The following is a 68,473-nucleotide window of genomic DNA, read 5'->3' on the forward strand; positions in this document are numbered from 1 at the left end:
TTAGTTTGTTAGTTTATTAGTTTAATATATTATAAGTTATTATATTAAATTTTTTTGTTGTGTTGTAAAATAGTTAGTTAGTTAGATTATATTAGTTATATTAAATGAATTTTTAAATACTGTTGTTTACTTTTTTTACATATTCATTCAATGGCTGACCAAATTCCACTGCTGAGACTTGACAATGAACATATTTCAAGTCATTTGGGAATAATGGTGAATAAAATATTTGTTTAATGAATTATAATTAATAAATATTTGAATATTATTTTATGATTGTGATAATTTTTTTGAAATATTTAATTGCAGGAGGACGAGCAGCGAGTCCTTCGTCATCGGCTACATAAAGTGCCCAAGCCACACAGATTGATAGAAGAAAACTTGCAGGAGGTTGGATTTTGGTATGTAACATTTGTGCGAGATTACAAGTTGGTCCCAGGTTTGATCAGTGCCTTGATTGAGCGTTGGAGACCAGAAACGCACACGTTTCATTTGCTGTGTGGCAAATGTACGATAACTCTGGAGGATGTGGCATTGCAACTCGGGGTCCAAACAAATGGGATGCCAGTGGTAATGTCACATGAGTTTAATAATGTGGTACAACTTTGTAGCTTGTTTCTTGGGAAAACGCCCGTACCACCAGAGTGTAAAGGGTGGTGTGTGAGGTTGTCATGGTTGAAGAATGAATTTCAGCTTCAACCAAATAGTACGGAGCACGAAATTATATATGCAACACGAGCATATATATTACAGTTGATTGGGGGTATTTTAATGCCGGATAAATCCGATAGTTATGTTCACACTCAATATCTTTTTTTAAGAAATTTTGAGAATAGTAGGCAATATAGCTGGGGATCGGCGATATTGGCGTTCTTGTATCGTGAGATGTGCAAGGCGTCATTAGTCGTGAATGATAATAATACAGCAGAAATCGGTGGATGTCTGTTGCTGCTACAATCATGGGCTTGGCATAGACTTCCGTTTCTGACACCGATTAGTCGGACTGCGGTTGACTTTCCGCTTGCCGGAAGGTAATATGAATTCTCTATTTTAATATAAAATATTAATTATAAAATAAAAATGACCATATTTTTGTTTTGATTGATATACAGATGGAGGCATAAAATTGAAGGCACGGGGTTGGTGCACAACAACATTAAAGAGTTCAGGCTGAAGATCGACATTAAGGCAAAAAAGGAGGTATGTATAATCTGTTATTTTTAATTATCATTTAAATTAACTATATTATTTGATTTAAATAAATTTTATTGTTTTTGTAATTTTACAGTTTAATTGGAGACCATACATGAATGAAGAAATACTTGCGTTGATACCGCACGATATTTTATATGGGTTTAATATTGGTGTGCTGTTACACCATTGATCAATTTTGCGTTTGTTGAGATCCAATTTGGGGATAGAGTGTTGAGGCAATTCCACTTCCACCAACCTATTCCGCAGAGTCCATGGGATCATGACCTCCTCCAAATCTTAGATGGTCGTCGTCAGGTGATTTAGGTTGAGACGCATGACCAGCTGCACAGATTTGATGGTCGTCGTAAAGAAAATGTTAATTGGGTTGAGAAGCATGCAACCTACATTAATGCTTGGAACAATAGGGCTTCATTCATGCCAACTCTTGACGACATTCAAGACGACGACTTTAATTTTGAGACTTCGGCTTACCTTGCTTATTTTTTGGATAATGGAAAGCCATTCTTGACAACAATTGTAGAGAGGCGACAATTTTTGAGGTTTAAGAAAAGATTTGGTAAAGCTGAATACTCTCTACCAAGTGGGAGTGGGAGTTCATCTCAACAACCTGAAGCGGAAATGACCGATGTGGATAATAGCGCACCACAGCCGTTCGGCGATGCATACATACCAGAGTTTGTGCAGCCTGATGCATCCATCTACTCTCCCATGTTTTCGTCGACGTATGACTTTGAACACATGTCAGTTCAAATGCCCCCAACGAATGAGGAGGATGGGTACCATACTCCTGAGCAACCGCAACGCCCACAACGCATCAGACGTCCACCCCAACATTATCATTCAACAACACCCCGACATCGGCAACAATTGTAAACTAGTTTGTTATTTGTTACAAATTTAATATTGACATTAGACTAGTTTTTTTCAAACCTTAACAAATTCGACATATTTTAATGATTTTTAGTATCAAATCATTATTATAATTTCATTACTAGTTATGTAACGAAAATATGGTTAATTGAACCAAACATTGTTCATTGTTCAAGTCGTAAATCATTACTATCAAATTATTACTAAATCATTAATATCAAATCATTAAATATTAATAATAAATTATTATTACTAATCATTACTATCAAATCATTAAAAATTAATAATAATTTCATTATTACTAATCATTACTAAATCATTACTATCAAATCATTAAAAATTAATAATAATTTCATTATTACTAATCATTACTATCAAATCATTAAAAATTAATAATAATTTCATTGTTACTAATCATTACTAAATCATTACTATCAAATCATTAAAAATTAATAATAATTTCATTATTACTAATCATTACTAAATCATTAATATCAAATCATTAAATATTAATAATAATTTCATTATTACTAATTATTACTAATCATTACTATCAAATCATTAAAAATTAATAATAAGTTCATTATTACTAATCATTACTAAATCATTATTATCAAATCATTAAAAATTAATAATGATTTCATTATTACTAATCATTACTATCAAATCATTAAAAATTAATAATAATTTTATTATTACTAATCATTACTAAATCATTACTATCAAATAATTAAAAATTAATAACAATTTCATTATTTCTAATCATTACTAAATTATTAATATCAAATCATTAAATATTAATAATAATTTCATTATTACTAATCATTACTATCAAATCATTAAAAATTAATAATAATTTCATTATTACTAATCATTACTAAATCATTACTATCAAATTACTATCAAATCATTAAATATTAATAATAATTTCATCATTACTAATCATTACTAAATCTTATAAATACATAGAAATTCATAGAAATACATATATCATTACTAATGATGAGGCTTATATCTTGGTAAATTAAGATAATTGCTTTTTGAATGGCCTTCACCCCTACATAATCCGCATCTCTTTGCTTGACCTCTCTCTAGCATGGAAATCTATACTGGTATGAATACGAGTGGACTCAGGTCGACCCTTTGGACTTCTGTGAAGCATTGGATTTGGCATCCATTCGTCATGATCTTTTCTGGGCCAATATGATTCATTCGGTATCTGTCTGAACGCATAGTTGTAGACATTTAATATCCTACGTAAGTGAAAGCACTCATCAACATAAGTGTATGCGCTTACACCAGCATACATACATGCAGCGACTGCATGAGCACATGGATATTTCCATGCCTGAAAACGACCACAATCACACCATTTCTGTCGTAAATCAACTCTAAATGTTTGGTCTTCTCCTCCGACGTTACAGCGTATGCACGACACGACAAAAGTATGACCAACTCGGTCGAAATTATGAACAACCATTGATGTTGCCAATCGCTCATTTGCTTCTATTGATTCCACCACTGTAGGAGCCCAAGTTTTACCTCTATTTATAAGACTCTCTATTTCTTTGCCTTTGTCCGACCAAACTTTAGCCAATCTAAAGTACGTCTCTTTCATCACACTCGCAATTGGGAGATGGCGTGTACCTTTTAGTACCGAATTAATGGCCTCAGCAAGGTTTGTGGTCATATGTCCGTATCTCCGACCTTCATCGTATGCTTGTGACCATTTTTCCCGCGGTATTTTTGAAGCCCACTTCCAAACACGCTGATCATCGTAAAATACCTTCAAATTCTCCAATCTCTTGTCAAAATTTGGTCGACGTAGTTCGTATACTGTTTCATAATATACTGTGTTAAACCGCAATTAAAAAAACCATGTAAAAAATGCACAAATATTGAAAATAAAACTTATCCATGCTGACTATCTCGCTACGAATGTATGCGTTATGAAATTGGTTGATACTATTCTTGCCAATATGACGGATACAAAATGTCGGATATGCATACGGAGGTATCCAACGACTTCCTGGTCGTTCAATTGCTGCCAAAATACCCGTTCCTCTATCGGATATCAAGCAAACTCCATCTTCACGAACGACATATTGACGTAGATTGGTCAGAAAGAAATCCCAAGCCTCTGTTGTCTCTCCCTCAACAATGGCGAATGCAATTGGGAAGATATTTCGCTCACCATCTTGAGTAACTGCCATCAAAAGTACATGCCTATATTGACCATACAACTACGTACCATCTACTTGGATCATACGTTTGCAAAATGGAAATCCTTCAATACATGCCTTGAATGCCCAAAATAGACTATGAAATATTTTCTTCCCTGGCAGAAGTTGACATTCTTCGTCATATGCGGGCATGGTTTGAGACTTCATTATGGTTCCTGGGATACATCGCTTCATTGCTTGTAGAAATTGTGGTAGCTCATTGTACGATGTATCCCAATCTCCATACGTCAGCTTCATTGCCTTCATCTTCGCATTCCACACCTTGCCATATTTTACTTGATATCCAAATTGGCTTCGAATAGATGCAGCTAACACTGAACAAGATATCCTTGGATCCTTTTCAACCATCGCCTTCACGTATTCACATATTACATCGGAGTCCAATAGTCGGTGGTCTTGTTCGATGAAGTTTCGCAAACATGTGTGCGGATCATTGTACCTCGTGATGACCCAAACATCGTGCCTTTGATTTTTCGATACTCTGATCTTCCACTTGCACTCTAGGCCATATTTTACACACTTCGCGTATAGGGTTTTCTGGTTGGACTCTGCAACATGGATATCAACATGGCATTTTATGCATTACTCTTTAATCGTCAGGGTAGCTTCATTTTTTCCTCTGAATTGCACCTGAACTGAAAATTCACCAGAATTATCGAATGATTCAGTCATTTGGTATGGAGGTAAATGTGGCATGTCTGGGAATTCATGTGCCCTCATCGCATCATAGTCTATCTCGTACATGTGAGGAGTAGCTTCATACGGTGCCGGAACTTCATCAATTGCACCTCCACCAAAAATATTTTCGTCGCCGCCCAAAACGGGTTCTTCGGTTTCTTCATCTTCGCTTGAATCATCATGAATTTCTCCCCATCGATTTTCAGCGTCAATATCAACAACCAATTCCGGTATGTTTCTCGTCTCATACTCTTCTGTTGCAGATGTCCCCCCGACTTCATTTACACTTTCCAATAGTGTCATAAAACTGTTCGGGAACCTGTATGTCGGCTCCTCAAACTGACTATATAAAGTCATTTCAGATGGATTTTGAGCCACACCTCTTGATGACCCAGGAGCATCACATATGTTATGCACATCAACAAATAACTCAATAACTGCTATATTGGTTGACTCATGTAATCCAACCATGGTTCCAATATCATCATCTTCTTCAAGTGGAACTGCAACATATTTGACTGGGTTGGGGCATATCATAAACCTATACCTCAAACCATCAACTGCAACTCGAATTTTTCTTTCTATCTTATGCTTCATTTCTATAAATGTGATGTCTTTTTTGAACATCATATTTATTGGTTTTTCAGACTGAAAAACTACTCCGATCTCATTTTCCATAATCTGTCCATTATAATGGACAATCGTGAAAAAGTTGTTGCTCATTTCCTTTCCTTTCCTTTCCTTTATTGTTTTTTTCTTCGAATCAATATGTACGTGGAAAAATGTTGTGGAATAATGCTCTGTACGTGTAAAAAAATATTTCTTTAAACAACAATAAATTAAAAAATTAAATTTATATAATCTAATATATTATAATATAACTTAAACTAATAAACTATTTCTTTATTATAATATAATTTAGTTAAAATAACAAACTAATTAAGCACTAATTAACTTTTTTTAATATTTTAACTTAAACTTCAACAAACAACCTAATATACGTTTAAACACACTAACAAATTAATTAAATATTTTTTACATTTAATAACTTAAACTAAGAAACTAATTAACTAATTTTTTATATAATCTAATATATAACTTAAACTAACAAATTAATATAATATAACTTAAACTAACAAACTAATAATTTATACTAACAAACTAATTAACTAAATTTCTGTTTTATCCTAAACCCTAAACTAACAAACTAATTATTTCATAATTTCATAATTTCATATTAACAAACTAAATTAAACAATTAAAAATTACCTCACGAACGATGTTTGAGCCTTTATCTCCATTTCCTCTTCTTCTTCTTTTCCTTTCATTTCCTTTATCTCGCCAAATTTTCTTTCTTTCTTATGATTCTACCCTAAACCCCTCATATCCAATATATAATGATCTTTCAACGGTTGGTAAGCTGCAATCAATTTGAGTTGTATAATTCACGTTGAAGGTTGTAAATTTTCAACCGTTGAAGTCTGCAATAATACAACACTAATTACTGCATGCAACAGTTGATTTTATGCTGCACCAATACAGCTATGATAACAAGAGTGGACAGTCTCGAAGCTATGGCATGAGGGAGCAGCTATGGCTCGAAGCTAGGGCACGAAGCTATGACACTTTGCAGCTCAAATCATGCTGTAATAATACAGCTATTACAGCTGCATGCATGAGGTCTCCTGAGCATATGTAAGAGGAATCACGCGAGGAGCAGGAGGAATAGGTTCTCCTGAGCAGCTGCAAGTGGAATCAGACGCGAGGAGAGGATTGTATGGCTACCTATCCCATGCCACGTGCATGGCCCAACGTTGGACATCGAGCGTGCATGGCGACCTATAAGGTCGCTGGGCGTACATGGCGACCTACCATCTTGGTCGCCGGGATTGCTTGGAGACCTACCATCTTGGTCGTCGGGATTGCTTGGCGACCTACAAGGTCGCTGGGATTGCTTGGCGACCTACAAGGTCGCTGGGAGTGCATGGCGACCTTGTAGGTCGCTTGAAGTGCTTGGCGACCTATGGTTGGGTTGTGCATGTCCCATGCACGACACGATCATATCATTCTCGACCCTCGTCGGAAGCCACGTCGTAGGTCGCCCGGAAGGCATGGCGACCTACGGCCAACTGTTCAATTCACCCTACTTCATCAATTAATCTTGGGAGAACGTTATTTCGTGAATTATTTATTTCCAAAGCATTATATCGTGAGTTTAGCCAAGATTAATTGATGAAGTAGGGTGAATTGCACAGTTGGCCGTAGGTCGCCATGCACAGCCATGCAGAGACTCCAACCTCGCCCAGACCCATGCCATATTGCCATGCCGCCATGCACAGCCATGCAGAGACTCCATGCAATCCATGCTTGGCAAATGCTTCAATTGCGAGGACGAATTTGTAATGAGACATGGCGCAATGTAAATGGTCCCACCACTCTGGGTTTTTGGGATCATTTGCACACTCAGGGTAGAAGGAAAGGGCCATGTCTAAACCACCAACATTGTTCAGGCCAAGCATGGACTGCATGGCGACCTTTGGGGGCTGCATGGATTGCATGGTGACCTACCTAGGTCGCTGGGCGTGCATGGCGACCTGGTAGGTCGCTGGGCGTGCATGGCGACCTACCCCCGGGACTGTAGAGATCACCCCATCTGAGCAATTAATCTGGCGAGGACACTATCTCGTGAAAAAAAAATTTCAACACATTATTAGGTGATTTTGCCAATAGTTGGCTTCATATTTTATGTAATAAAATAACAAAAAATTGTTACAAAAGAGTAATTTACCGGGGAAACTGAAAAATAAAATAAAATTTATTGACGATAAAAAAAATTCGATCCACTTGCCTCTTCTTCGTTCCAATCAAACATCGCTAAGGAATCCTGCAGCTAATCACAAATCCAACTCCGAATCCCAATTCAATAGCAGGTACTGCAATTACTCCACACATCGCCAATTCCTCCAACAATTAAAAATAAATAAATAAATTACAAAGGAAACTAAAACAAGAGCAAATAAATCAAGCCTAGAAAAACTGAAAACAAAATTACGTTTTATGTTTTTTTTTTGGGGAGATAAACGGAGGATTGAGAAAATTAAGCAATGAAACACGAAGACAGTAACAGTAAACAGAGATAGAGCCATAGAGGAGAGGAGAGGAGTGGCTGAAAGAGAGAGAGAGAGAGGGAAATTGGGACTCCATTCAGGTGACGTGGGAGGTGGTTGCGGATACAATGACACGTGTAAATGGGAATATCTGAAGATGAGGTCAGGAATGAGCCGATCTATTGCTGAGTCGTTATTGGGCGGCTTTTGATTTGATTCTATTTGCATTTCCGGTAAAGTATCCGTTAATTAAACGGTTCAAATATAGATGGGACGATTTAAATTTTTTAATTTTATATAATTTAAATATTTTTTATTTACACGAACTAAATTATTTCAATGGCTAAGATAGAAGATCATACAGAGGGGCATTGCTCCCCTCCCAAAAATATTATAAAAATTTAATATATATTTATATATATATATAAGGTAATATATATTATATATATATTTTTATTTTTTATTTAAAGATGCAAAAATTTTATGTTTTATCGTTTGATAGTTCATCTGTTTGAACTGAAAATTTAAATCAAGTTATCAAATATTTCCTTTTAATTGAATGTAATTATTTAAAAATATTTTTTAATTTAATTTATATTTATAATTTTATTTCAAATATTTATATTTATTACCTTGGTTCATGAAATTTTATCTTCAAAAATAAAAATTTAGACACAAACACTCACATATATATGAAAATATTCCTAAATACCTCTAAATATTTGATTATATGATATAATTTTAAAATTTATTGATTAAATTTATACATTATGTGAATTTATTATAAAATTAAATTGATATATTTTTATAGCTATATGTTATAACTCCCTTATTACTCGTTTAATATTAGCTTTTCAATTTAACGAAGACAACTGATGAACATGAAAAAACCCAAAACAAAAACTCTTTTTCCCTGTTTGAATGAACCAATGAAAATACCCAAATTAAGTTATACAAACTGAATCATTTCCGACAATAAGATAATGGAGTAAAAAAGTTAAATAAAATTTGTTCTTTGAATTTTTATGTGAACAGATGAAATTTAAGGATTTATAAAATTTTATTTTATTAATATGATATTTTAATATATAGTTTACATTAACAAAAATATTAAAATATTTTAATCAATATATTATTTTGGTTGAGTTCCTCCACCGGTTAAGATAAATGTTGTTATCTCTTGAAAGTCCAAATTCGAATACTGTATATGTAAGGAATAAAAGTTTATTGTCAAATAGTTGAGTACTTTTGAAAAGATATTACATTGTATTCACTTCAGATTTATCAAAAAATATTTTATTTATGATATAATTTTATACTATTAAACGACGTAGTGTTAAAAAGTATTTTTAAAATTTCATTGAATAGTTATTTTGTTCTTTATTCTCTTTTTAGAGCATTTTTACTTATAATATTTTATTTTAGAAAAAAATCTTAATATTCGATTAAATAGTGATTTTAACTCTTATTCTTTTATCTTTGGAGTCTTTTTGACTCTTAAAATATCATTTTAGGGGAAAATTCCTTTTTTGAAACTTTAATCATTTGTTGACTAGCTATTCTCACCTGCGTAGATTTTTTTTTTGTCCGAAAAACTTTAAGAGATTAAACTTATGCTTAAACTAATATAGGCTAAAAAATTATTTAATTACATTAAAATTTTATATGATATGCAAATATTATTCATATTAATTTTTTTGAAGCCGTAGGGTAATTTAGATTTTAGGATATTAAAAAATTCAGAAAATCTTAAAATTTCAATAAATAAATAAATAAAATTTTAATTTTAATAAGATTTTTGTGAGCACAAACTTAATATGATAGCTTTTACTAGGCCTGCTTCAAATTCAAAACTATTGTCAAAAACAACAAACCCAAAGTTCATTCCACCGTTGACATCCCTAAATCGTCTTTCACCGTCACTTCTTCTAATCCATTCTCTTATTGTAGGAATTGAATCAGTTTGCAAAACTTGTTTTAGGTATTTTCATCGGTAGATTCAAACAGGAAAAAGGGAAGAGTCGTTATTGCACGAACAAGGCACATCAAAGTTTATATTTCGCAGGAGCCACTCTTCGGAATAGGAACCATAAAAACCAGAGAGCTCACTGCGGTGCACAAGGCCATCCCAAATATGACGAGAGTAGGGGTTGTAACATCCCAAAAGTCGGGTCAATGGCCAGAATAGAATTTTGGTAAATTTAGTGACCAATTTCAGAAAAGATGGAAAGTTCAGAGACTTAAATGAAAAGTTTTGATGATGGATTTAATATCAAAGTTTGAAAGTAATAAGGGTATTATGGTCATTTGACAGAGAAGATTTTTATTTCTCTTTATAAAGGATAATAATGAGATAATTTCTCCAGAGTCTTCTTCAGTTTCTTCTTCCTCTCAACGTGAGCTCTTCATGGCTAAGGTGAGTTTGATTTTCAATTGATTTTCTTGTCATTAAAAGAATGGTTTTAATTGATGGAGCATTAGGAAGGATTAAGAGAACTTAAAAGGAGATAGAAAACTAAAGATAAATAAGTTATGGAAGATCTAATATAAGGGGTGATCAAGTGAAAATTAGAATAAGAGGGTTTAAATGAAATTGGAAGTTGAATTTGACTTGTCACCAACTTGATTAAGGAATATGAAGTGTTAGAATTAGATTTAGAACATGTTGGAAATTGAGTGTGATTCTTGAATGCCATATAAAGGATAGGATGTTGAGTTTAAAGAAGTGATTATTGAGTAGAAATGAGTTTAAGTGTGTGTATGAAAGTTAGGAATATTAAAGGAGGTGAAAGATGAAGAGTTGAGATGAAAAGAGAGTGAATTTCATGCTTAAAATGGAAATTCTGGGTTATGTGCATCGATGCATCTTCAATGTGTATCGATGCACTCTCAAATAAGATTGTGTATCAATCTAAGAAATTATAGATTATAATATATCAATGGGATACTGATAGTATAAATATATGATTGTGTAGACATCGATCGAAAGCAAAGTTCAGATAGGTCGACAGAGTAAGATACGCAAAGAAAACAAGAGCTTAAGAGTGTTCATTGAGACCAGGTGAGTACATGATAGTAATTGTGCGTTATGTTAAGGAATTTAAGACTTGCGATGAGTCTGATTCCGATATTATATGATATAAGTACTCAAGCATAAACATGTAGTGACATGGTGTTAGATGTATGGTATATGAGTAAATACATATGTCTAATTGTTGAATGCATCTTTATGTGTGAACTATGTAAATGCATGTATTTATGATAATAGGTCATGTGATCATGAGATACATGATAAAATATATGTGAAAGTAATATGACTCATATGTGTTTCTATTAGAATGTTATATGATATGTTATGTATGTGAAATGAATGATATGAATACATGTTAGTATAATAAGCTAGATTAAATGTTATAATTGAATGAAGGGATTGTATGAAAACATGTATATGCGAACATGTGTTATGAGATAAGAATCATGACTATGAACTATGTGAAAAGGAATACAAGTAAAAGTGAAAAGCTATGTGATAAGTGATTGTAAATTACATGGAAATATGCTATGTGAAAGTGAGCTATGTGCCTACGTAAATATGTGAAAAGATATAAAAAGAAATGCCCATGTCATGTGTTATGAGAGCTATAGGTATAGTTGGCATGCCAAGAGTCGAGGGTTCTACGTGGTCCTTCGGGACATATATGTAATTCTGTGGAATGTATATGTGGTACTTTGGTACACTTATTTGGTCCATTGTATTATGTATATGGTTATTAAGGAGTGGTCCTTCGGGACATAATGGTCATTCGGGACACAATGGTTCTTCGGGACATAGTGGTCCTACGAGACAAATTCTACGCGCCCCTAGTGGGATTTATATGAGCTGTGGTGACAGCATTGTGCACAACCTCTATATACTCACATACCTTAAGTTCTCAAAAGAGTGCATGGGCTTCAAAGATAATAAATATGTGTTATGATAATGTATGTGCTCTTTTTGAAATGATATTGGTGCTATATGATAGGTATAAATGATAAGCTCAGAATCATATGAAAATTAAAAGAAGATAATGATAATGAGTGTATATGTGTTTTGTGATAAGAGATGATATGTAATTATGTATGATATGACATTAGTATTTATTCATGTATTATTGTGTTTTGGAGTTATATTATACGTTTATGTCAAATATATGCTCATATGATGGAATAGATTTAATGACAAGGAAATTGGTTTAATAGGTATGTAATTATGATGTGTATTATATGATATATGTATGCATTTATTAGTTTGCATTGTGCATTTACATGTCTCACTAAGTCTATGACTTAGCGTGTAAGTGTCTTACACATAAATGTGGATAAGTAAGAAGATCAAGCATCATATCCGTAAAGCAGCATATTTCCGCACAAAGTTCATATCAGAAATATTTTGTAAAGTATGTCTTGTCATATAATTTAGTATGTTGGCATGTAACTAAGTCATTATATATGTACGCTCTGATGGAGTCTGTTAAGGTTTTAAACATGTTTATGTAAAAGAATTATTTTATAGAATAGAAGTTTTAAATTTTCTATGGTTTTTATAAAAGTATATGCTTTGACTGGTCAATGTGACACCTCGGACTCGTATCCGGGTCGAGTACGGGTTGGGAGTGTTATATGGGTAGTCTCTAAAAATATGTATGAGGGATTCCGGTGATGCCTTGCAGATTTGGCAGGAAGCATTGACCCCAATATGCCTGTCATACCGAACCTCACTAGAGAGGAACTTATTTTGAATTGCTAGCCATACAAAACCACGAAACCGCTCGAGGGCATTTTGATTCCAAATCAAGTTCCATTTCCGATCCAACACACCCCAATGTGACTTTACAAGCGTGGCGTAAGCATTACTGACAGAGAAAATGCCCTTTGGATCCTCGCACCAGTAGAGCTTATCGGGACCTGCTGTATCAATGGGAGCCGAAATATTATAGACATATTGTATTGCAAAAGCTGGGAGGAGTTGGTGGAGTAAGCGCCAATCCCAATCACCATCGTTGGAGGATAAATCACACACTTTATCAGGAACAGTGGGGGTGGTAGCGCTGAGGAGGTGGTCGGACAAAGTGTCGAAGCAAGGGAGCCAAATATCACGCCAAATATCAGTTGTTCTGTCATCGCTAACAGACCAAGAGATTTGCTCGATGAATTGGGGCCATATGTTAGCGATTGAGCGCCAAAAAGTAGAACAGGCTGGCCGAGAGATCAAAGGCGGACAAAGGTGAGTCATTTTATATTTTTCTCGAAGAAGAGTCACCCACAATGATTAGGGGCGTTGCAAAATATTGTTGCAGATCTTGAAGAATAAAGCAAGGTTCTGGATACGATCTTACGGATACCAAGGCCACCGTAATTTATTGGCTTGCATAAAGTATTCCAATTAACAAGAGAGATGTGGGTTGTAGAGGCGTTCGACCCCTAAATAAAGCGTCGGATCTGCATTTCAATCTTGTCACAAAAAGAAGCTGGTAATTGTGCAAGCTTGCATTATAAAGGAGGGGATACTTAGAAGTACCGATTTAGAAAGAGTGAGGCGACCCGTGAAAGAAAGTGTTTCACCGACCACCCATCAAGTTTATGTTGAATTTTTTTCAAGATGAAGCTGTATAACTCTTTAGTTACACCAGAGTGGCGAACGGGAAAACCGAGATATCTTCCAAGGTCTGCTACATCCTGGAACCCAAGCTTAGAACAAATGGAGTCTCGGAAGCAAGATGGCGTGTTCGAAAAGAAGAAGATAGTTGTTTTTTGCCTATTAACTTGATGGTCGGAGTAGTGCCCAAAGGTGGTAAGAACATCCTCAACTAAAGAGGCATGGTCCAAAGCTGCATTAAGATATAAATGAGATCATCAACGAAAAAAAAGGTGTGAGACCAGGTTCCATTCCGTGCTAATTTAAAAGCTTATCAGTCAACGGAAGAGACAAGGTTGAAGATCGTGTGGTTGAGGCGCTCTATTGTCAAATTAAAAATATACGACGATAAGGGGTTACCTTATCGAATACCTTTCTCAGGCTTAAAAGTCCGACTAAAGGATCTATTCCATTGGATTTGGATTTCAGAAAAGGAAACATTGAGCATAATTAAGCGAATAAGGTAATGAGGAAACCCCACATCAAAGAGTGTATCTTCGATGAAATCATATCTCAAACGGTCAAAAGTCTTATGCAAATCAACCTTGATCGCCATTCAACCCATTTTGGTTTTCTTGGAGTGCATGGACCGAATTTAATCTCTCAGTATTTTTGGGGAAAAAATACCTATATTATTAAAAAAAACGATATAGACCGAATTTATAAGGAATGATAAAAGAAGAACTGTTGAGAAGATGAGATTTAGTTAGTAAGTTTGTTAGTTAGTTAGCAGTTGGTTAGAAATTAGTTAGTAATTAGTTAGTATGTTAGCTGATGTAATTGAATTGTATATAAATATAGTGTACTGAAATGGTTAATAATAAGAAGAAATGAGGTATTTTTCACACGTGTTTTTACATGGTATCAGAGGAAAGGTCTCGTGTGGGGGCTCAACCTTTCTGACTTTTTCCCTCTTCCTTTACTGATTCACTTTCTTTATTCCCTCATTTTCCATGGAATCGATTGATTTCACACATCCTCTCTACCTTCATCCATTGGATACGCCTGGGACAGTGCTGGTTTCGCATCAATTGACGAGGATTGAGAATTACAATCTCTGTAGCCGCTCGATTCGAATTGTGTTGCTAGTAAAGAATAAATTAAGGTTTATCAACAGTAATTGTGCTCGTGATGATTTCACTGAACTCTTGAAATCACAGTGGGATCGATGTAACACAATCATTCTTTCGTGGATTTTGAACACTGTGAGTGCTGACCTCTCTGCAGGATTAGTGTTCGCTTCCACTGCCGCACTTGTTTGGAAAGATTTGAAGGAACGCTTTAACAAGGTTGATGGATCCCGAATCTTCTTCTTGCATCTAGAGATTGCTCTCTTTACTCAAGGTGATTCATTGGTTTCAACCTATTATTCGCGTCTAAAGCTGCTTTGGGATTAGTACAGTGCATTAGTTCTGTCTATTCGTGTAACTGTATTGATTCCTCGCAAGCTTTGAATCATGTTCTTCTACAACGTCTATTTTAGTTCTTAATGGGATTGAATGAGACATATTCTGTGATTCGGAGCCAGATTCTTCTTCTGGATCCACTCCTTCGGTTAATCGGGCGTATTCGATTGTTGTCCAGGATGAGTCACAGCGATATCTGTCTTCAGGCGTTTCACCACTTTCTGATGCGACGGTGATGTACTCAAATTCCTCTAATCTTCGTCGTGGAAGGTTTAATGGAGTATGTGACTTTTGTAAGATTCAGGGCCATAAACGTGAATAATGTTATAGGCTCAATGTCTTCCCTCCTGAGTTCAAGTTCACAAAGACAAAGGAAACTTCTTCTGCCATGGTGGCTAACTCTGATCAGAATGATAATCATTATGAGTCTTCCCCTTTGACTACTCCTTTGGCTCGATTTTTACCACGGACCAGTATAATCGTCTGCTGGAGCTCCTCAACAAAGATGTTCATGATTCTGGTAATGTTGTTGCTGCCAACTTTGCAGGTATGATTCATAGTGGTTTATATTCTTCTAAAAATAATTCAATTACATGGAATCTTGACACTGGAGCTACTGACCATATGTTGTCTAATTTTGAATGTTTTAGTAATCCTGTTGAATGTACCTCACGCTTTGTTCATCTTCTGAATGGTAAAACACTCCCTATAACACATATTGGTTCCTATTGGTTTGATTCTTCTCACTGTTTACATTATGTGCTATATCTCTTCTTTACTCACAATCTGTTGTCTGTTTCCAAGTTGACAATTGACTTAAATTGTGTTGTTCAGTTTTATCCTGGTTTTTGTATCTTTCAGGATCTCTTCAATGGCAAGATAATGGGGATTAGTAAGAAACAAGGAGGCCTGTATATTCTTCAGTCATTTGGTTCTTTTCTTAGGTGCCTTTCAATGTTAAAACTCATTGTATGTCTTCTGTTAATAATAAAACTTCCATTTGGCATGCTCGATTAGGTCATATTTCTTTTCTCAAATTGTATCATCTGTCATTGAGTGACTGTAAATTGGATTCCTCTGTAATTCATTCTTGCTCGATTTGTCCTTTCGCCAAACAAGCTAGATTGTCATTCCCAATTAGTCAGTCTCGGTCTAGTCTCCCTTTTTATCTGATTCATATGGACTTGTGGGGTCCATATAGAATTTCTACTCATAGTGGTCATAGGTTTTTTCTGACAATTGTTGATGAGTGTACAAGAATGACATGGGTCTATTTACTGAAACTTAAGTCGGATGCTATTGTCTCTTTAAGGAAATATCTTTCTTTAGTCCTTAATCATTTTGAGGCTTCTATAAAAACCATTCGCAGTGATAATGGGTCTAAATTCTTCAGTAAAGAATGCTCTTCTCTTTTCTCTTCTTTTGGGATTGTTCATCAGTATTCTTTTATTGATACTCCTCAGCAAAATGTGGTAGCAGAAAGGAAGCATAAACACTTATTGAAAGTAGCATGTGCACTTCGTTTTCAGTCTTGAGTACCTATTAAGTTTTGGGGAGAGTGTGTTTTAGCTGCTTATTACTTAATTAATAGGCTCCCTTCTGTTGTTCTTAATTGGAAATCTTCATATGAAATGTTTCATCATAAGCCTCATTCTTTGTTGCATTTAAAGGTCTTTGGTTGCTTGGGTTATGCTACTCAAACTAAGCCTCGTGATAAGTTATTTCCTAGAGCTATTCCTTCGATTTTTATGGGATACTTGGATACTCAAAAGGGTTATTTGATGTTTAGTCTTATTTCTAAGACTTTTTTGTTAGTAGGGATGTTAGGTTTCATGAGCATTCTTTCCTTTTTCATTCACCTGAATTGTCATCTAGGTTATTTCCTTCTCAACCTTTTACACCTGATTCAGAGTTTTTTGTAACTGACTTGTCTATGTCAGATGTGTCTTCTACTCCTAGTAATCCTCCCAATTTGTATTCTCAGCAATCTCAATCTAGTCCTTGTCATAGTGTTGGTGCTCCAGTGTCTCCTACACTTGTTTCTTCTCGTTCTTCTAATGTTCCTGTTGATCATGCTGTTAGGAGGTCTTCTAGAGTGTCAAAGCCCCCACTGTGATTAAATGATTATGTTTCTTGCCAATCATCCATTTCTAGTTTTTATCTCATTTCAGATCATATTTCTTATTCTCATCTTCCATTTCACACTCAATCTTTCATTTCTTCCACTTCTATTGTTGAGCCTACTAGTTATAGTGATGCCATTAAAAACCCTTTATGGGATACTGCCATGCAAGAGAAGATTCAAGCATTAGAATTAAACAATACTTGGTGTGTAGTTCCTTTGCCACTGGGTAAGGTTCCCATTGGATGCAAGTGGGTGTATAAGGTCAAGTTTCGATCCAATGGTGAGGTTGAACGCTACAAGGCACGTTTGGTTACGAAGGGGTACAATCAGCGAGAATGTGTGGATTTTGTTGAATCTTTCTCGCCTGTTGCTAAGCTTGTCACAGTATGAACTATTTTGGTGCTTGCCTCTTTACAACGCTGATCTCTATTTCAAATGGATCTATATAATGCGTTTCTTCAAGGCAATTTGCTTGAGGAAGTCTACATGCAGCTACCTCAGGGATTCTGCAGCCAGAGGGAGAACATGGTGTGTAGGTTGCAGAAGTCTATTTATGGCCTTAAGTAAGCATCTAGGCAGTGTAACATGAGGTTGACTAAAGCCTTGTTTGCTACTGGATATATTCAAAGTAAGTTTGATTACTCGCTTTTTACAAAAAGAGAAGGAACAAATATAGTGGTCATGCTTATATATGTTGATGATCTATTGATTATTGGAAATAATGCTGCCATGATAGAAGAATTGAAAGTAATCTTGCATGCTAGCTTCAAAATGAAGGATCTAGGGGAACTTAAGTATTTCTTGGTTTTAAGAAACTTAGATCTAGTGAATGAATTTTGTTGAACCAAAGGAAGTATGCACTAGAGTTAATAGAAGAAACATGATTAGGAGGTACTAAACCTGTTTGTACTCCTATGTAGCAGAATGTAAAGCTTACTTCTACGGATTATGATTCTGGTTTGATTGAAAATGGTGAAAAGAGGATAGATGATGAAGTGTTACAGGGTGAAAAAGAAGTCTTCCAGAGGTTGATAGGAAGGTTGATCTATCTCACTCATACAATACCATATATCACATTTGAGGTACATCATTTGAGTCAGTTTATGCAGCAACCAAAAAGATCACACTTGGAAGCTGCCCTTCGAGTGGTTAAGTATATAAAAAAGAATCTTGGTCAAGGAATTTTGTTGTCTTCTGCAGATGTCAGCTAACAACCTTTTGTGATGCTGACTGGGTAGCTTGTTTGATGACAAGGAGATCAATTACTGGTTTTTGTGTTAAACTAGGAAATTCCTTAATTTCGTGGAATTCAAAAAAGCATAATACTATAGCAAGGTCATCAGCTGAGGCAGAGTACATAAGCATGGCAATGGTGGCAGTTGAAATTGTGTGGCTAAGAGGTCTGTTAATAGAGTTGGGTGTAAAGGATCTCCAACCAGCTAGACTTTACTGTGATAGCAAGGCAGCACTGCAAATAGCAACAAACCCAGTATTTCATGAGAGGAAAAAACATATTGAAATAGATTGTCATTTCATTCGAGAAAAATACAATAAGGGGTGATCTGCACAGATTATATTCCATCAGCAAATCAATTAGCAGACGTTTTAACCAAGGCCTTGGGAACTCAACAACATGAGTATTTAATTTCCAAGTTGAGAGTCAAAGATATCTTTAGACTACCAACTTGAGGGGAGTGTTGAGAAGTTGAGAGTTAGTTAGTAAGTTTGTTAATTAGTTAGCAGTTGGTTAGAAATTAGTTAGTGAAGATACTATTTTTTATCCATATTATTATTATTATTATTATTATTAATATTATTATTATCATTATTAATATTATTATTATTATTAATATTATTATTATCATTATTAATATTATTATTATTATTATTTTTATTATTATTATTATTATTATTATTATTTTTACTATTATTATTAAATATATTAAATCCATATAAATTACAAACCAATTACAATTAAACCGGCCCAGTTACAAACCAACTAAAACCGGTCCAAATCCAACCAGAAACCCTAAATATTTGGGTTTCCAGTTAGGGTTTCCTAACCCTAATTTGATCAGCCGCCTCAGCTCACAGCCGTTGGATCTGATAAGATCCAACGGTCCAGATGATGCCAGAAGGAAACCCTAGGGTTTGATACCCTAGGGCCACGCGGCGCCGATCCAGCTTCCACGCGGCTGCCGACAGCCCTCGCCGCCTCCGCCGCTGCCACATCCCAACCGAAGACTCCAGAAGATCATATACCAGCCGTCCATGCAAGGCTACGGGGTGAGTCACCACTGGTAGTCCGGTGACTCACCGAAGCCCCCTCTTCGGACCGGTCCGAGACGAACACCGGTGGTGGCTATAAAAGCCACCACCCACCTGAAAAAAAAAAGGACAGAGATATATAACGAGACAGAGAGACAGAGAAAAGAAAGAACAGAAAGAAAAAAAAAAAACAACAACAACAACTACCAACGATCTCAGCCAAATATCCCATAAGCATAAACAAAAAAAAAAGGAAAAAGGAAGAAGAGAACTTACCGAGGAAGCCCCAACTACCAGATCTCACCGAAATCTTCGAAACAACGAAGGTACTTTTGTAGATTCGCTCCGATTGGGAGCCTTTTAGGAAGAAATAACACCGGAACCGTCCTTAGGACGGTCCGATCTATATATTAGTGTAAAAATCTTTTTTTCCGGCCACCGGATGCGGTGGCCGGCGGTAATGGTCACGGCGGCAGACGGTTGCCGTCCGGTGACCGGCTTCCCTCCGATGAGGGAAGCTAGAGAGAGAGCAGAGAGAAATTTGTTCTCTCTCAGTTAGAGAGAGAACATAAGTGATGAAATGAAGCTGGCCCTTCGGGCCAGCCGGTTTTTGGACATATATAGTCCTTCCCGAACGACGTCGTTTCGGGAAGGACTATGCGCGTAATTACAAAATAGTTAAATCCCGTCCGTAGTCCTCCCAACTTGTAAATTTTATATTTTGGTCACTAAACTGAATTTATAATAATTTTAATTCAGTCTTTGAATTTTGATTTTGTTCATTTTAGTCCTTTTTATTAAAATAATATATTTAGGATAAATGACAAATTTAATCCTTTAATTTTAATAAATAATTTTTTTATCCCTAGTTCATATGAATAATTTAATCTGTTATGAAATTCGAATTTTAGATAATTTTATTTTGGTCACTAAATTATTTAATTAGAAAATAAAATATTTAATCCCTATAATTTAGATTAATTATGAATTAGATTTTTAATTTTATTTTAATTATAATTTAGTTATTTATTTTATATGTCTTCATTTATTTTATTGTTTTTAAATATATTGTTTTAGTAGTATTTTATTTTATTATATTGTTAAATATTTTATATTCATAAATATATAATAAATAGTAATTTTTAAATATTTATTTTTAATATCGAAGAAAAGGACAGTCTTAATACAACTAGATGTCCTATTCTGATATTTTAAAATTAAAAAATAAATAATATTATTTAAATTTATCAATATCAAAGAAAAGAGCTGTCTTAAGGCACCTAGAAGTTCTTTTCGGATATTTTTAAATAAATAAATATTTTTTATATAATTTTGAAATAATAGGATTATAAATTAAATATATATTTTTGAATTTTTAAATTTTAATAATAGAGACAATTTATAATTAAAAAGTACCAATTTTGGGCGTTGTAGGGGTGCTAATCCTTCCCTAAACGTAACCGACCACGAATCCCTTTTTATTATTAAAAAGAACGAATTTTTGGTTATAAAACGCAGATCAGTTCATCTTTTAAATATTGTTTTCTTAAAAACTCTTTTAAAAGATATTTTTTAGGTATTCGACCTACCTGACCCAAAAGGCCGATGGCGACTCCCAAATTATTTTCAAAACCATTTATTCACATCAATTTTCCCGCCAAGTATAATATTTCGTGCCCGGACGAAAACCGGTTACGACAGCTTGGCGACTCCGCTGGGGACTGGTCAAACTTTTAAAAATCAATTATAAATTGTCTCTATTAATTAAAAATTAAAAGTTCATATATTTAATTTTTAATTCTTTCTTTTCAAATTATTTATTTATTATTTTTATAATATTTATATGTTTTTATTTTATTTGCAAGCATTTTATTTCAGTATTTATTTTTATGTCAAAAGTTTGAACATTTCTCCTCACACACAACACTTGCATTGCATAACATAAAGCTCTATAATTGAGTTGTCCCTTTTAAGTGGGAGTGAAAGCGACGTCTTCGTGAGAATTTATTCTCCGTGTCAGACCTAGCAAGTAACTTCCGGGGTTCATATGCTCTCTGTCTTCGTGAGAATTTATTCTCCGTGTCAGGCATAGAGAAATGTATCCCCTCGAATTGAACTCGATCCACTTTAAGTCTGTGATGGACTAGGATTGAGGGTTAGCAACCCAAGGGGGCACTAACAAGGACAATTCGGGTACCTTTATTCCTAGATCTGAAACCTTGCATATAAAAAACCTTAGAAACTCTTCCGATCAGAAGTCATGCCGAAATTTTGTCCAAAATAGGTGTACACACAGGAGAAATGAATTCTGTCTTTCCTGTTAATTTATTTATTGTTTAAATTACATGTTTATTTAAATTATTTAAATTCAGAAAAGCATGTTTAAATAAAGAATATTTATGTTATTATTAAATTCCTTTATTATGTAAACTAATTTATTTTCTTTTTGTGTGTTATTTATTTTTCTGTTTGCATTGCATCATACAGGATAAAAGACATTGATCCTTGTGTTAATTGTCTCATTGGAAAGCCTTCATCTATGGATAAAAAGTGTTCAAATCAAATAATTCTGAACTCAGAAGTAAGACAGTGGGCTGAGGATTTACAAAGACAAGAAGGAGACAGTTTGCAGGATGATTATGTATCTGACTTGGCCAGTTATGCTTCAGTTTCACTAAAAAGAAATGATATGCAAGATTTGCGGAACATTTGGGAAAGTTGGGATTCAAACAAAAAATTGCAGTTTTATCAGACTTACGGAGACATCCCATATTTGCTCTATGTTGAAGTTGATGATGAATTACTCAGAGCCCTAGTTCAATTTTGGAATCCAGGGTACAATTGCTTCACTTTCAATAAAGAGGACCTGGTCCCTACTATTGAAGAATATACAACTCTGTTACACCTTGAAGGTGCTGTGGAGAATCGAATATATTCAAAGTCAATTAAAACTCAACCCTTTCGAGTTAAATTAGCAAAGATTGCCGGGGTACGAGAAGAATGGGTAGCATCCCGTACAAAACAAAAAGGCGAAAGCGAAGGCATTGCTTGGACCAACATCAAAGAACTTATTCAGAGTCATCCAGATATTAAAGTACGATTCGATCTATTTGCTCTGGGTATATATGGTATGGTCATCTTCCCAAAAGTATTGGGATATATTGAAGCTGCAGTGATAGACTTGTTTGAACAGCTACCGAAGAAGATTAATCCTGTTTCTGCAATCCTAGCAGAGACCTTCAGATCGTTAAATGCTTGCAGAAGGCTAGGAGGTGGACGATTCTCAGGGTGTACCCAGTTGTTATATGTTTGGATCCGTAGTCATTTCTGGAGAACAGAAAAGGTTTCATACCGACGCTTTAATACGGATTATTCACCATTAAAAGAATTTCTAGAGCAGGAATGGCTGAAAGAAATTAAGAAAGATATGTGGATTAATGCCTTTCGAAATCTGCAAAGCAATGACATTGTTTGGCGCGCCCCGTGGCAAATACAAAGGGAGTTCTTTTACAAATGTGGTGATTACAACTGGATAATGCTGCTTGGATTATGGGGAGGAATTGGATATGCTCCACTTCTGGTTATAAGACAGTATGAAGGTCGTCAATTTGTACCTATCACTGCTGGGTTACAGTCATCTGAATTCGCATTCCACTGCAAAAATTATAAAAGAAACATCATGGAAGCCGTTACAGCTTGGAAAACAACTTTTTGTATTCGAGCTAAAGCAGCAAAAGAAATGTTAACTCCTGATTATGAAGAATGGAGATCTGTCAGAAAAAACGAAAATATTCCTCTACCAGATCAAAATGAGGATATTTCTATGGAAGATCGCATTAAGGTGGTTCCATCAGAGATTGAAATCTTGAGAGCTGAGTTTGAAGCAGAAAGAGAAGGCTGGTCAAAAGAGTTAGAGCAAATGAGACAAGATAAAGCTATGTTAGGGGTTGACATTGACTTTCATTCATCACAATGTGCAATGTTGAGAAAAGATAAAGAAAAAGGTGAGGATGAGTACAGAGCCTTACAGAAAAATTACCAGGAGTTATATAAATCCCGAAAATCATCAGGACCCAGCCAATCGACGGTACAGATGACCAGAGAATTGAACATTGAGAAAAGACAAGTTGAAGATCTGAAAGGAAAGAATAATCGTCTACTCAAAAGCCTGGAAAAAGGAAAGCAAAAAATGGAAGATTTCGAGGTCGACAGAAGAGAGCGAATTATAAAACACAAGGCTGAACACCGTGAGATCATGAATGAAATGCAAAGAGAATGGGATCGAGCCAAAGATTTAGAAGAGATGAAGAATGACATCTTTGTTAAATTTGAAGGCGAGAAAAATAGCATGTTCAAGGGATTTGAATCTGAAATGAACCAGTTGATTGCTGAGCTTGAAGTTAGAGGCCAAAAGATGGAAGAATCCAATGTTGAAAAAGAAAAATGGGAGCTAGAAAGAAAAAATTTCAACACCAGACTTGAGGTAGAGCAGGAAGTGGCTAGCAATTGGATGCAAAGATGCAGAAACAAAGATGTTCAAATCCAGAAGCTTAATCAAAGAACACAAGAAGCACGAACAAAACTTGAAGAAGATCTGGATCAGTCTAGAAACAAAAACTCAGAGTTTAATGCTTACATTTTGCAACTTGAAGAATCATTGTTTCAAGAAAAGGTTCATCTAGGACCTAATGATCTCAAGGAAAGTAATGAAGAAAATGCTTCACTGCGAAGACGCATTAGAGATCTTGAAAAAATTCTGCACAATTGCCAAGTCAGAATCACTGAGTTAGAACAAACTCTTGAAGGAACGAATGAGCAATGGCAAAAGTCAACCGAGTTCTATGTCGAAAGAAGTGAAGAAAGAAGCAATATGGTGTTCGAAGCCATGGTTCAAATGAGTGAAGTTGCCAGATATGTTGGGGAACTAGCTGTTGAAGCCAAAATAATTGAGCATCAAGTTGATCCAGTTTCTAAGTGTGGAAAGAAGGTGTCATGGTTAATGAAGGAAATTATAGAGCTTAATAGGAAAGCTACGCCTTATCTGTAGTTATGAACTATTATAAAGAAACTTTTGTATACCAATGAAAGTTGTTCTATGACAGTTAACTTTTTGGGATCAATGTTTTTTACATACATGCATTTTGCATACATTCATCATTCATTTCATAATTTTCGCTATGTATTATTTTATTTATTAAGTTAAAAATCATTAATTAAAATTTAAAAAAATAATATTAAAAGATTTTTCAATCGTAGTTACTCTGGCCAAAAGAGAAATACTACATCACTACGGTACTAGACAAGCTACTAAGAGAATTATGGACGATAAAATACAGCGTATTGAGGAACAGCATCATAAAGAACAAGAAGAAATGAGAATGAAGTTGGAAAAAATTGAAGCCAGTATTGCAAATTCACAAGACAGTATGATGAAGAAGATAGAGGACATGTTTAAAAGGCAGGCTATCAGTGGAAAAATGCAAGAAAATCCTGTATCTTTTGATCAAGATCCTATGTATCCTTTAGGTTTTCCACCAGAACCAATTTATCATTCTGGTGCTACACCTATACAAATTAATGCTCGTACATCTGCATTACAAGAAGCCAAACCACATGAAGATCAACAAGTGGATCCTGCATCTTCAAGCAAAATTCCGCTTATATCAGATGTGAAAGTAGGGGATCTTAATACTGATCATTTGATCCCAGATTTGAATGAGCTGAATGAGAAGCAAAAAGCAAATGAAGAACTGACCAGACAGATCAAGAGCTTAGAAGAACGAATGAAATCCGTGGAAATAACTGAATCATTCTATGGATTTGATGCTAGTGAGTTGAGTTTGGTTCCAGACCTAATCCTCCCTATCAAGTTCAAAGCTCCCGAATTTGATAAATATAACGGTACTACATGCCCTTCATCCCACATTACTATGTTTTGTCGAAGAATGGCAGGATATGTGAAGGACGAAAAATTGTTAATTCACTGCTTCCAGGATAGTTTGACAGGACCGGCTTTAAAATGGTATACTCAATTGACCAAAGCCAACATCAGATCTTGGAAAGATTTGGCTAAAGCATTTTTAGAGCAGTACCGCCATGTGACAGACATGGTCCCTGATAGATGGACTCTCCAAAACTTGGAGAAAAAGAATAACGAAACATTCAGACAGTATGCCCAGAGATGGCGTGACACTGCGGCCCAAGTTCAACCACCTTTGTCAGAAAAAGAGGCCACAGTGATGTTTGTCCATACATTGAAGGCTCCTTATTTAAACCATCTAATGGGGAATGCAACCAGAAATTTTGCAGATTTGGTCATTTCTGGAGAATTAATTGAAAATGTCTTGAAAAGTGGCAAGATTGAATCAAATGATGGGTCTAGTTCCAAAAGACCTACGTACCGGAAAAAGGAGAATGAAGTCAACAATGCCAATTCTTACAGCAAAGATTCATCGAAAAGTGTTACAATAACCCAGCCAAGGGTTAAGAAAGAGGAAACAAACACTAATCGAGCAGAGTCCAGAGGATCTCGAAAAGAGAATGAAAGGTTGTCTTTTACACCTTTACCAGTACCGTATTCAGAGATCTATGATTCGCTGTTAAAAGCAGACGTTATACGGCCTTATCCCTTGGTTCCCATGCAACCACCATTCCCTCCTTGGTATGATACAAAGGCACACTGTGTTTACCATGAAGGAATTACAGGACATTCTATTGAAAACTGTCTAGCATTCAAAAGGGTGGTTCAAAATTTGATCAACACTGGGAAGTTGGAATTCAATACACCATCCGCATCAAGTCATCCATTGCCAAATCATGGAGTTAAAAACGTAAATGCAATTCAGGAAGAGAACAGAAAGAAAGCAAAGACTGACATTTCTGAAATTAAATCTCCATTTGTTTGGATATTCCAACAGCTTTCTTTAGCCGGTATAATTCCACAACAATTCAGGCCAAAGCAGAATGAAGGCAAGAATTATTGTGAATATCATCAGGAGCAAGGGCATAAAATTCAATTATGTTCTGAGTTTAGGAATTTGGTGCAAAAATTGATGAACAACAGGGAAATAGAATTCTTTGAAGAAGAGCCAGGAAGAAAAGAAAATGAGGTTTGCTCATCAGAGGATTCTAAGCCGAGTCAAAGAATAAATGATCCTGTGATCATTAATGTGAAATCATCTACGATGATTCCTGCACCAATAAGGCCAAAAGTAGTTATTACCACTCCTCTACCATTTCCATACAAAGATACCCGCAGGGTACCTTGGAATTATACTACCAATGTTTCAATGATAGGAGGACCTGTTTCTTTAGAAAAAACAAAAGAGAAAATACAAAGTCTGAGTACTACATCGACGTCCGAAGCAGTGAGCGAGGTCGGTTTCTTTACAAGAAGTGGGAGATGTTACTCTCCCGAAACATCCAATGCTTCAGAACAAGTGAAAGCAAAAGGAAAAGCTGTGGCAATACCTCAGAAGGTATTTGAAGATGAATCCCTTCCAGCATTCAATGAGCCTGTGACAGAAAAACAAGCTCAAGAATTTTTGAAATTCCTGAAACATAGTGAGTATAGTGTGGTTGAACAACTACACAAACAACAAGCGAGAATTTCTATTCTTGATCTCTTGATGAATTCAGAAGCACATAGAAATGCTTTGATGAAAATTCTCAATCAAACATTTATCCCCGAAGATATATCCCTCAATAAACTTGACAGAATTGTGGGACATATAGCCGCTGACAATTACATAACGTTCACAGATGATGAAATACCAGAAGGCGGAATGGGGTCAGTAAAAGCTTTGAACATCACGACACATTGTCATGGTCATGTATTGCCAGGAGTATTGATTGACAATGGATCTGCTCTCAACTTGATGCCTCTAGTTACACTTCAAAGAATGCCTCTGGATCAATCACACATGAAGAGTTATCAGAATGTGGTACGAGCATTTGATGGCACTCAAAGAGAAGTGCTTGGGAAAATGGAAATACCATTGTTAATCGGCCCAGTCGTGTACAATATTGACTTTGTGGTGATGGACATCCACCCCACATATAATTGTCTATTAGGGAGGCCATGGATTCATTCAGCAGGAGCCGTTCCTTCTTCATTACATCAGAAATTGAAATTTGTTGTTGATGGACAACTAATATGCGTCAGTGCTGAAGAAGAAATCATTGCGTCTGTAACAAGCGATGTTCCATATATCGACACCAATGATGAGGCTCTTGAATGCTCTTTTCGAGCTCTTGAATTTGTAAATGCAACCTTTATCGCAGAAGGAAGCAAAATTCCATATCCCAGACTGTCTGATTGCACCAAGATGACGGTACAACAAACTTTAGGCATCGGAGCTAAAGCTGGGAAAGGTCTAGGAAAGAATCTTCAAGGGATTTCAGTTCCTGTCAGTATAAAGATGAAAAAAGACCGTTTTGGGCTAGGGTTTAAGCCCAATCTTCAGCAAAGGAACAAAGAGATGAAAAGAAGATGTGAAGACAGAAAGGCAAAATTGAAAGGGGGAGAAATCCTTTGGAAACACATGTCTTTCCCACAGTTGAAGACAACATTCAGATCAGGGGGAACAATTAATGTGGAACAGCAGCTTGTTGAAGCCTTTAAAGAAGAAAAGTTGACGAAAGATCAAGACATAGTTGAAGAAGCTATGAATGGATTATTTATCAACATGATCATGAATGACAACAAGACTGGCAAGTACTTGGATAGGATTCGACCATGTCTTCCTGGAGAAACACTCACCAATTGGACCACTGAAGATCTTCCTATAGTTTTTAATATTAATGCAGAGTAATATTCAGAACTAATCTTTATGTTTAGCTCAAAAATATGAAAACTTTTTGTTATCTTATAAAAGAAATTATGTTAAATATAAGAAATTTTCTTTAAAATTTTCAGATGGCAATCATTCTTTACATTTTATTACATTTTTACATTTCATAAATTTACTATATTCTTTCGGAAATGTTCCGACTTAAATTTGCAGGTGTCACCGTGTTAATAGCATGTTTATTCCTAAATTTAATCCAGTGATAAATTTAGAGCAGCCTATATGTCTGGAAGAAATCAATGGTTGTGAAGATGAACTGGAATGTGATGTTCCTACTGAACTATTAAGATTGGTAGAAAAAGAGGACAAACAAATTTTACCCCACAAGGAAGAGGTTGAGACTGTGAATTTGGGAACAGATGAAAAAATAAAAGAGGTGAAAATTGGTACCACTCTGACAGTCCAGATAAAACAAGAATTGATAAATCTCCTTCAAGAGTTCAAAGATATCTTTGCATGGTCTTATCAAGATATGCCTGGTTTGAGCACAGATATAGTGATACACAAGCTTCCAATCAATCCAGAATATAAACCAATCCAACAAAAGCTCAGAAGAATGAGGCCAGAAATGTTGTTGCAAATCAAAGAAGAAGTGATGAAACAAATCAATGCAGGTTTCCTACAGGCATCTAAATACCCAGAATGGGTAGCCAACATTGTTCCCGTACCTAAGAAAAATGGAAAAGTTCGAATGTGCGTGGATTACAGAGATCTCAACAAAGCTAGTCCGAAAGATAGTTTTCCCTTACCCCACATAGACACATTGGTGGACAATACTGCAGGGCATGCATGGTTTTCATTTATGGATGGCTTTTCAGGATATAATCAGATAAAAATGAATCCTGAAGACATGGAGAAAACAACATTTATAACCATGTGGGGCACATTCTGTTATAAAGTGATGCCATTTGGATTGAAAAATGCAGGAGCAACATATCAAAGAGCCATGGTAACTTTGTTTCATGACATGATGCACAAAGAGATTGAAGTATATGTAGATGACATGATTGCCAAATCCAGAACGGAAGAAGAACATATTCAAAATTTGAGGAAGCTTTTCCAGAGATTGAGGAAATATCAATTAAAGCTCAACCCTGCTAAATGCACTTTTGGGGTAACTTCTGGGAAACTTTTGGGATTTGTGGTCAGTAAAAAAGGAATCGAGATTGATCCAGATAAAGTCAAAGCAATTCAAGATCTTCCACCACCCAATACAAAAAAAGAAGTTCGAGGCTTTTTGGGAAGATTAAATTATATATCTCGGTTCATTTCTCAATTAACTGACAAATGTGATCCAGTGTTCAAATTACTTCGAAAGAACAATCCTGAAGTCTGGAATGAAGAATGTCAAGAAACTTTGGATATTATTAAGAAATACTTATCCAATGCCCCAATTTTAGTATCACCAATGCCTGATAGACCATTAATTCTCTACTTGACGGTCTTCGAAAATTCGATGGGATGTGTACTAGGACAGCATGATGAATCAGGAAGGAAAGAAAAAGCTATTTTATTATCTGAGCAAGAAATTTACTGATTGTGAAGTTCGATATCCACCAATACAAAAATTATGTTGTGCTTTGGTGTGGACTACTAGAAGACTCAGACAATATATGTTATACCATACTACTTGGTTGATATCAAAACTTGATCCTTTAAAGTTCTTAATGGAATCACCAGCTTTGACAGGCAGAATGGCTAGATGGCAGATGTTATTATCTGAGTTTGATATTGTATATGTCAACCAAAAAGCGATAAAAGGAAGTGTCATAGCTGATTTTTTGGCCAGTCGTGTATCAAATGATTATCAGCCTTTGAACTTCAATTTTCCCGATGAAGATTTGTTGTGCATATCCATGAATGAAGAGGTCAGAACAAATGATGAATTTGCAACTTGGAAACTTTATTTTGACGGAGCATCTAATGCTTTGGGACGAGGAATCGGGGCAGTGTTAATTTCTCCAGAAAATGTTTATTATCCATTTACAAGTAGACTGGAGTTCTTTTGCACCAATAACATGGCGGAATATGAAGCTTGTGTCATGGGGTTGAAAGCAGCTATAGAAAGAAAAATCAAATGTCTCAAGATATATGGAGATTCATCTTTGGTGGTGTATCAATTGCGAGGAGAATGGGAAACAAAAGATCCCAAATTGTTGGAATACCGAAATTTTACCCTCGAATTAGTGAAAGAATTTGAGAAAGTTACATTCAATTATCTCCCTCGGGAAGAAAATCAAATGGCAGATGCTTTGGCTACATTAGCTGCTATGTTTCAGGCAACTAAGAAAGTTGATATGATGCCAATCAAAATGCAAGTATATGAAATTCCTGCACATTGTTATAGTGTGGAAGAAGAGGTAGATGGTAAACCATGGTATCATGATATCCTGTAATATATCAAAAATCAAAGTTATCCACCGAATGCATCAGAAATTGATAAAAGAGCCTTGAGAAGAATGGCTGCTGGATATTTTCTTGATGGAGAGATTATGTATAGAAGAAGCAATGATCAAATGCTATTGAGATGTTTAAATACCAGCGAAGCTCGAAATGTCATTGAAGAAGTACATAGTGGAATATGTGGAACACATGCAAATGGTCTTTCCATGGCCAGAAAAATAATGAGATATGGATACTATTGGGCTACTATGTACACAGATTGCATTGATTATGCAAGGAAATGTCATAAATGCCAGATATATGCAGACAAGATTCATGTACCCCCATCTCCTCTACATGTAATGACAGCACCCTGGCCATTTTCTATGTGGGGAATAGATGTCATTGGGGCAATCACACCAAAAGCATCGAATGGACATTGCTTCATCCTTGTAGCAATTGATTATTTTACCAAATGGGTTGAAGCTGCTTCATATACCAATATTAAGAGGTCCACAGTCTGCAAGTTCATAAAGAAAGAAATAATTAGCCGGTATGGTTTACCAGAAAGGATCATTACAGATAATGCTCTGAACCTGAACAACAAAATGATGACCGAACTTTGTGCACAGTTCAAGATCAAACATGCAAATTCAGTGGCATATCGTCCAAAGATGAATGGGGCAGTTGAAGCAGCAAATAAGAACATCAAGAGAATCATTACAAAGACTACTGAAACTTACAAAGATTGGCACGAGAAGTTACCTTTCGCTCTATACGCATACCGAACTACTGTTCGAACATCTACTGGGGCAACACCGTTTTCTTTAGTCTACGGGATGGAAGCAGTCTTACCAATTGAAGTTGAGATTCCATCGCTTCGAATATTGAGAGAAACAAAATTGGATGAATCTGAATGGATCCAAGCTAGAGTTGATCAATTGAACCTTATTGAGGAGAAAAGATTGAAAGCTATTTGCCATGGACAGATGTATCAAAAACGAATGATGAAGTCTCATGACAAAAAAGTACATCCAAGAGAATTCCAAGAGGGTGATCTAGTACTAAAAAAGATCTTGCCTATACATAAAGATTTCCGTGGGAAATGGATGCCTAATTGGGAAGGGCCATACGTTGTAAAAAAGGCCTTTTCCGGAGGAGCATTGATCTTGGCAGAAATGGATGGAAAAATTCTGAAAAATCCAATAAACTCAGATTCTGTCAAGAAATATTATGCTTGAAGAAAAAAAAAGAAAAAAAAAGAAAAGAAAGAAAAGAAAAAAGAAAAGAAAAAATAGAAAATGAAAAAAAAAAAGAAAAAGAAAGGGGGTCAAGGTGAAAACTCGCAAAGGGCATCTTGTAACCAAAGGAAGGATTTGAGTTGAAAACCTGAAAAGGCGGCTCAAATGCAGGTTGATATTAGGCATCTGGCAATTGAACTCTTTTAAGATTTTGACAGTTTGGGAGAAACTTCACGTCTACAAGCATTTTGACAATGTTTGAGATCTTCCAGACAAAAGCTTACATCATTACTCTAAATTGTGTCAACTTGATTAATTTAGAAATACTTATGCTTGTAATTTGTTGAGACATTTGAATTTTTATTATTCTTATGCTTGCCATAACTTTGAATACAATTCTATCTATTTCAAGTTCAATTTATTTGAGATTCAATTTATTTTTGAAAATTCAATTTATTCTTTTCTATTGAATTAACATAATTTTGAAATAATTTAAAGATTTCTGAATATCACTTTATGTTAATACTTTTAAATACATGGAATACAAAGTAGGCAAATCATCACTAGCTTAAAGCCATGAACATCAAGATTGTTACAAGTGGTGCTACCGACAACAAGGTCGAATCCGCCAAATCTACTCATCAATTGCTCCAACCGATCACCATTCAGTTCTTGCACATCTGTTTTCAAAGATATACTAAAACAGTAGAAGATGATCTTTGCAGCACTAATTCCGGCAAAAAAAGAAACAAGACATTGATATTACTGGGAAACATATCTCTATACAGATCCCTGTGTAAGGTTTTTAGAAAACCTAGAAGCATTTCCACCTCATCAGGTTCAAGTGGAGTAACTTTATTCCTTCCAACCCATACTAGATTCCATTTTCAGCACTCATCAAGAACATACTTCTGGACACTCGAAGGTGGCTCATTGTCATAAGCTTCAAAAGCCTTATAGATCCTTTCTGTCAATTTGACACTTCCTGAACATGTTTATAAACAATTCAACCTTTTATATGTGCTCAATAGCATCTTCTGGAAGTGTTCTTTGAGTTATCTGATCTGGTTGGACAGAACATAGCATCTTCTGGAAGTGTTCTTTGAGTTATCTGATCTGATTGGACAGAATCAAGCATTGAATTTGGAAGATGAATTTGCCAATAGCATCTTCTGAAAGTGTTCTTTGAGTTATCTGATCTGATTGGACAGAATCAAGCATTGAATTTGGAAGATGAATTTGCCAATAGCATCTTCTGGAAGTGTTCTTTGAGTTATCTGATCTGGTTGGACAGAACATAGCATCTTCTGGAAGTGTTCTTTGAGTTATTTGATCTGATTGGACAGAATCAAGCATTGAATTTGGAAGATGAATTTGCCAATAGCATCTTCTGGAAGTGTTCTTTGAGTTATCTGATCTGGTTGGACAGAACATAGCATCTTCTGGAAGTGTTCTTTGAGTTATCTGATCTGATTGGACAGAATCAAGCATTGAATTTGGAAGATGAATTTGCCAATAGCATCTTCTGGAAGTGTTCTTTGAGTTATCTGATCTGGTTGGACAGAACATAGCATCTTCTGGAAGTGTTCTTTGAGTTATCTGATCTGATTGGACAGAATCAAGCATTGAATTTGGAAGATGAATTTGCCAATAGCATCTTCTGGAAGTGTTCTTTGAGTTATCTGATCTGGTTGGACAGAACATAGCATCTTCTGGAAGTGTTCTTTGAGTTATCTGATCTGATTGGACAGAATCAAGCATTGAATTTGGAAGATGAATTTGCCAATAGCATCTTCTGGAAGTGTTCTTTGAGTTATCTGATCTGGTTGGACAGAACATAGCATCTTCTGGAAGTGTTCTTTGAGTTATCTGATCTGATTGGACAGAATCAAGCATTGAATTTGGAAGATGAATTTGCCAATAGCATCTTCTGGAAGTGTTCTTTGAGTTATCTGATCTGGTTGGACAGAACATAGCATCTTCTGGAAGTGTTCTTTGAGTTATCTGATCTGATTGGACAGAATCAAGCATTGAATTTGGAAGATGAATTTGCCAATAGCATCTTCTGGAAGTGTTCTTTGAGTTATCTGATCTGGTTGGACAGAACATAGCATCTTCTGGAAGTGTTCTTTGAGTTATCTGATCTGATTGGACAGAATCAAGCATTGAATTTGGAAGATGAATTTGCCAATAGCATCTTCTGGAAGTGTTCTTTGAGTTATTTGATCCGAAGAAGTGCATCAGCAGCCTTAGTCATTTGAGCAGCACATATAAAATTTATCAATTTTACAATTGATGAATCTGGACCACATTTCTACATGGATATTGAAGTTTCAGCACTTGAGAATCCCATTTTTGTCAAGTATAACAGTTTATTTTCTTCATCAGAATCAGAATTCAAGATTTCTTGGTATTAGAAGAACTATCGATATCTGTGAAATCATCTTGAAAGGCCACTTCATAATCAGATGAGCTGTTATCAGAATCAACATGTTGCCTGAATGCAAGCTTTTTAAGAACCTATACAATTGAGTTTTACTCTCAAGAAATTTTTGTGACATTATATCTACCTCTACATTTGTCAAAGAGGATAGATTCTCTGATTTGAAGAAGAAAGATTTATTGGGTTTCTACAACTGAAGAAATATTCAGTTCACCAATCTGAAATCAAATAACTTAACATTCATGCATCATATTTTAGGTGTTTACAAAAATAGGTACATTTTCATTCATTTTTATTCTTGTTGAATTTTTAACAGGAATTTCAAAGATTTTAGCAAAGATTCAAATCTATCATTTGAAAGATTAACATTGCAAGTTCGAGTTCATAATGAGAAGAACTCATCTGAAGAAGGAAGAAGAAGTTCATAATGAGAAGAATTTGTTCAACCTTTTACCTGAATCCATCATTTAATGGATCAGCTTTTCCAGTTCGAGTTCATAATGAGAAGAACTCATCTGAAGAAGGAAGAAGAAGTTCATAATGAGAAGAATTTGTTCAACCTTTTACCTGAATCCATCATTTAATGGATCAGCTTTTCCAGTTCGAGTTCATAATGAGAAGAACTCATCTGAAGAAGGAAGAAGAAGTTCATAATGAGAAGAATTTGTTCAACCTTTTACCTGAATCCATCATTTAATGGATCAGCTTTTCCAGAAAGTTCATAATGAGAAGAACTCATCTGAAGAAGGAAGAAGAAGTTCATAATGAGAAGAACTTGTTCAACTTTTTGTTTAAATTCATCATTTGATGGATCAACATTGCCAGAGAAGGTTCATAATGAGAAGAACTCATCTGAAGAAGGAAGAAGAAGTTCATAATGAGAAGAACTTGTTCAACTTTTTGTTTAAATTCATCATTTGATGGATCAACATTGCCAGAGAAGGTTCATAATGAGAAGAACTCATCTGAAGAAGGAAGAAGAAGTTCATAATGAGAAGAACTTGTTCAACTTTTTGTTTAAATTCATCATTTGATGGATCAACAGTGCCAGAGAAAGTTCATAATGAGAAGAACTCATCTGAAGAAGGAAGAAGAAGTTCATAATGAGAAGAACTTGTTCAACCTTTTGTTTGAATTCATCACTTGATGGATTAATTTTGCCAGAGAAGGTTCATAATGAGAAGAACTCATCTGAAGAAGGAGGAAAAAGTTCATAATGAGAAGAACTCATCAAGAGCTTATTCAACCTTTTGAATGACTCTATCACAGAAAGGAGGTCATCATCATCCCCAGCAGAAAGTTCATAATAAGAAGAACTTATTTGGAGAGAGAGAAGAATTTATTCAATATCTCCATTATGATCAAAGTAAAGTCAAATGGATAAAAAAATTTTATTATCTTTTCATCTTTGCCCTATTCTTGTTAACACAAGAATGGGCAAAGAGGGGCAGCTGAAGATACTATTTTTTATCCATATTATTATTATTATTATTATTATTAATATTATTATTATCATTATTAATATTATTATTATTAATATTATTATTATCATTATTAATATTATTATTATTATTATTTTATTATTATTATTATTATTTTTATTATTATTAAATATTAAATCCATATAAATTACAAACCAATTACAATTAAACCGGCCCAGTTACAAACCAACTAAAACCGGTCCAAATCCAACCAGAAACCCTAAATATTTGGGTTTCCAGTTAGGGTTTCCTAACCCTAATTTGATCAGCCGCCTCAGCTCACAGCCGTTGGATCTGATAAGATCCAACGGTCCAGATGATGCCAGAAGGAAACCCTAGGGCCACGCGGCGCCGATCCAGCTTCCACGCGGCTGCCGACAGCCCTCGCCGCCTCCGCCGCTGCCACATCCCAACCGAAGACTCCAGAAGATCATATACCAGCCGTCCATGCAAGGCTACGGGGTGAGTCACCACTGGTAGTCCGGTGACTCACCGAAGCCCCCTCTTCGGACCGGTCCGAGACGAACACCGGTGGTGGCTATAAAAGCCACCACCCACCTGAAAAAAAAAAGGACAGAGATATATAACGAGACAGAGAGACAGAGAAAAGAAAGAACAGAAAGAAAAAAAAAAAAAAACAACAACAACAACTACCAACGATCTCAGCCAAATATCCCATAAGCATAAACAAAAAAAAAAAGGAAAAAGGAAGAAGAGAACTTACCGAGGAAGCCCCAACTACCAGATCTCACCGGAATCTTCGAAACAACGAAGGTACTTTTGTAGATTCGCTCCGATTGGGAGCCTTTTAGGAAGAAATAACACCGGAACCGTCCTTAGGACGGTCCGATCTATATATTAGTGTAAAAATCTTTTTTTCCGGCCACCGGATGCGGTGGCCGGCGGTAATGGTCACGGCGGCAGACGGTTGCCGTCCGGTGACCGGCTTCCCTCCGATGAGGGAAGCTAGAGAGAGAGCAGAGAGAAATTTGTTCTCTCTCAGTTAGAGAGAGAACAGAAGTGATGAAATGAAGCTGGCCCTTCGGGCCAGCCGGTTTTTGGACATATATAGTCCTTCCCGAACGACGTCGTTTCGGGAAGGACTATGCGCGTAATTACAAAATAGTTAAATCCCGTCCGTAGTCCTCCCAACTTGTAAATTTTATATTTTGGTCACTAAACTGAATTTATAATAATTTTAATTCAGTCTTTGAATTTTGATTTTGTTCATTTTAGTCCTTTTTATTAAAATAATATATTTAGGATAAATGACAAATTTAATCCTTTAATTTTAATAAATAATTTTTTAATCCCTAGTTCATATGAATAATTTAATCTGTTATGAAATTCGAATTTTAGATAATTTTATTTTGGTCACTAAATTATTTAATTAGAAAATAAAATATTTAATCCCTATAATTTAGATTAATTATGAATTAGATTTTTAATTTTATTTTAATTATAATTTAGTTATTTATTTTATATGTCTTCATTTATTTTATTGTTTTTAAATATATTGTTTTAGTAGTATTTTTATTTTATTATATTGTTAAATATTTTTATATTCATAAATATATAATAAATAGTAATTTTTAAATATTTATTTTTAATATCGAAGAAAAGGACAGTCTTAATACAACTAGATGTCCTATTCTGATATTTTAAAATTAAAAAATAAATAATATTATTTAAATTAATATTTATCAATATCAAAGAAAAGAGCTGTCTTAAGGCACCTAGAAGTTCTTTTCGGATATTTTTAAATAAATAAATATTTTTTATATAATTTTGAAATAATAGGATTATAAATTAAATATATTTTTGAATTTTTAAATTTTAATAATAGAGACAATTTATAATTAAAAAGTACCAATTTTGGGCGTTGTAGGGGGTGCTAATCATTCCCTAAACGTAACCGACCACGAATCCCTTTTTATTATTAAAAAGAACGAATTTTTGGTTATAAAACGCAGATCAGTTCATCTTTTAAATATTGTTTTCTTAAAAACTCTTTTAAAAGATATTTTTTAGGTATTCGACCTACCTGACCCAAAAGGCCGATGGCGACTCCCAAATTATTTTCAAAACCATTTATTCACATCAATTTTCCCGCCAAGTATAATATTTCGTGCCCGGACAAAAACCGGTTACGACAGTTAGTATGTTAGCTGATGTAATTGAATTGTGTATAAATATAGTGCACTAAAAATGGTTAATAATAAGAAGAAATGATGTATTTTTCACACGTGTTTTTACAATAACAAAATAAGTAAAAATCATAAAAATTCTGTCAAAAAATAACACATGTCACTATGGTAGACATGAGTTAAGTCATACGGTGGTGACAATGTATGTCTATAAAGCTAGTCTTTAATCACTCAATAAGCTAATCTAAAATTTGATTGATGGTGAGCAACGAGCCAATGATGTTGGTGAGCAACGAGCCAACGATGTTGATGAGGGAAGTCGACAAAAGATTATTTTGATCGGATTCACTGATTAAATTGGTATTTTATCTGAATTTTAAAAATTAAATTAATACTATATTAAAACTTTGAAGAGTTAAATATAAAAATTAACTTTTAACTAATATGTCATATTATCAAACTAACATAAATTAATGATTTATTAATTAAAATGAGACTGATCAAAAATAAAAATAACTAAAATTTATCTAGAGCATGACTCGATAATAATTAAGTTGAACTTAAATTTCACCAAGCCTCATTCGAAAATTGATGAATGAAGATGATTAAATTGATATATTTATATATTTATATTTGAATATTTTTAAACCCAGATTAAATTGATATATTTATAAATGATTAGACTAAACTTTCTAGAGAATTAGAACTAAATCGACATAATAAATAAACTTTTATTATTATACTTATTTCAAAAGCTTTCAGGTCATCTTTGCGATTAACAATCAAATAACTTAAATAAATATGGAGTTAATTTCTTAAATCAAGTCGAGTTATAATCCTCCTAAAATTAACCGAATCGGACCAATAAAAATGACACCAAAAGCCAAGGAAAATGTTATTCCCACATGCCAACCCACCTGGTGATGCTGATCAAAGTAGGACACTTTAGCTGCTAATTTCGAGTGCAGGATGTAGCGCAAATGGCCCATCGGGCCTTCTGGCAACATGTGGAGATCCCAATATAAACCAGCCAACAGCTTTAACCTTATCCAATGTTCCGATATAAAGTAAAAACTGTCAAAATCCAGGGGCCACCATATGCACACATTTCAACCTCGTTTCACTTTCGCTATAAATTATCTGCCCTCCATTTCCTCTCAATCTCAGTCTATTCACTTCACCTACTACATAACAAAAAGGAAGAAAGATGGAGGCATTTCAGTGTTGGGTTTCACAACACAAGCTCACTGCCATTGGTAACTTCACATCCATTTCCTTTTTTTGTTTAATGGGTTTTCTTCAATATGCCGCAACTTTTGGGTGTCGCAGGAGCAGTATGGGCATCAGCTCTCTTAAGCCAAATCTGAGGCTTATTCATGCAAGGTTCTCTTCTCTCCATTTTCATTCTCAAAACCAAATTAAACTCACCTCAATTTGTTTTGTTTTTAATCAGAATTTCCGTGTGTGTGATTTGATTGGATGTAGGATGCACTCGCAAGCCTTAACACTAGCGGTGTTGTCTGGTGCAGCTGCATATCATTACTACGAAAAGAATGGCAGCAGTTAAGACAAGGTCACTACCATTGCCTAGAACAGAATCATAGCATATTTGAAATATTTTTTTTATTTGTTAATGGTTTGATGAGGATGATGAAAATATTGGAATGAATGATATATCAGTTATAGTTCTATTTGACGTTCCCCTGGTCCCCTTCTTCAATAATAGATGAAGCTGAGAAAAGTAATATTAAGCTGCCAAAAATGGAACTCACCGCCACCATTAACACTTGCTTGAACAAGTGTGTGAAGCTGCTGCAATATAGAAAACATCAAACATAACCCAAAAATTGAAGCAAAATGCTCAAGTGAAACCAGCTTTAACGTCGTATAACCATTCTGTTTTCGTTCCCTCTTTTGAAGTTTCCAAAACGAAAATGGAAAAAAAGCCATGCGATGAACGTGGATCGAACACGTGACCTTCAGATCTTCAGTCTGACGCTCTCCCAACTGAGCTATCCTCGCACTTGGCTCTAAATAGATTAATATTCTTTTTATTAAGTTTGTAATATATGCTTCTCATAACTGGGTAATTGAGAGAATAGAATAATGCCGACTGATGAAATACCCAAATCCCTTTTTTCCTGTTTGAATGAGACGATGAAAATACCCAATTCAGTTCCGACAATGAGAGAATGGAGTAGAAGTCGAAGTGGTGATGGTGAAAGACGATTTAGGGATGCCAACAGGGGAAGGAGCTTTGGGTTTGTTTTTGTCGACAATAGTTTTGAATTTGCAGTATGCTTGGTGTTGGGAGCAGGAAATTGCCTAGCCTTTGAGTTGCTCATCCGAAACAAGATTTTCTTTTGACCATTTTGTGCATTTCTTGTTGTTTTGATCCTTTAAAGTCTTTGAATAACTTTGATCACTCTTGAAGGCAAAGGATACTTAAAAATTGTTAGCAAAATTAGAACTGTAATCAGATAATTATCAATGCCGTGGTATGTTAGTCATGATGCTATTAAATGATATTTCAATGTTGTAAGTAGCCGTTTACAGGTAAATAGAAGATGGAAGTGATTTTCATCACACTCTCAACTCTGTTGGTGGTTAGGTTTTCGGCAATGACTATACGAGGACTCCCAAACTTTGATCATTGAAAACTCCCAAATGTTTGATCTTTTGATACTTTGTGCTTGACCCTAACATAATTGTTATACTGCTTAGGATGGCCCTTTTGTATCGAATTTCAAATACAGATACTAAAACTGCTTATGAGTGCCTTCCTCTCCATGTGACAAAATTATATCTTTATGCTCAAAATTATAGACATGTATTACCTAACTGATTGAGTTGTCTGCTAAAGGCTTAATATATTTTTGTTTCCTATCTTATTTGAGTCTTGAAGGAAATGGTTGGTGATCCCTTTTAGAACGGTTTTGCTTTAGAACCCCAAGCATTCCCTGTGTTTGTATTTCTAAGCCAAGTTTCTTTCAGTTTTAGCAGTCAGAAAATTACTCGAAAGCAATGTTTGGAACATAAAAGTTCAAGGTCTTTGTGCCATTGTGTCTTGTGATAGTATTGTCATATCAAAGCATTGAAAATTATGGTCTTGTGTATTCTGATATTTGATCTTTACTCTTGTTCATATTCTTGACTTTGATCCATTAATTTGGAAGGATACTGATAAAATGCTGCATCGATGGAGTATTCCCCTTTTAACTTCATGGAATCATTTTAACTCCAAAGTTATACATTTTCTGTTGTTCAATCATTAACATTTTTTTGGCATATGTTACATTTTTAGTATTTTTTTTATAGTAGATTGATGTTTGCTTAAAGTATTCATCATAAGAACCGGATGAATATTGTATGCAGGAAGCAAAAAACAGCGAGAACATGCCACATTTTTGTTATCAGCAATTGCTTTTTTGCTTTCTTTACGTTATTAGTATGAGTTGCTGCTTACTTCATTTGATGTTTGCTTTTGCATTAAGTCATATTGTGCTTTTGTCTCTTTGAAGCTTGTTTTCTTCCAAAATTATATGAATCCTTGAAGATAATCTGGTTAAATATCTTTTAAGCCGGGATTTTATACTTAGGTTATGTCACCAAAGAAGCAATGCCAAAAGAAGGCTGAGGTATATGCTTCGAAGCATGACTTGCCCCACGATTTCATTGGCAAGCAAAGCTTTGTTACTCGAACTCGATTCTGAGTATCGGAAATGAGGTGGAATCAGCAGATGAGTTGGATTAGATTCTCTAACCCTGCAATTATCTAGATATACTTAAGTTAATTAGAGTGCTAGTATCCGATACTAATATGTATCTAACATAGGCATGTTTAATATTTCCTAAATGTTTCCATGTATATAGGTCATACCCCACGGCCATATACATGTTCAGATATGTATCCAACACGAATTTCCCCCCCACCGTAAATATACAGTAACCGACAGATTTTGGTGTAATATCAGATGCTTGAAAGTCTTCGCCATCGTAGTCTAGTACTGTGTGCGTCCAGTTATAGCTAGTGACCATAATAGTTTAGTTTACACTGTGGATGGTGTTAATTGTAGTTGACTGATAGGTTTTCTGTGTGTCCATCAAAGTTTTTGCTGTTGTACACTGATAATGCAGGCTAGGCTTGCGTTATTCGGATCAAATTCGAAGCAACAAGGGGAACGCAGCTGTCCGGTTGTGCGAATCATCCACGTTTGAATCGTTGCCGTAGTCATGTGATTTACTTTGAATATGACTGGTGGATGGAGGCTAGTGAAAGAAACTCTTCACCCTGTAAGGCTAAATGAGCCTCTACATGGATTCTTTTCCTTTTTCCAATATAATAATAGTAAAGTAGCTTAGGCATGGGATTGGAGCTCATTTTAAGCAATCATTAATTATTTGAATATTTGTCTGCTTTCATTTTCAACTTCCATAAAATAAAATAAAAAGAAATTAGTGTCTTTTGCTAATCTTATCTTCTTTTTCAACAGGCTATGGTTAAAGTTGACCATTCATTTTTGGACAGAAATTCCAGCAGTCAGGTATGTTAATGAAAACTATACCTTTTAGAATATCCGTGTTTAATATTTGTGTTCGATTACTTTGTATTAGAATACTCAAATTCGTTAAGTACGATAGCTCGACGATGAGATGAATTCTCTACCTTTGTTTCGAATTGAATTGAGAAACTTGAAGAGCACAAATGTCCCATTTATTCAACATACAAATTTATTCAACATACAAACATTCACACAAGCGGAAAACGTCGACAATTTTAAATTGTACAAACAGCTCAATCAGTTATCTCAAACCTGTTTTTTATACTTTCTTGCAGGAATGAAAACATGTTCTTCAATTTGCTTTCCGGCAGTTGATTCTGATTTCCCCAGAATTTCCTGTAAGAGGTTTAATGTTTCCCATCTTGATCATAGACTTGGCAAATTCCTTGAAAAATAATTTAGTGTTGGCAGCATAACTTTTAACCAAATAATCAGTTGATGAATTCCCATTGAAGAGTTCTTGATCTGAATGGAGCAGACCCTTCTTGCCCAACAAATTTCCGTAATACAGACTATCGAAACGAGTCGGTGTTTGACGATCGAGAGGGGCGAGCACGTTGTCGTTTCCGCTTCTAGGGCAAATCTTTCTCAACGAGTTGGCAAAGGAGGGGTCTATGTCTGAGTCATTGTAAATGTGTGACCGGAATGATGTGCATCGGGCAAGGCCAATGTTATGCGAACCTGTGAATCCAAGTCGAACCATGGTAAGTTGATGTTAAAGTGTACTTGTTTGAAGGATAATCAGGATTTTAAATAGTGACCGCAACGAAATATTGGATTTCTTCGAGACATTCGGATTACCGGAAAGTATTACAAGGTCTTTTATTGAGAGACCCTGAGCTGAGAAGCTTGAAATAAGAGCACTTAGATTAAAGGTTGGTTGTGGAATGCTGGTGTTTGCTGCACTTCGGCTGGCGGTGGTCGAATCCCTTCTTCCCAATAGTACCTTCCATGACGGACCCCCTAACTGCAAACTCGACAAAAATTCTGTCCATAACAATGTTAATGCAAAGATTGTCGTCCAGCATTTGCTTAGTGTACTAACCTGAACAACCGAATCACGAGCAGCAATGGCTAGAATATCAGCGCAGGATACAACTCTAGGACATGCTTTCTCCAGTTGAGCTTTGATGTTGTCGACAACATTGAACCCTCTCGCCGAGTTATTGTTTGCAACTGCTGTTTTCTCACCTATAAACGTCGAGTTATCGTCCAAAAGAACAGATCCATCACATCCCTATTCACCACAAGGATCCACATAAACTTAAATCAACGAAAATATCAAACAATGTGTTACTCAGACTTGTGTCCAAAAACGCATTTGACACGACTGTTCAAGAGTATTTCTAGAAAAAAAACGAAGAGCACTCACATTAACGAAACAGTCGTGAAAATGTAATCTCAACAACGAAGCTCCGATGCGCGTTTCGTTCTTTATAGCTGCGGTGACTCCAGCCTTAACAATAGGTAAAGCTTGTGGGCAGGTGGATGAGTAATAACCAGGGGAGAGTTGGCCTTTGGCTTGAAATGAACAAACAGCAGTAACTAAGGCAAGAAACAGTGAATGAAAACAAGCCATGAAAACACTTTGTCGAACCGAATGATTCAAATTCAGAATGTAATTTGTTGCCTATCGTATTGCAAACAAAATGATACCCTTTTTATACTGTGTAAAAGCGTTAATTTGATTGATTATCACAAAGGAAATGGTAAACGTGTAAGGTTTAAACAAAGGTAACGTAGGTTGCCAAGTAACTTTTAGCGGTTGCCTTTAGTTTGTTGCAATGTTTATTTCTTACAGGATCTTCTGATGAACGCTTGAGGTTCCTTTAGCCTCCAATGCTGCCTTTGACTTAACACAATCTAATTTGGTCCCGAGATTTCGTTTAACGAATGCTATTGTAATCGATTATTGCGATGTATATTCGACAGAAGTTTATCGAAATTTAGTGGTAATCATAATCAACAATCATAGTCATATAATTGCAGGTATATCTTTAATCAATCAAGCTGTTTCTGATAAAAAAAAAGTAGCATTCTCTATTAGTTTAGCCTATAATCCTCTTACAAGGACCGTAATTTGTAGTTTTTTTTAATTACATTTTGTTGTTTCATCAGGTATTTTTCAATTGACTTTCCTGCAATTGATCCTAATTTCCCCAGAATTTCCAGTGAGAGGCTTGATGTTCCCCATCTTGATCATGGATTTGGAGAACTGTTTGAAAAACCTTGAAGAATCTGCAGCATAGTTTTTGACCAAGGAATCGGTTGAAGCAATGTTGACAAGCTCTTGATCAGAATGGAGGAGACCTTTGTTCTTCAACAAGTTCCGAAAGTAGAAATTGTCGAAAGAAGTCGGTGTACGTATGTCGAGCGATCGATGAATGTTGTCTTTGCCAGTTCTCGGGCATCTGCGTTGCAGGGACTTGGCAACGAGGGATCGATGTTGGAGTCGTAGATGCGTGCCCAAAACGATGTGCACCTTGCTAGGCCAATAGTATGATCCCTTGATTATATGCGTTTTTTTGTTCAGTAACCCAACTATAAAAGTTATAAAATGATCCATTGATTATAGGATATTTCTTTGTTGAGTTTTCAATTATTAAAAATTATAAAATGATCACTCAATTATTTATATGTTCCAAACTCATCATTTTCTGTTAAAATTTTAGCGACAATCTGAGCTTGGCATTAACCTATTGATTGTGATATAATAAAATATGATCCTAAAATCTCATACAACTATCATATCTCAGTCAACGTATTAATATCTAGCTTAGTTTGTTATCAAATTTTTAACAAAATATGAAGAGTTTGGAATATATGAGTAGTTGGGTGAATATTTTATAACTTTTAATAGTTAAGAGATTAAAAAAATATCCTATAATCATAGGATCATTTTTAACTTTTGATAATCGTGAGACTTAACAAAGTATTACCTAATAGTTGCAACCAATTTTTATACTTTACCCTAAAATAAGTCATTACAGTATACAAATTATAACTTATTATTCTCTTGATGTACTATGTTCATGTGATTAAGCACTTGTGTTTGTTGTTTTCTTCACACAATGATGCCTTATTGTTCTCTTTATCCATCTTCCACAACTAAGCCTTATTGTGTTTTGCTTAAACGTCATCAACTCAGTAGTTAAAGGAATAGTTGTTGTTTTTAGAGGTTATAGGTTAGTGCATCAATAGCTGCAACAGAGTGATTGAGCGTTTAATATTAAATTATTGAGAGTATTTAGAATAGATACTACTTTGTAATCACTTTAGTTTAATAAAAAAATAAACATAATGTCCCAACCATCTTTCGGGTGGGCTCAGAATTGGGCTTCAACTTGAATAAATGGGTTAGAGTCACCACCGATCATTTAAAAAATATTTAGGTTGATCAGACATCATCTTACCTGATCTGCGTTTTACCAAAAGTATGTCGGATTCGGGAGTCGGTTACAATTAAAGAAGGATTAGTACCCTTAAACTGCCCTTTCGACACCATTTTAATTTATCAGTTGTCTTAATTGCGAAAATGAAAATTTAAATTAAAATGTAAAGACTCGATTCAAATTATTTACCTTTGATCGATTAAAATTACCTCTAAAAAGTTGAAAACGTTAGATTATAAAATAAAAGAAATATTAAATAAAAATTAAATTTTAAAAAATAAATCAAAGAAGGAAATATTAAATTTTTAAAAATGTTATATATAAAAAATGTTAAAAGAAAAAATAAAATAAATGAAGAAAATATTAAATTTCAAAAAAGAAAAATAATAAAATATTAAAATATTAAAAGAGAAAATAAAAATAAAACAAAATAAAATTAAAAAGAAGTGGGAAAATAAAAATAAAACCAAATAAAAAAGTGTTAAATTTAAAAAAAATACAAAGAAAGAAAAAAATAAAGGTAAAATAAAAGGTATAATAAAATAAAATAAAAGATAAAATAATAAATAATAGTAGTAAAGATAAAAAGAGACAGTTGTTTTTAAAATAAAATATAAAAATTAAATAAAAGAAAATAATTAAATAAATAATCTATAAAGATTGAGATAAAGAGAAACTTATAGTGAAAGTAGCCTCAGAAATTCCTCTAATCTTCGAAACAAATCTTTACTTTAAAATTCACGTCAGCTTACAAGGGCAATTCTTCACTGACGACTCGGATTATGTTGTTTCAACAATAATTGGTTCTTATCTCAGTTTCCTCTTAGCAAACAATTTTGCTAAGTGTATTCTCGGGGAGTCAAATGTGTTTCAATAAGTCAATCATTCTTACAATTCTCACGTTTTAAATTGAGTTTTCGCTTTAGCCATCGGCTTAAAAGAAAATTAGCTAAGCATGACCAAAATCATACTTAGCATTTGTTGAAAACGAAAATTAAAAGAAAATAAAGGAGTATACGAAAATATAGAGAAAGCTCGAGAGAAAAATAAGATTTTATTCTTAGATGTGTCTGTGTTTTAAGATGTTTTTTTAGGCTTACCCTAAGAGGGTATTTATAGCATTCAAATTCCTTTAAAGTAATATCTTTTATCGTAATTAAAACATTTAAAAGTATTTAAACTAAAATACCTAAAACAAAGATAAAATAAAATAGTATTTAAAATAATATCTTAAATCCTAATTGAAATACTAACATCTATTTAAACTAAAAAACAAAGATAAAATATAATATTAATATATATACTAAATAAGCCCCGAATGAAAATAGGTGTCTACAGCTGCCCCTTTTAGTCATTTTTCGTGTAACAAAAAATAGGACAAATATAAAAAGACACAAATTTTTATTCGGTAGTTGTGGATGACTTCTCCGTCGCGAAGTTGGGTCAGTCCTAAAATGATATCCTTCTTCATGTTATTCGGAATTTGAATTGGAAGGTGGCTTCTTGTGGCTAAATTGTAGTCAACCTTGGTTTTCTTCTTGGTTTAAAGACATCGTTTTGCAAATTCAATCGGAAAGTAATTCCTCGATGCTACCATGTGGTTGATATGCCCTCAAGCTGAATAGAATCGAACTCGAAGGTTTTTGTTGACAGATAGCCCTTCTCGCCTTGAGCTATGCTATAATAGGCTGGGAGATAACCCTATATTGTTCCAGATGACTCATTTGCTGTGAAACTAAGTCAATTTTTTGGGTATGATATCCTTCGTCGTGAAGTTGAAATCGTGGATGGATCCTTCGCTGTGAAGTTAAACTTCGAATTGGATGTCATTCGTTGTGAAATTGAATTCCAAAATTGCATTGCTTTCGAGTTCAATATCTTTCGCTGTGAAGTTGAAATTGACTCTGAATGAAACTGGTTTTTCATTGTTATGTCTCAGATGACTCATTCGTCGTGAAGTTGGGTCAATCTTTTGGGTACGATATCCTTCGTCGTGAAGTTGAAATCGTGGATGGCTCATTCCCTGTGAAGTTAAGTTTTGAATTGGATGTTCTTCGTTGTGAAGTTAAAATCCAAAATTGCATTGCTTCCGAGTTCAATATCCTTCGATGTGAAGTTGAAATTGACTCTGAACGAAACTGGTTTTTCATTTTTGTGTGTCACAAATGACTCATTCGTCGTGAAGTTGGATCAATCTTTTGGGTACAATATCATTTGTTGTGAAGTCAAAATCGTAGGTGGCTCATTCGTTGTGAAGTTGAGCTTTGAATTGAATATCCTTCATTGTGAAGTTGAAATCCAGTCTTGTAAATTGAATTGCTTTGAGATTAATATATTTCGTTGTGAAGTTGAAATTGTAGATGGCTCATTCGCTTTGAAGTTGAGCTTTGAATTGGATGTCCTTCGTTGTGAAGTTGAAATCCAATCTTGAAAATTACATTAGCTCGAGTTTAATATCCTTCGTTGTGAAGTGGACATTGACTCTAACAAGAATAAGTTGGAGGGAAATCTTCAATCTCTGGTTGTCAGTCCTGATGACTCTTGATTCTGGACTCTTGATCTTGGATTCTCCAACATGTTTAAATGAATTTTATTTCTAGTCCTGGTTTGGGCAATGCCTTTCAGTTATCTTAGGTATGGTGCATAAGCCTTGATTGGCTTCCGAATATCTTCTAGAAAGTGCCACATCAAATCGTGTAATGCCCAGAGTCGTGCCCATGTCTCAAGCCGTGACCAAATAATAAAAAAATACAGAATGCCTTCATTTTAGTGCAATTTCCAAAATCTGACGTCCTGCACAGAAAATGAATTAAAACAAACAAATAAGCCACAAATAACCAATGATTAAGGAGTAATTTAAAAGCAAAATATTAACTAAATTAAACACTTATCAAATTCCCCCTCACTTATTCAATGTTTGTCCTCAAACATTCCTCAATTAACATATCAAAATCATAAGTTGTCATCTTCAATTTCAATTTATTCCTCAAACTTCCAATCGAACTAAGTTCATGACATTTGCCGAATTCAAGTTACAATCAAGCAAAGACACAACTAGGAAAATTTAAAGTAAGCAAGACATCCCAATTAATTGCCAATTTCAATGAAATATAACTCAATACCTCACAAAGATTCACACATATCCGCTCAAAGTGTTTGGGGTGAATGAAATCGCTCAAATTGAAACTAACCAAGACATTACCATAGGCTTGGAATCCAATCAAGTCTCCACTACGAAAATGAACATAATGCAATAATCAAGGGGTGTTGAAACAAGATATAATGGGGTTTAGGTTAGGGTAGAGAAAAGGTAAAAAATGGTTTAAAATACCAAAACAAGAGATCGAAATAATTAAGAACAATCTATGAATTAACATGAAGCGTAATGAAACAAGGAAAAAGAAAAGATGAAAGAAAATTGAAACGATCAATTTTTCCTTCCCCTATTTTTTCTTCTTCTTTTTGAACGAATGTATTTTTTTTGCTGAAACAGTGAACAACTTACTTTTTTTAAACAATGATTTTTTTCTTTTTTTTTCGTGGACAAGAGTGATACAATATCTCAAGTCTCGGTAAGGGTGTAAAAAGAGAGAAAAAATAAAAAGAAAGGCTTCGGGTTTAATTGAGCTGTAAAACAAAGAAAGACAAATAGACCCAAATGTGGTTCACTAGTGGGTATGTAAATGGGTAGGCTTTTTGTAAAAAGTGGGTTTATCCTAAGTGACATTTCACATTAAAACATTACGTTAAATATGTAGTATAGATATGCATTGTAATTACAAGTTCTAGAACATCTTAATTAGTCCGACACACACAAGTCAAACAATGAGTAAGAAAGAAAATGTATGCTCGTTAGACTCAAATCTCATAAGAAAAGTTTATATGAATTGAGTAAAGTTCATCTCTATCGACAAAAGCATGAAATATCTATACTCAACAAAAATTCACCAACTATATCAATCACCGATCATGCAAATTAAATTCGATCAAAACATGATCACAATCCAAAAGGAAACAAGAGTATAAAGTGAAGTTCAAGACTGGCAACCAACGATCCCAACACATCAATATCAGAATAACTCAATTTCAAACAATCAAACAAGTTAAGGAAAAAAATTTTGACATGCTTGTCCTTCCCCCCTCACTTAATTCGTTTTGTCCCAAAACGTATGTCGAATTTAAAAAATAAAGAGAGGTAAAAGGAATATTCCCCAATCTAGTGGCGAAAAAATTAGGACCATTGCTCGATTTGTGCGTGTCATCCTTGCACATGGGAAGTAAAAGTCTAGTGACTTATAATTTTCAGCAGTTTTGCTTGCCAAGAAATCCGATATGACACTTCCCTTTGTAGCTTTTTGGCTTACATACTCGATGTCAAATTCGAATAACAACATCTGCCATCAGGTTTTTTGATGGGAGGATATCTGACCTCGCAATCAGTAAACTTATTTCTTAGGTAGTAAATGGCTCTTTCCTTCCTCTCGGGTTCATCATGCTGACCTAGAACACACCCCATTGAATTCTCAAATATGGATAAATACAAGAATAGAGGTTTACCTTGAGTGGGGTACATTAAGATAGGAGTGCGAGATAAGTATTCTTTTATTTCTCGAATGCAATATGGCAATCCTCATCCCATGTTCCAGAGTTATTTTTTTTAAGAAGGCGGAAAATTGGGTCGCACTTGTCGGTCAATTGAGATATGAACCGCACTATATAATTTAACCTACCCAGAAAACCTCGAACCTCTTTATGTGTTTAGGGGAGGTAAATTCTGGATGGCTTTGACTTTATCTAGATCAAATTCGATACCTCTCCTGCTGACTACGAAGCCTAACGACTTTCCTAATGTTATCTCGAAAGTACATTTATTGGGGTTTAGTTTTAGCTGGAACTTTCTTAATCTTTGAAGGAGCTTTCTCAGATTTTCGACATGTTCATCTTCGGTTTGTTCTTTGATAATCATGTTATCAATATAAACCTCAATTTCTTTGTGTATCATGTCATGAAACAAGGTCACCATGGCTCTTTGATATGTTACCCTAGCATTCTTTAGTCCGAAGGGCATCATCTTGTAACAGAAAGCTCCCTATATTGTGACAAATGTGGTCTTTTCCATGTCCTTAGGATGCATCTTAATCTGGTTATAAACTGAGAATCCTTCTATGATTGAGAATAAAGCGTTCCCGGTAGTATTATCCACCAAAGTGTCTATGTGCGGTAGATAAAAGTTATCTTTGGGACTCGTCTTGTTAAGGTCTCGGTAATCAACACACATGCGTACTTTTCCGTCTTTCTTTGGAATCGACACTATGTTAGCCTCCCATTTTGGATACTTGGCCACTTGAAGGAAGCCAACATCAAATTGTTTCTTGACCTCTTCCTTGATCTTAAGGAGCATTTCAGGTCTCGTTCTCCTTATCTTTTATTACACAGGTTTGCATTTTGGTTTGATGGGCAGTTTGTGGAATACCATACCCATATTTAGTCCCGACATATCTTGATACGACCATGCAAACACATCTTTGTATTCTTGAAGTAAGAATATTAAGTCTTGCTTCAGTTGAGAGAATTGTGCCAATTTTGACTTCCTTTCTTTCCTCTTCTGTACCCAGATTTAGGACTTCGATTTTCTCTTTATGTGGAAATATTTCCTTGTCTTCTCTTTCTATCATTCTTAACAATTTGGAAGGTAAGTTGCATTTGTCTTCAATGTTATATTCATGAACTTCCCCAAGACAAATGAACTGTTCAAAATCCACTTCTGGGTTAGTATCATCAGCACCTGCATTATCATTATCTTGGGACCCTTACAAAAGATCACCTATTGCCCCTGGTGTAGGCAAATAGGGATAGTTTGAGTATTACTCTGAAAGAAATTTAAAAACCACAAGTAATTCTTCAGCGTCTAGTTGCTAAGCCCCGATCCAGATGACAAAGGGCAGATTCATGACACGTCCATATTTTTTGGCATTTTTTGTGGTTATAGCATTAATACTCCATTCTTTCAAAGCAACCTCTAAATCTGGTAAAGTCGTCCCAAACTCATAATCACCGAATTTAAATGTTTCATAAAAAGATGTAAAAACCATGGGTTCCCATCGAAATCCACTCTTATTTAATCTGACCAATCTTCTTTCTCGGTTTTTCTGAATTTTTTTCTTCTTATATTGTTGACTGGGCCGAAAACCAAGCCCGAACTGGTCTAGCTTTGTTATAGGAAGGACGAGATTGATCATTTCTTGAAACAGACTCTCAAATCCTCTTCCCACATTGACATCTCTTCCCAATATCTGTTTGATCTCCATTTTAGTGCATTCGGAGAGCCAGAGTTTGGAAATTTTTCATCATTCAGTCACAAATGTGGCATTCACAAATTCTAAGGGCGGAATGAACATTCTACCGTTTTATTATTTACGTCTATGTATGGGGCATCAGTGGTCAAACTCGCCATGTTATCTTCTTCAACATTTACAATTACCAGAGCCCCTTGACTTTCTGGTGCAGCGTAGACGGTACTACTCCAGCTTGATGGATTCAAGGCTTGTGGAGGTATATTCTATGTTTGTTCCCTCTTCTTTTGAGACATTTTCTGTTAGTTAATCTGAAATACAAAATCATGGAAAATAATAAAAGAAATGAAATGCAAGGTATGAATATAATGCATGATTCATGAGAATTAGATGCATTGATCCAGAAACCTGTCTGTTATTATAAATAATCTTTATTGGGACAAAAGTGTTTTATTTTTTAAGAGACAAAAATATCTTAAAGGTACATTATGACTAAATCTTCTAAACCACGAACAACTTTTGACAAGTCTTATTCCTTTATCTGTCACTGGTTGAATACCTTGTCAGGCCACTTCAGCTTCCTTTGCTAAACCGTGCAAATGATGAGCTATTTTTTGTACTTGTTCCAGGAAATCTCGGATAATTGCATCTCTAGCTTTCACCTTTTGATGGGCTTGTTCCCAAAGAAAACGCCACTAAAATCCCCCATCAAAGGGAACTATCTGAATCTCACTTGCTTGCTTCTTGAACCCGTTCGCAATGGCTTCCAATTCAACTATGGTTTTTCCATCTTGTTCTTGGTGTTTCTGGAGAGATTTCTCTAAATCAGTTACCTGGACCCTTAAACGATTATTCTGGTACTGGTTGTCTATCAAACATCTCTGAGAAGTCTTTAGCTGTTCTTTCAAGGTCTCTTTTTCATCCTACCCTTCAAACTTCCATTTCAGGCTGTTAGCTTCACTTTTCCAGTACTTAAAAGACCTCTTCAGATTGGAATAGCTCTGGACTTATTCTTGATATCATTTTCTCAAATCCTCGAGCTCAAAATAAATTTTCTTATGTTCCCTCTCTAACTTGTCCGCCCGATCCTTCTGGTATCAGCATCCAACTTCCACTGTAACCTTTCAACCTCAAGTTCCCTTAGTCTTTGTTTCAGCTCATTCTTTACATCATCAAATTCTTTCCTCGATATCTCTAGCTCGGAGGGAACATTCTTAAGATGTTCTTCCATGGTTCGAGTGTCTTCATGATCTGGCATGGGGATATTGTCATTTTTCCTTAACCTCTGTCATTCCAAATAATCTGGAGTAAGCATGTCTTTGGCGGCCACGACATCCATCCAGAACACTTTCTTCCATGACTCAACTACTTCTTTGACCTTTTTCTTATAGTTGTCCCCATGATATGCAAATTATGATCCATATATTTTGTGTGTTGTTGGGACAAACTAGCATGCCCCATACTGTCGAAGTGTCAAAAGTGGGAAATATCCGAATCCTCCCCATAATCCAAGTAAGGTAATAGTTTCTGAGTCTCCACATCGGAAAAGAATGTCACTGTAGGTTAACCAAAGAGCTCTCCAGACAATATCCCTATCATGAAGATGTGTGAATACTTTCATCCACTTTTCTTTTGGGGCACCTTCTTGCCATTTCATGGCAAGAAACTCCCCCAAAGGAGAATAAGTAGTGCTGAACCGGCAGTAAGAAATCCCGTTAGTCTTTCAAAAGTGACTATGGATCCAACTTGGAGAAGCTGGGCACACCCTATGAATCTTCCTCCACCAGTCTTCCTACAGTGGTTGAGAGAGCGAAAGGTTTCAGCTAAGATTGCTGGTGCTGGATTTACTCATCTCGGGAGTTGTTCGAATAATTCTACCACAGCTGCCTCAATGCACCCCAAAGTCTTCGGGAAGATAACCAAACCATAAAGGCTCAGTGCGAAAAGATCTATTGCTTTCCATTCATCGAGGTGTTTCATCATCAGTTGCTTGATATGTGTCTAAACAATTCCTTCCCCGTTACCTTTGTGTCGAATCCGGTCAGTTGCCCATTTTTCATCTACCCCCGCAACCTTTGCCAGTCCGTTCTTGAAAGATTGACTTTTCATGTGCTTGATGTAAACCCGATCCATTTTGATTCCCTCGTAATGCAACAATGTAGTATACTCTTCGATTATGGGCACCATGTCCTCCTGGTTAAAGGTGAAACAGTTGTACCTCATACTATAGAATTGTACTAAGGCTTTGATTAGGGGCTCATCGGTCTTGACGTAGAGTAGGAGTGCGATATCACCATACCGTTGGCTGAACTTCCGCTTCTGGTCACTCTTCAAGTTGTCCCAAATGCTCCATAGCTCTTGAACATCATTATGCTTTAGGCTGACAGAAGCATAGCTAACCAGATCTGACACATAGCTTCCTTGCAGGCCGTCTCCCTTTTCTTTTTGAGTATTTTCGAACCACAGTCGTACCTCGACGTTTTTCACCTCTTGCATTACAACCCCTTTGTCCATTAATGCAAATTATTTGTGTGTAACAAATACTTTTTGTGGATCAACTACCTCTTTTTTATGATGCAAATGATAAAAATGCAAGCATGAAAGAAAAATTAATTAGTAAGATAGAAATAATAATGATAAAAGTAAAAATAATAAACTGCATGATAAAAGTAAAAACATCCTAGGCTTTGAAATGGAGTTTCGGGGTATGCTCTAATTCCATGTAGTTTCCCGGTTTAGGTTCTAAAGAAGGTACCCTAGTTCTCATTGTCGATACCCCATTGGGCTTGCCAGAACCTTAGTCCTAAGCCCATTAGAAGCTTATGTGGACTAAGTTAAACTTGAGAGGATACATTCCCTTATGTCTACATGGACATAAGGTATATGAATCCCGAAGGTTACTTGTAGGCCTACACGGAGAATAAATTCCCACGAAGGCGTCGATTTTACCCCACTTAAAAAGGGTTCATAGCTCGGGTATAGAGCCTTAGATGAAAAAGGTTTAATAAGCTAAAACCATCAACAAAAACGTCAGTACAACTATTTATTAGAAAAAATAATCAAAGGTAAGTAATAAAGATTGAAAATTTTACTTAAAATTTAAACTTACACTTTTCACTTAAGAAGACAACTGGAAATTAACCTTAGCTTGACTCACTTACCTGTCCCCAGCAGAGTCGCCAAGTTATCGCTGTCATCTTTTGGGTGGGCTCGAAATTGGGGTTTGACTTGAATAAATGGGTTAGAGTCATCACCGATCATTTAAAAATTATTTAGGTTGACCGGACACCATATTACATGATCTGTGTTTTACCAGAAATATGTCGGATTCGGGAGTCGATTACAGTCAAAGAAGGATTAGCACCCTTGAACTGCCCTTTCGGTACCATTTAATTGATCGGTTGTCTTAATTGTGAAAATGAAAATTTAAAGACTTGATTCGAATTATTTACCTTTGATCGATTAAAATTACCTCTAAAAAGTTGAAAACGTTAGATTATAAAATAAAAGAAATATCAGATAAAAAATTAAATTTTAAAAAAATAAATCAAAGAATGAAATATTAAATTTTAAAAAATATATTATATATAAAAAATGTTTTAAAAAATAAAATAAATGAAGAAAATATTAAAATTTAGAAAAGAAAAATAATAAAATATAAAAAATGTTAAAAGAAAAAAAAGTGGGAAAATAAAAATAAAACAAAAAAGTGTTAAATTTTAAAGAAAATACAATGAAAGAAAAAAAATAAAGGTATAATAAAATAAAATAAAAGATAAAATAATAAAATAAAATAAAAGATAAAATAATAAATAATAATAGTAAAGATAAAAAGGTATTTTTAAAAGTTATTTTTAAAATAAAAGATAAGAATTAAATAAAAGAAATAATTAAATAAATAATATAAGAGATTGAGATAAAGAGAAACTTATAGTGAAAGTAACCTAAGAAATTCCTCAGATCATCAAACAAATATTTACTTCAAAATTCACGTCAACTTATAAGGACAATTCTTTGCTGACGACTCAGATTATGTTGTTTCAACAATAATTGGTTCCGGTCTCAATTTCCTCTTAGCAAGCAATTTTGCTAAGTGTATTCTCGGGGAGTCGAATGTGCTTCAATAAGCAAATCCTTCTTACAATTCTCACTTTTGGAATTGAGTATTCGCTTTAGCCCTCGACTTAAAAAGAAATTAGCTAAGCATATCCAAAGTCATACTTAGTATTTGTTGAAAATGAAAATTAAAAGCAAATAAAGGAGTATGCGAACATAGAGAGAAAGAGAGAAAAAAAGATTTTATTCTCACATGTGTATGTGTTTTCAGATGTCTGTTTAGGCTTACCCTGAGAGGGTATTTATAGCATTCAAATTCTTAAAAATAAACTAAAGATAATTTTTAAAATAATATTTTTATCGTAATTAAAAGACTTAAAACTTTTTAAACTAAAATACCTAAAATAAAGATAAAATAAAAATAATTTTAAAATAATATCTTAAATCTTAATTAAAATATTAATATATATTTAAACTAAAATATAAAGATAAAATATATTATATATATACCAAAAAAGTTCCGAACGACACCATGCACTCAAGGCAACCTTAAAAGAAAGTGAATGATTGGGGTAATATCGTTTGAAGTTGTCGAGTACAAGGCACAGCCTTTCAAACCACTGTCCAAATAAATTAGGGCATCTGGCCCTACTTTTCAACCCCTAAAACTGGCAAAAGCCTAAGCCTAGTCTACTGTGGAATAATGATCCATGGGATCTGTTCTTTTCTTGTTTTGGATAACATTGGAGCATGTTATTTCATTTTTGTCACCGAGGAAAAACAGGGTTGGGATATCTTCTTTGCTTGATTTGGACAAATATTGTATTTATTTTCACCCCAAAATAATATGGATGTAGGCTGCTATTATTGTTATTATTATATGTTTAAAGAAATAAGTTAAAGCTGATGGGTAAAAAATAATAAACTTGACAATTGACACACTCAAAACCATGATAACCCAAAGCTATGTAAATATATAAACTTACACCTAATCAATATATTTTTATTTTGAACCCATTGAGCGGTGTTAATAATAAATCAGAGTATTATTTTTTTAGAGATCTCAAATTCGAGTAGTTTCATCATCATAGTATGTGTATACAACGATGAATTTAATTTTTTTAAGAATTGATATATATATATTCATTTTTCAAATTTTATTTTCATAAAACAAGTAGAATTAAATAAGTTTATTGAAGTTGAAATTTAACAAATTTTAAGTCCAAATATTCTTTCTTTTTATAGAAATTTGAAATGGTGACAATGAATTACACCCATTTAAACGTCGTGTTATTAGTAAAATTTGAAGGTTGTCCAAATTATTTAAAATATAATTCAAAATATATTATTTAAATTTGTTTATATAGGCATATATTGACAGTGAATATTTTAAAAAGTCTATTATATGTCTTATTTTAAATTTTAAAATTTAAACCCTAAACTTGAACACTCAAATTTTAAACTTCAAACCTTTAATTTTAATTTAACCTTAATATCATAAACGTTAAATAAAACACGTGATAATATTTAAACTTCATTTGTAAACTTTTTTTTTACTTTTAATATATGAGATAATAATGTTTATGTAACTAATATCAAGTACAATGATAATGGATTTCTTTTCAGAAACGATGTTAAAACAATGAAAAAAATATGAGATAAAAATGTATTTATTTAAGAACACAATCTATCACTTTTGGGTATTTTTCTTTATACTGATTACAAACCAAATATTTATCCATATAAAATTATATATTCTAAACATTTTTTTTCCTAAAACAAGAGATGGATAATTTGAATAGATTGGGCGAGGCCTGAGCCTAGATTTTCTAAAAGTTAGAATATTATAATGACCTAGCCCCGGGGGCGGATGTATGTGGCTCCCTAGGAGAGTCACTGTATCCATTATTTTGAGAAAAATGTTAAATTTAGTTTAATTTGTTAATGAAAATAGAAAAAAAAAATTTGCATGCACAAAATTTCTAGAATAGAGCATTAAAATTTTGGACCCTCATTTTTTAATTTCTAGATCCGCCACTACCTAGCCCATGGACACATTTGCAATACAAGTGAGCAACAAATATGTGTAGGCTCATTTAGAATAATTTATGATTAAAACTCATACTAATAAATATTGTTTAATGACATTGAAAATATCTATATTTGAAGATTTTAAAAATTAATAAAAAAAACTAAATATATAAAATTATTAAACATTAAATTAAAAATAAAATGAATGTAGACAAATTTAGACAATTTTAAGGCTCATATTTCAAAACGGCTTAATTGAGTTTGAACAAACATAAAAGATTTGCTTCGTTGGATGAAAAATAAGGATGGAATAAGGAAATAAAAAAAAAATACAATTTAAGTGTGTTTAAAATATGTATCTTTAATTTTTTTTTTTCAATTCTACAAAACAATGAATGAGAAGAAAATATAATTTTCTTCTCAATTTTATATATTTCTTACCAAGCGCATGGAAAGAAATTTTTTTTATCCCTTTAATTTTTCAATCTTTGTAATTGACGTGATATCAATCTTAATGTTAGTCACCGATCGTCGGTATTTATTATTATTTTTATTATATCATATATTTACTTTTTCTTGTTTTATAATTTTGAATAATTTTATCTTTATGACATATTTTTTTGTCTTTCAATACCTTTTTGTTCATTTGACCTTTATTTTTGTTTATCCTTTTTATCAGGGCTAGATCTGATATCATCACGACTGATCAAGATGACACTCATTTGTTATCATATTGATATTTCCTGCTTTTGACCATTGGATTGGATTTGGATACACAATTTGTCTTTGTGGATAGTTTTCTCACGTCACTCAATTATAATTTGTAGATTGTTAATCATCTTTCAATAACTTGATCTCATTTTGTGGTTCATTTACCGATGCAACTAGATTTGTTCGTATTTAGCTTTTATTCAAGTTTAGTTGGTTAAGTGTTTAATATTTTCCTTGTATGATCTTTATACGATCTTAAGTTACTAGTTTTATGTGTTAATGATTGTATGAAAATATTCTTATTATGTGTTTTAATTTACGATTGTGGTTGTAAATTTTCATTGTAACTTAGATATTTTTTTTCTATTTTTAATTAAACTAGCCGCTTCTATCTTGTCAAAAAATAATTATCTTAAGAGTATACTATAATTTTGTATCACAACTATCATTTTTGTTTCATTTTAGTCACTTAATTGTCTTTTTCTCTCTCGTTTAGTTTTTTTTTAATCATTCGTCGTTAAAAAATTAATGGTGACGTTGATGTGTCAACATAAGGTAATGTCACATCATTAAAAATAAAAAAAATGTCACGTTAGTAGCTCTGTTAAAATTTTAACGATAAATGACTAAAATGAAACAAAAATATAATGTTTATAATGATCTTGAAAAAAAAAACAATAAATCATTAAAACATAAAAAAATGACAGTCGACATACTAAACGTGTAATCCAGCCTTATTTGAATATAGTTATTATATTGGTTGATTGATCATATATGAACTTTCCTCTTTTTTTCATGCGTCGGACGAAATGTGAATTTATATATAATATATTAATAATAATATTAAATTTCATTGCTCCTACCAGAGCATGCCAAACAATCGAAATAGATGTCTGATTTTTCAATTTCTTGATGTCATAAAAGTATACAAAAGACACGATGATCTGTATTTTTAAATTTATATTTAATTTAATCATCGATGCAACTTCGTTCCCATGAACAGTTATATATTGGCACTTGCAATGTAGACAAGTGTAGATACAGTTCAGAATAGGGATGAACATGAGACTCGAACCTGACAGGTTAGGACCTGATCGGTTCGGGTTCTTTTAAAAAATTATGGTTGGATTAGGTTTTCTTTAAATGTGATGTTCGGTTCATGTTCGGATTTATGGTAAAAATACTCAATTCGACCCGAAAAAATATAATTTTACTTTATATATTTAAGGATAATTACAATAATATCCCTCTATATATTATTTTTTTCCAATCAAATCCCTATTTTTATTGAATAAAAATAATAGTTTTTATTATTTAGGATCGAGTCGGGTTTGAATTTTATCTCAAAAAGTCAGATTGGATTCAGGTTGGGTGGAAGGTGTATATTTTTTGAGTCAAATCGAATCAGATGAAGAGTGTAAAATTTTTAGATCGGGTCGGGTTTGAGTCGGATCCCTAGTACATAATGTGATAGTTCAATATGTAGCAATCTCTAGGCAAGGTAGTGAACCATTATTTCTTTTGACTACCAAAAGATTCTTTTTTCCTCTATTTTTTAAGTTATATATTTTTAATTAATATTAAAAAAGTAATATTTATTATAATGTGAGTTTGTTTGGTTCATTATATATATATATATATATATATATACTTTAAATACTCTAACTTCTCAATATTTTATTTTAGAATAAAATATATTTTGTTGAATAAAAATTATTAATCGATAAGCTATCAACACATATTGTTGACGTGAGATTATTATATGTCTAAAGTGAAGATGTGATACATGTCACAAGTTAAAAGTGAGGACATAGTATATGTCATGTGTCAAGAGTAATGACGTGGTAGTCTTACATTAATGGTAAGCATTGATTGTTAGTTAACTAACAATTTTCATCTAACCAAAAATAAGGTAAAACTAGGAATTTCTTATAGCTGAGGTTAAAATATTTTTTATTTTATATAAATACAATTTTTTTTAATTGAGGGTGCTTGTTAAATGTTTTGTTTATTTTTCAAAAATATATATTTTTCAATATTAAGTTCTTAATGGCTGATACTAAAATGAAACAAAAACTAAATTTTAGGTATGATTTAAAAAAATTAAAAGTTTAAGTAATAAAACGGACTAAAACTAATAATTTAGGTACTAAATGTGTAATTTATCCTTGAAAAAATACATCATTGCCTTGGTTAATAATTTAATGATAGATGAGAAAAAAAAAGGTAAAATGGAGGGTTGTTTTCTTGAGAGGTTTCTAATTTGAGTAGCCATATTTATAAGGTGTGTGTGATGTCAACAATTAAGAAAAATTCTCAATATATATTTTCTTATAATCGTTTAAAGAAAAAATAAATAATTTTAAAACTTTTAAAAGAATAATGGATTATTAGTTGGGTACAGTGCAACTAGGAAGCTTGTGTTATGATTTTCCTTTTGGACTTTCACCATAGAAATAGATACCTTATCATAATCTCAAATAGGATGTCAATAGATGGATTATGATAGCACAATTTACATTTCACATCACATACAGAGACAGACGTGTACTTTTTGTTTTAGGAATGTGGAATTTTAAATATTATATTATATTATAAATTTAAGAACAAAAAATTATAAAGCTTTAAGAATATAAAATTAGATCATTGCATACTTAGATTATATGATAATTTAAATTGTCGGAGACACTGTCCTCTTCGATCCATTTTTACACGCTTCAGATAACTAATCAAAATAAATATTAATTAGGAAAAGAGGTGAATAAAACATGCTGCTTTCAAATGGTGGAGAGGGCATCCAACGTTACATAGACCTCATTTTCCCTCAATTGTAAGCAACAAATTAGTTACTATTCCACACATACTGAAAAGCAAAAAAAAAAAAAAATACCCTACTTTGTTTCATAATGTTCCCTCTGCTAAAAAAACAACTTAATTTAAAGCTAAAAATAACATAAATAGGTGCGACTAAAAATGTTATCAAAAAGCATAAATTTTACGTTGTGTACAACTTAAAATTTTATCTTCTTCATAACATTTTTAGTTGTCTAGTGTTAGAGACAAATCATATCCATGAGATTGCCTTGACAATAACCCAATTTAGGACCGAGCAGATGCATTTGTAAGTCAAAGTAAAGCTTGAAGAATGGTGATGGATGGTCTGTCAAGGTAATGGCCTAGTTTCGACCGTTCTAACGTCTATTGGTTTCATAGCTGGTTAGTTTATTTAGCTTGTTGCTCAAATATTGGAAATAGGCTAGTTAGGTTATTCCACTAGTATATGCTCAAATTAGGTTATTCACTAGTGTTGATAACTCAATTGAAAATTGGAAATATGCTAGTTAGGTTATTTCACTAATATATGCTCAAAATTAGGTATTTCCACTAGTATTGGAAATGACCATTTTACCCTCACTATTTAGCCTATAAATAGTGAGCAATTTCATTCATTAAGTATCATCCCAAACAAACATTTGTTTTGAAATACTCCTATCTTAAGAGTGTTGTTTGAGTTGAGAGAAGAGCAATACCACCAAGTTCACTCCAGTTTTCGGGTGTACGAATTTTAGGAGAGCCGTGTTAACCTCGGGGGAACGGTCCGCCTACTGTAGCGATTATACACATCGGAACGAATTTGTTTCTAAGGCAGTGGTTTTTACCACGACACGGTTATCATTCTGATTGATTATTTCATTTAATATTTTTCAGTAATTGCTAACGCCTTGTTTTGCAGCAGTCTATTTTACCAACAATTTAGAAACAAATTATACTGCTGTTGAAAGAATATTTGTCATGTTTGATCATTGATACAAGGAGTTCAGGTTTGATCTATCTTGTTACTGGAAGTTAAACTGTTTATATGTTTTACATGGCTACAAAATTGCGTAATTGGTATTGCTTGACTAATTTTGAATGATCGCATGTTTAATAAAAAAAAACAAACGGTTTTTCCTCTAAACCATTTCAACTAAAAGCTTTAAATCTTTGCAAATAGCTTTTGCAAAAATTATTAGAATATTTCTAAACATTTGTGAGGAATGCAACATGGAATAATGCATGATTGGAAACAATTGTTAAGTATTATTTAATAGCTATACAAGTTTTTGGGTAATAAAACGTTTACTGTAAAGTAAATGTACGTATGGGTAAGAGAATAACGTTCGATTCCTTGATAGTAGGAGGAAGTATAAAAATATTTATTTGTTCAAAGGAAAAATATTTTATCATTAAATATTTTATAATAGAACCGTTTTATTTATAGCTTTTAATGATTTTTATAAGAGAAAATAACCTCAGTGACCAAAAATCCCATATAATATACGATTTTAACCAACTTTTTCCGGATTTGCCAAAATGACCAACAAAATCGCAATGCGATCGCTAATTCGCAACACGATCTCCATTATCGCAAATTCGCGTTGCATTTTCGCAATGCGATAGTTGAAAATCGCGTTGCGATGGTCTACAATGTCGTTGCGATTTTCCCAATTCGCAATGCGAATAAGTAAATCGCAACGCGAATTGGGAAAATCGCAATGCGAATAAGTAAATCGCAACGCGAATTGGGAAAATCGCAATGCGATACTGACTATCGCAATGCGATAATACAAAATCGCAACGAGATACTTACTTTCGCAACGCGATACTGACTTTCGCAACACGATTCTGACTTTTGCAACGCGATAATATATAATCGCAATGCGATTTTCAAAGCGCCATTAGTATCCTGGCCAAGTATTTTATTTTTAAATTCCAACACGAATATAATATATTGGAACACTGAACCGTCCACAGTATATCCCGTAATCGCAACTCATAACCTAAAACCTAAAATCACAACTCAGTCACATCTCCATCTCTCACTCTCTCACCCATCTCCGACGAAATCCGTCACCATCTCCGGCGAAATCCGTCTATCTCCATCTCTCAGAGCCACCCTCACAATCAGAAATGGAAAATCAACCAAATCAACCAACAAGGGTTAGTTTTTTTAATTATTCTTTTGAAATTTTTGCATTATTATTAGGTTTTTCATATTGAAATTGATGATAAGTTACTGGTAATTTCAATAATAGATTAACCATTTCACTTAGATTGCTTATTAAATCAACCGAGAATCGCAACGCGAAATGCAAATCGCAACACGATTTTAGTTTCGCGTTGCGATTCTCTCGTTGCGATAGTCAATTCGCGTTCGATAGTCATTTTCATGTTGCGATTTTCATTTTCAGAAACTATTCTTCTTCTGCAAATTGAAACTTGAATGAATTGCATTACTTCAACCAAAAAACAAAGACAAATACGAAATTCACAGTGTTGCAAATTTAAGTTTGAAGAATAAACTACTACTCTTTATGTTTATTATTGTTTTTGGTATATATTCACAGTGTAGTTTTTGGTATATCTAATTTAGTATGTTTATTGTTTTTGTAGAACTTTTATTCGGCTCAATTGACCTTGAGAAATAAAGTCAGCCTGGCCAAAACAATTGCGTCGAAGCTTTCACCTGCACAAAGAAAAATGTTTGAGGATACATGCTTCGGGCCATGGCTGAAAGTACAACATCCCGGTAGAGATGCGATGTTGACACACCTGTTTCTTCAAACCATGACTAGCGATCTACCAGAGACTATACAACGTCGTGATGAAGAGATATGGTTTGATTTTCCACCGGCGTATACGTATTTTGGGCGGGAGGAGTTTTACTTAATCACCGGTCTACGCTTCGGACACGATGATGTAGGTCGGTACACTAGACACATTACCCGCCCATCATGGCTATCCCGGGTTTTTCCTGAGCTAGAGAGGCCGAGTCTACACGTAGAAGACCTGACAAGATTGTTGAATAATAAAGATGGTTTTACTCGGATGGATGACGTCGACGTTGTCCGAGTATGCCTTCTAATTCTTTTGCATGCCGGCTTTTTAGGCAGAGAGGCCAGATAACCTATTCCAAATGATCTAATCAAATTGGTAGAAGACCTAAATGCGTGGAACCTGTTTCCGTGGGGCTCGTATTTATGGAAAGCTACATGGAATAAGTTATCGTCTGCCTTGGATGATCGAAAAAGTTTGCATGGCGATGGTTCCAAATACACTTTGACAGGCTTTATTTGGGCCTTTAAGGTAAGAATTTTTATATGATGTTTCCAAATTATAAGTAATTATTTAACAATTACTAATGTTTGTTATTATATTGTTTGTAGATTTGGATATTTGAGGCCTTTCCCGCCATGAAGACATATGCAATAAAAACTTCAAATGATATTCCCAGGGCTATTTCCTGGAAGAGGAAACGGACCTTGCAATGGGAAGATTTACTACGGTATACGACAATAATATGTAAGTTAACATAAATACTACCATATGTTTATAAACAAGTTATTACTAGTACACGTTTAACTTTGTTTAAGCTTTTATATTGTTAGGAGGCCAACACTCCTCTACAGAGGCTGACACCCCGGAAGCTGAGCTTGCCACTGATTGGTGGCAAGCTAGTAAGCATTTTTTTGATGGAACGGTTGATGAGCAGCCTCCACTTCGGGAGCCATCACCTCGCCCAGAGCTATCACCTCACCTAGAGCCATCATCTGATCGACCCGGCTATATACCTCCACAACGACAGCCATCACCTATTCTGTCACATCATCGAGCCTCTTCTCCACCATCACCGCAAGATAGGCGACCGGCAAAGATGCCACGACGTTTATCTCCCTGTTCTCCACCTCCACCTCAACGGGATGAGTTAGGGGAGTTACGTGATGAGGTCAATGCCTTGCGTGAGGAGGTCGATACTTTACGCAAAGACGATGGTGCATGGCGTGTTGAGGTGTCTACATTACGCGGTGAGGTAGCCGCTCTACGTGAGATGGTAGCATCGTTGCAGAATGAGGTTCATACTCTACGCAACGAGGTAAGTTTAAGATTTTCATACTCGTAATTCATTCGGTTGCTGCCAATACTGCTAAACTGTTTTGTTAGTATTTGTTTTGGTTTTGTTTTTGTCTTTTGGTTGAAGTAATGCAATCCATTCAAGTTTCAATTTGCAGAAGAAGAATAGTTTACTTTCGCAACACGAAAATGACTATCGCAACGCAGAAATGGCTATCGCAATGCGAAATGAAAATCGCAACGACAAAATCGCAACGCGAAATGAAAATCGCAATGCGTTTGTGTTTCGCGTTGCGATTTTGTCGTTGCGATTTCATTCGCATTGCGATTTTGTCGTTGCGATTTTCATTTCGCATTGCGATAGCCATTTCGCGTTGCGATAGTCATTTCGCGTTGCGATTTTAAGTTTCGTGTTGCGAAAGTAAACTATTCTTCTTCTGGAATGTTTTATATGTTGTCCTTTTAAATGTTTATATAATGCTTACTTCTGGAATGTTATCTGAGCATTTTGTGAACTATGATAGAATAATGATTTGGGTGAATACAATGCTAGTTTGAAACATATTTGTCTTTGTTTAATATCATGTCTGTTTATTTACTGATTTATGTATTAATTTTTTTAGCGGCCCGATAAGGTGGATGCTTTACGTCAGGTTTTCCTTGCACGACGGAGTTCACGCATCAGACGGCGTGGACGTGCTATTACGTCTCCGTTCACCCCAATGGTGCGAAGACTCCGCAAGAAGAAGCCCGACTCACCGGTCATCCCTCAAGAGTCCCCTCCAATCGTTCAAGAGGCCCCTATTCTCCCTCAAGATTCCCCCCCACCGTTCAAGAGGCCACTGTCATCGTTGAAGAGGTCCCTCCCACCATTCCAGAGCCCGATTCACATGGGTAATATATCGAAGTATTGAGAAACCCCCACCGGTTCCGGACATGATGGATGAGAGTTGGCTCTCGTATGAGTTTACCGGCTAGTACCCTTCCGGTGGTGGAGGATAGGAAGACAGTGGATATCTTGATATGTTTTGACTACAGACCGCAGATTTTTATCTGCTTGATCGGTCTTGGTGGGGTGTGCTATTAGGGTTGAAGACAGTGGCTATTTGGATGGGAGGTAAGTCTTATATTTGTCTATATATGATTTGATTAATTTGTTTAAAAATTAATGTAATTCACTAATATGTATTTTTTAAACAGCATATCGATGCGTGGGTGTCACGTCTACTAATAATAAGGAGCTTAGGAAAAATAAAAAAAATTCGCTATATACAATAATGCCGACGACTTTTCACGCAGTTCACTTGAAGAATCAACGAGATGAATCATTTTTGTTGGGCAATGGACAAGCTAAACTTTATCCTGCATGGTGGGAGGTCGATAAGGTTAGTGTTTATTTTTTAAATTTTTTAAAGGTTTCATAAATAAGTGCGCAAAATAAATGAATTATTACTTATGATCGTAGGTGTTTATCCCTGTTTTGGAACGTCGTCACTGGCTTCTCGTCCAACTTCAGCTCCCATCCCTGAATAATAGTGTATGACAGCATGATCAATTACATATCACTGTCTGATTTGAGAGATATTTTTCAAGGGATGGAGCTCTCATTTGGCTAAATTCTTGGATGGGATTAAGTATTGGAGTCATTCTGGACACAAGAAGCCAAAGAAGTTCAATGTCACAGTTGTCAGAGACGAGACCGCGCACAGCAATCGTCGGAAGCCAGAGGGGGATTATGGTCCTCTCGTACCTTTGCTTGGCGTTTGACGTTTGACGACGAGAAGCTCAGAGTTTTTACCTCCCACCGATAGAGATAGAGCTGCAGTAGGCTTGTGGTTTCGGCATTATATGGCTAGAGCAATATATTCGAGACGCTGCCTGCCTGCATCCGCGTTATGAAAGTGTCCATTGTTAATTGGTAAGTAAATGCAAGTTTTGTTAACATATACTCCTTTTGGTTTGAAAATTTTGGTTAAGTACTAGAATTCAATAATTTGCTGTTTGTAGGTTTTAGATGTGTAGGAAGTCTTGTTTGAGCAAATGTTTGGTTTCTGCAGGTTAATCCTTAAGTGAGCTGAGTGAAATGGATGTACGGGTCACAAAGTTGTTGATTCATTGATTCAATAATTGATGAAGAATAAGAATTATTATTATTTTTTGATTGTTTAATTGATTTGTAAAGATGATTTGTAAATGTTGATTTGTTTAATTGATGTGTACATAATTTGTGTTGAAATGTAATAGTTGATTTGTTGATTTCAATCTGCTTATGTTGAAGGCAAAACAGACTATCGCAACGCGAAATGGCTATCGCAAATCGCAATGCGAAATGAAAATGCAACGAGAAAATCGCAATGCAATTTCGCATTTTCGTTTCGCATTGCGATAGCCATTTTCGCGTTGCGATA

General features: G+C 34.5%; 2 protein-coding genes, 1 long non-coding RNA gene and 1 other non-coding gene across 4 annotated transcripts; 1 reads left to right on the plus strand and 3 right to left on the minus strand.

Moving 5' to 3' along the window:
* Nucleotides 1–40,078: 40,078 nt before the first annotated feature.
* Nucleotides 40,079–40,151, minus strand: TRNAF-GAA. The gene has a single exon. It is a non-coding gene; the product is annotated as a tRNA-Phe (tRNA).
* A 1,088-nt stretch (nucleotides 40,152–41,239) lies between these two features.
* On the plus strand, nucleotides 41,240–43,053 carry LOC120186137. Its single transcript, XR_005522183.1, has 3 exons — nucleotides 41,240–42,422; nucleotides 42,623–42,673; nucleotides 42,967–43,053. It is a non-coding gene; the product is annotated as an uncharacterized LOC120186137 (long non-coding RNA).
* Nucleotides 42,845–44,311, minus strand: LOC120186135 (peroxidase P7-like). Its single transcript, XM_039190158.1, has 4 exons — nucleotides 44,064–44,311; nucleotides 43,737–43,928; nucleotides 43,493–43,658; nucleotides 42,845–43,372 (listed from the first exon to the last, which is right to left on the minus strand). The coding sequence occupies exons 1-4, from the start codon at nucleotides 44,268–44,270 to the stop codon at nucleotides 42,984–42,986; spliced, it is 954 nt and encodes a 317-aa protein (XP_039046089.1). The 5' UTR covers nucleotides 44,271–44,311; the 3' UTR covers nucleotides 42,845–42,983.
* A 505-nt stretch (nucleotides 44,312–44,816) lies between these two features.
* LOC120186149 lies at nucleotides 44,817–53,634 on the minus strand. The gene is made up of 3 exons (XM_039190168.1): nucleotides 53,451–53,634; nucleotides 53,110–53,244; nucleotides 44,817–45,232 (listed from the first exon to the last, which is right to left on the minus strand). The coding sequence occupies exons 1-3, from the start codon at nucleotides 53,632–53,634 to the stop codon at nucleotides 44,817–44,819; spliced, it is 735 nt and encodes a 244-aa protein (XP_039046099.1).
* Between the last annotated feature and the right edge of the window lie 14,839 nt (nucleotides 53,635–68,473).

The sequence above is a fragment of the Hibiscus syriacus genome, unplaced genomic scaffold (genome assembly GCF_006381635.1).
Source record: "Hibiscus syriacus cultivar Baekdansim isolate YM2019G1 unplaced genomic scaffold, ASM638163v2 tig00113301_pilon, whole genome shotgun sequence".
Lineage (NCBI taxonomy): Eukaryota > Viridiplantae > Streptophyta > Magnoliopsida > Malvales > Malvaceae > Hibiscus > Hibiscus syriacus.

What these genes read in the sequence shown, in the direction of transcription:
- LOC120186135 (XM_039190158.1), bottom strand. Translation starts at nt 44,270, where the DNA reads ATGGCTTGTTTTCATTCACTGTTTCTTGCCTTAGTTACTGCTGTTTGT. An exon ending in TTCACGACTGTTTCGTTAAT is followed by an intron (nt 43,929 to 44,063) that starts GTGAGTGCTCTT and finishes TGTGGTGAATAG; the next exon opens with GGATGTGATGGATCTGTTCT. An exon ending in AGACCTTGTAATACTTTCCG is followed by an intron (nt 43,373 to 43,492) that starts GTAATCCGAATG and finishes TTGGATTCACAG; the next exon opens with GTTCGCATAACATTGGCCTT.
- LOC120186149 (XM_039190168.1), bottom strand. Translation starts at nt 53,634, where the DNA reads ATGCCAGATCATGAAGACACTCGAACCATGGAAGAACATCTTAAGAAT. An exon ending in CAGAAGGATCGGGCGGACAA is followed by an intron (nt 53,245 to 53,450) that starts GTTAGAGAGGGA and finishes GATGTTTGATAG; the next exon opens with ACAACCAGTACCAGAATAAT. An exon ending in CGGGTTCAAGAAGCAAGCAA is followed by an intron (nt 45,233 to 53,109) that starts GTGAGATTCAGA and finishes TAACTTTTATAG; the next exon opens with TTGGGTTACTGAACAAAAAA.